Source organism: Lissotriton vulgaris, chromosome 1_1 (genome assembly GCF_964263255.1).
Source record: "Lissotriton vulgaris chromosome 1_1, aLisVul1.2, whole genome shotgun sequence".
NCBI classification, from domain to species: Eukaryota; Metazoa; Chordata; class Amphibia; order Caudata; family Salamandridae; genus Lissotriton; species Lissotriton vulgaris.
The window spans coordinates 641,539,999-641,612,087 of NC_141685.1; positions in this window are offsets into that span (position 1 = coordinate 641,539,999).

Here is a 72,089-nt window from a genome sequence, read left to right on the forward strand (position 1 = left end):
GAACGCTTTCCATTTAAAAAGGTAAACATAACATCAAAGACACTAAAATGCCTTCTAAATATGACCCCAAACAACCTATGAAGCTCTAACAGTACATATCAAGAAATGTAATTGTTTATCGCAAATGCGATTAAAAACGGCCGCAATGCATGAATATCGCTGAAAAGTCAACAATATTCATGCATTATCCAGCAAATGCTCTTAGCCATGTTATCCACCTCCCATTGGATAACATGGCTAAGAACTGCTCGCAAATGCGAAAAAAAACGGCCGCAATGCATGAATATCGCTAAAAAGTCAGCGATATTCATGCATTTTCCAGCAAATGCTCTTAGCCATGTTATCCACTTCCCATTAAATAACATGGCTAAGAACTGCTCAGGGCCCCATGAGGAACGCTTTCCATTTAAAAAGGTAAACATAACATCAAAGACACTAAAATGGCTTCTAAATATGACCCCAAACAACCTATGAAGCTCTAACAGTACATATCCAGAAATTTAATTGATTTCAAAATTCGTTTTTAAACACAGCATATAAATCAATTGTATACCTTCATTCATGAAGAAATGACTAAAAATGTCCTTGAGACACATGAAAGTGTTTTCTGGAATGCCCTAGCACCATTTTTGGGACACTATTAACATGGCTAGGTAACTCCCATAATCAAAATCTAAATTTGCAAAGCACAAGAGGGAGCGTATTTACAAGACACTTGCCCCATGAGGAACACTTTCCATTTTAAAAGGAAAACATAACATCAAAGACACTCAAATGCCTTATAAATATGGCCCAAAACAACCTATGAAGCTCTAACAGTACATATCAAGAAATGTAATTGATTTGAAAATTCGTTTTTAAACACAGCATATAAATCAATTGTATACCTGCATTCAAGAGGAAAGGACTGAAAATGTCCTAGAGACACAGAAAAGCGTTTTCTTCAATGCCCTACCACCATTGTTTGGACATTATTAACATGGCTATGTAACTCCCATAATCAAAATCTAAATTTGCAAAGCACAAGTGGGAGCGTATTTACAAGACACTTGCCCCATGAGGAACACTTTCCATTTTAAAAGGAAAACATAACATCAAAGACACTCAAATGCCTTATAAATATGGCCCAAAACAACCTATGAAGCTCTAGCAGTACATATCCAGAAATGTAATTGATTTCTAAAATCGTTTTTAAAAACAACATATCTGTTTCAGCTTACATAACAGACCATGGAATGGGCTCCATGTACCACAATAACTTGTGTTACTGCATGCCAGAATGCTACACCGAATATGCAATTACAATTTCTCAAAGAAACTAATTCTATTAGTATATCACTAGAGACAAAACCACATTTTAAAAACACAGCTTTCTTCATCATTTTCTCCTTAAATCATACTATTCTCTATCTAAATTAAATAAATCTTTTCTCACCTTAGCAAATATTTTTTGAGTTTTGAAAACAGTCTCAGAAATACACCAAATTGTCTTCAGCAGAAGAAAAAGGATGCACTCCAAAGGCTGCAGCTATTGAAAGCACAGAAATACAGATATTCATTTCACATATCTCTCATATTAGCCAATCATAACTCTTCCCTCACTTTTTTCAAATCAAAACCCTTCCCCCCTCTGCCCTCTCTGCCTTTTTTCCATAGCAACCACCTCCTGGAAGACCTCTCATGTTTGCAAATTCACACAACAATGTTTCAATTGAACTCTGAACTCTCAGTGCACCTGCGTATCCAGTGCAATCTTTCATTAAATGTTTCTTCCTTGACCATTCAAATTACATGTTTCAAAGAACACATCCATGCACCCTACCTTTCTGTTTTCAGAAATGGAAATGCACCAATCACTGCTAATGATTCATTAGCATTGCAAATCCACATTTTTTTTTCTTTAGAAACTCCTACTGTTTCAACTGCCCTTTCATTACCATACTTCATCTGACTGCAGAACAACCTTCTCCCACCATGTTTAAGGTCTGGATTGTTGGACATAGTTACATCCACTGGGCTCAAAGGTATGCTGAGAACAGAAATTTACCTAACCTCAATTTACAAGATGTGGAAATTAAGTGGTTGGGCCAAAGAGGATTAAAATGTCACCAATTGATACCATTGGTGAAAACCTTTATGCATTTGCCAAAACCTGACCTGTTAATAGTGCACTGTGGAGGTAATGATTTGGGCACTTTGACAGGGGTAGGTCTGGAAATGCTTTTAAAGGACACCTTTGAGCAATTAATGGCACTTTTTCCTCAAACTGCCTTGGTATATTCCAATATATGCCAAAGACAGAAATGGAGGTGGTCCAACCAATTTTCTCCACAAATTGAGAAAGCGAGGAAGCATGTAAACAAATCTGTTTCAGCTTTCATGAGAGACCATGGAATGGGCTCTCTGTACAACAATAACTTGCGTTACTACATGCAAGATATCTACAGAGGAGATGGAGTTCACTTCTCAGATGAGGGCAACAGAATTTTCATTCTGAATTTAAGACTGTGCATTGGTACCTACTTATAAGTACCTAAATGTACCATAAACCCAAAAGCTCTTCTCAGAGCTACCCTTCATCTGATCACACACTTTTATTATTTTTTTTCTAACTTTTTTTCTGTAATTTTCAACAAACTACGCTCAAAGAGCGCTATCCGGTACGCGAACTGGAAGCTAACCGCGCAAAATTTCAAAAAAAAAGTTTTTTCTTCGCACATATAGTCCTCCTCAGCCACCCTCAGAAGACGTAGGGGGGCAAAATACTTGTACCATGCCCCCTTCTACCCATTCAGAACATTATTTACCCTCCATTTTATACCTTGATTCGACCGAAACACAAAATGGTGGACTCCCGTTACGCTCCTAGTTCGCGGACCGGACCGCTTCCCGGGAAGCGGTCCAAAAAAAAGGTGGGAAAGTAATTTACAGAAAAACGACTAGAGACACTCTCACCAAATATAAATTAGCTCATACTACATAACAATCCCTTTCATTCTCACAAATTTGATTGAAATTTCATTTAGCCATTTAGCCTGTAGACCTCTCCAAGTACCGTGAGGTAAATTACTTCACAAAACACATCTGAACTGTTGGAATTGACAACCAATGAAAATGTTACTTTCATTTTCTACTTTTATTACCTGACATTTGATTGGTTATATACCTGTATATATATAAAGGAAGAGAAGGAAACACAGCCATTTTGACTACTACTTCTTGTTGTACCTCACATTTCAATAGCTTCAAAAAACTTCAACTTCTTTGTGAAGGTAAGTTATAATTTTTAAAAATGAAATATATTGTGCACTATAACTTAATATAGTAGACTTTTTCTGCTAGATATACACTATCCCTCTGTAGTAGTAATGTATTTAGATAGACTTCTCTGTTATAGTTATGAATGGAGTTAGGCTTGTCTTGGTTAAATCACATACACTTTTTTATAGTCCTATTTCCACTCTGATACTATACACTGCCAAAAGATAAATTCACTGATAAAAACTGCCTATCTAAAATTAATCCCAACAGTGCCCTATCTCTACTAATATATATTTTTTTAATCCAAATTTCAGGCAAAATGGAAGGCGAGCAGCAAGTTTCTTTTGAGATGGACCTGCAAGAGAGCAGCCAGGAATTGATTGAACAAATTGACATGGAATTTATGGATGAAAGCTTGGATAATGAACTGCTGCAATGTGTCCAAGCAGTAGATGCCCTCCTTGCAAATGAGGACATTTTACAACCTCACAGATTGCAAACAATATTTCAAGAAAATAATGACATTTCAGACACTGAAATGTTAGAAAGTTTAATAAATTATGAAAAACAATCAAAATAAAAAAAAACTTTAAAAAAAGAAAACAAAAAAAAACAACAAAAACAACAAACAATTAACATACAGTATTTGAAAAGTGTATCATTCTATTATCCTTATAGTACGCTGCCTAGAACGCTTTCCGGTTCGCGTACTAGGCGCTAACCACGCAAAAAAAAAAAAAAAAATTTTTTTTTACCCTCCTGGGCCCTTTTAAAACCTCCACATAAAACCTAGGGGGTCAATGAGGATCTACTATGCCCCCTTATGGTAATTTCCCCCTTTGTTTTGGCCTCCTCTTATCTCTCGATCCTACCGAGAGACAAGATGGCGGCTGCACCGGACTGTTTAGAATGTTGACAGACACCGAAGAGCCAATCAGCTTTCCGTGCGCAAAGTTCCGTAACGCGAAAAGTACGCGAACCGGATCGCTGCCCGGAGCGCTGTTACAGATATATATCTTGATTTAAACGTTAATTTCTCAAAATCCACTGAAGCACATATATTGAGACCTAGCAAAGGCACATCGGGCTAACAGTCCCTACAATTTTGCCAAGTTTCGTGGAAATCCATTCAGCCGTTTGGGCTAAAAGTGAGTCCAACCGCCCTATGGAAATTAACATGGGAAAAACGTGTTTTGGGACCCCCCTTTTTTCTCGGCCCCCCCTTGACGACCCCCCCCCCCAAATTTTCAGGGGCTGCTCAGAAACAAAATGTGCCATTTTCCTGAAAATTTCAGCCAATTCCGTCCACAAACACCAAAGTTATTAGACATAGAATTTTCAGAAATCCCATAGGGAAAAAATCCTAACTATATATACCTACTGGCGACCGCCAGTAGGTAATATATATATATATATATATATATATATATATATATATATATATATATATATATATATATATATATATATATGAAATCCAACGATCACCTCAGTGGGGTATCCCAGTGGGGGTGGCGCGCTGCCGGTGAGGTATCCGGTAAACAATATAAATCCAAAACGGCGTTCCAAGCGCGCACTCAGGTACTGCAAGAATCCACACCAGTCAGCAGGTCTATCAAGTAAGTAGGGTTTATTCACGCCATAAGCCCTACGTGACGCGTTTCGCACCCCATGAGTGCTTGTTCACACAATCCTGCTCGGAAAGTTTGCTGTATTTACCGTGTGAATACAATAAACATTGACATAGGACTCACATATCTGAGCACCGTTAAACGGGCGCCATCTTATAGTGGGTCTAACTATTATACATACATGGTACAGTTCTATACGATTCGGCGATCATAATATCACATTATCGTACCTGATGGCATAACTCCCCGTCAACAATTACTGAACATTAACCACATGTTTCGTGAGGTAGATCATTGACACAGAAAATTGTCATAGTGCTAAGACCTGATTATGTACATTTTCATGTTTGTGAAATAAGTTATAAATAATAACTCTAAACGTGAACACTCCCGCAACAATGTTGAAACATCTACATGACATCGAGTGCGGTCGTCCAATCAAGTGCTAGAGCTCATAGCACTTGATCGGCATCGAGGACGCCTAGTGGTTCCTATGGAGACGTTGTAAACAGTGCCAGTTCATAGTATTGCAAAATATAACTGGGCATGTACAAGTTGAAATAAATCCCCCCTGAATAGTGGGTAAATTCATAACGTCAAATTCCACATAATATATATATATTTATATTTATATATAGTGCACTTTAAAAATGCTCATGCCAGCTGGGGGCGGATTTCAGATCTGGTTCTCTGCCCAGAGTGATGCTGACAGGGACTCAAATCTGAAAATTTCACCCGCCCCAGGGAGCAGCATTTTTAGTTGCTCCCTGCGGGTGGGAGAAATAAAAGTCTCTTTGGATGCAGGAAGCAGGTTTGCGGAGGCTCGGGGATCCCCCTGGCCCCATTAAGGATATGGCAGGTGCCCAGGAGGATGTGGTTCAGCATGGTGGAAGGTAACTATAACTTATACCCTCACCATGCACTGGACTGCTAATTACCCCCTTATCACATCACTCATAACATCTTCTATGACATCCTTGATAATATCACTGCAACATTTGTTGTAAAATTATTGATGAGAAAACTGTGCATGGAGAGGGCGGGAGTTATAGTTATCTTAGGGAACGAGTTATAGTTACTTAAGACTTAAGCTAACTCTAACCGTAACTATTTAATTTATATGGTTTTGTGCATGTAAAATCAAAACCTAACTATATTGTCCCTGTAACCTTTGGGGTTTTTTTGTTGACACCTAAGGATCTTTTAATTCGATTTTCTAACCATAACGTCCCTGCAAACTTTGTTTTTTTCAGTGAGTTTTTACAGTTTATCATGCTGTTTCCTAACTACAACATGCCTGTAACAAGAGAAGTTCACACACAGAGCTTCACCTTTAGATGCATTTTATTCTGCTTTTTTTTACATAATTTATGCACCACTCTATGCCTGAAAGGTCAGCATTTGATCTGGTCCCGAGGGATAAGCTGTGGAGTGTACTGCTCGATCTGGGTCTACCAATTTATTGGATGTGTTAATTAGGCTCCATATTGATACCTATGCACAAGTTAGGTGAGGGAAGCACAGAGAACTGTCAGCTTGCTGCCCGGTGAAAAGGGGGGTGCGTCAGGGGTGTGTTCGGGCCCCTACCATATTCTGTCTATATATAAATGGGCTTATAGACCACCTACTTGGAGTTAAGGATACTGATGCCCCGAGGTTAGTCTCAGGTAGGGTGCCTGGGTTGATGTTTGCGGAAGACACTCTGTTGTTGTCCAAAACATCAACGGGCATCCATCGAACCCTAGACGGCTTTGCTGATTGTTTTGCATCAAGAGGGCTAGAGATAAATTTAGCTAAGACTAAATTTATGATTTTTAATCCTCCCAGGCAGACTCGCCCAAACCCACTCTTGGATGGAACTCCATTGGAGCGAGTAAAGACCTTTGAGTACCTAGGCATTACTCTCACAGAACATCTTGACTGGGATACCCAGCTAGCAAAGGCCGCTCTTAGGCTAACTCAAGTGGCGGGGGGATTTTGAAAGTGCACAGAGTATCTAATTTAAGCCAGCTGCCCCTGTTATAGAAATTTACAAATTACAGGCTAGAGCGACCTCTATTTACGAGGCGGAACTCTGGGGACATCAAAGGTCATCCAACCTAATGAAGGTAGAGCATACGTTCATGAGGAACTTACTGGGTCTTCCAATGAGTACACCTCTAGTGCTCCTCCGTATGGACCTGGGCTACTCCCTATTTAGGAGGAAGTAGCATTACGGCCACTGACGTATTGGAGAAGATTATGGTCAGTGCCTAAATTAGCCTCCTATAAAAATGAATTTCGGGAGGTCTGGGCTGTACTGGGAACAAAGAAAATCCCGTGGCTAACACACATTAAGGTAATTAGCACCAGGATTGGCCTACCCAAGCTTTGGGATACACCCGATGTAACTTGCCCAGTGCTATCCAGGGCAGATTTGGTTTGTCACGTCAGGCAATATAATCTGTTGTCTCTTTATGCGAGCCCCACAGTGGGAAGATTAACAACTGAGTTTCTTCAAGTAAAAGTAGATTTTAAAAAGGAGGATTTTTTAGACTTGACTTATCCTCCAGTGGCAAGGATCTTTACATGCAATTTAGGATCGGCAGTCTTCCGCTCAGGTCATTTACTAGTAAATGGGACAGTATTGAGAATACCGAGCGCCCAGCATGTAAATATAACCTTGAAGATGAAATTCATGTCCTTTTTTTTTGCCCGCCTTATCAGGCCACACGGAAATACTGGTTGATACCAATTTGCAGAAACGTAGGTTTCAGACTGTGTGCTCAAGCCTTTAGAGTCACCCAGGCCCTCGTCACCAGCCGACTGGACTACGGCAACGCCCTCTACGCCGGTACCACCGCCAAGCTCCAGAAGAGACTCCAGCGGATCCAGAACGCCTCAGCCAGACTCATCCTCGACATCCCACGAACCAGCCACATCTCCGGACATCTGAGAGACCTTCACTGGCTCCCCGTCAACAAAAGAATCACCTTCCGCCTCCTCACCCACGCACACAAAGCCCTACACGACCAAGGCCCGAGCTACCTCAACAGCCGAGTCAACTTCTACGCTCCCAAACGCCACCTCCGATCAGCCAACCACGCCCTCGCCGCCGTCCCCCGCATCCGAAGAGCGACTACAGGAGGAAGGTCCTTCTCCTACCTGGCCGCCAAGACCTGGAACTCCCTCCCGACCGACCTGCGCCTGACCCAAGACCACCTCTCCTTCAGGAAGAAGCTGAAGACCTGGCTGTTCGAGCAGTAGCGGCACCCCCCCACCCCCAGCGCCTTGAGACCCTACGGGTATGTAGCGCGCTCTATAAATGTCATTGATTGATTGATTGATTTAGAGTCCTAAAGTATGATACCCACCCCCCATCATCTTTGCTGTTTCGCGCTTTTTAAATGGTATGTGGCATAGACGTAGGAAATTTCTTTAATGATTTAACTGATAACAGGATACTGTATAAACTGTAATGATTTGATAACTATTCAATGTTTAATTTGTTTTTACGATGTGATGGATTACGTCATAGTTTTAACTATGTGAATAATGTGTACTTTGATGACTTGGACCGATTTTGTATTGTACATATGTTATTTAAACTTTTTATCGCGCGCCATGTATGTATTTTATCTGCACTTTTATGGTCCGCTGTGACCAAAATAAAGTTATCGAAGAAGTATTGTTTTGTCTTATACTGGGCGCTCCCTTGTGTCTGGACAAAGCTAAACCTCTCTGAAGAGCTATAATGATAGCGAAAAATGTGTCAGGGATTGCTTTTATTCATTTCAGGTTTACTTGGATGGTATTTTACCAATCAATACTGTAATACTGTGCCTGGATAGTAAAGGCTTTTGTCATTTTACAACTTGGCATGGATAGCACTGTGCCAATCCTATGCATACAGAATTTGCTGTAAAAATGGCAAAAGTCTTTGTCCCTTTCTATCTCGGTGTCTATGGCACTGTGCTAATTCTATGCTTAAAAACTTTGATAGAAAAGCAGACATTTGAGGCGAGCAAATGTAGAGTGTTGCTGGTGTTGTAGGGTGCTCTATACAGGAACTGCTCTCCACCTAAACTTCGGAACTACCCAGGCCGTGCATTGGCTACATAAAGACAACCCGTGAAGATTAAAAGAAAGAAAATTTGCTTTTTATGATACAACAAGAAAGACACACTGTTTTGGGACTTTCTTCTCAACTTTGAAGAGTATTAGTGCAACTACCCTCAGCTCTTGAAGGACACCGTTTGTGGACCCCACATTAAGTGACTATGTGGCATTTTAGCAAGAACCTCGTTAAAATATTGCCGTTTTAGCTGGGGTGAGGTGTGCATCAACAAAGTACTTTTTTCCCTTTTATAATTATAAGATCACTTTAACCTTTGTTTTTTCAGTGAATCTTCTGAGGTTTTTATAATGTAAGAAATAATCTGATTACCATACCTAACTATAACATCATTTTAATCTTTGTTTTTTAGTCAAAATATGTATGTATGGACATTTTCTATGGGAGGGTGTTGCAGTACTTGTGAGTGGCCACCTGTGGTGCTTTACTTACTCCAAGACTCCTGTTTGACACATTTATGGTTGTAGTAACTTTAGAAGTGCAGTTTGGGCACAGCAATGATCCTATTATTTTTGCATGTGTGTTTGTTTTAGGTTGTCAGTCCTGACAGTCCACCTTAAATTCCCCCCTCCTATTTAATAGAAACTATTCCCCATTTTCTAGCCACTCCCCATTGCTCCACTCCAATTGCTACTGATATGTGTATCTAAGTGTGCGGAGTCTGCCACTGTGGAGGACACTTCCACATAGAGAAAATAGGGAAGGGGAAGATTTACTCCAGAATATTTGTGAATAGCAGGTTCTAGTATGTGGGGAGCACTACTGTTGTACTACTTTACCTTCTATAAAATAGAACTTGTGAATAGTTCACTAAATATTCAAGTTGATAATGCTAACTGACTGGTAAGAGGGAAAGGGTTTTGCAGAAATGTGGCAATCATTGCCACCACCAAACTCAATATAGTTTCGAGCATCAGCTCATGAAAGATGAAATTTGCAAAAATTAAACTTATACCAAAAGGCGACAGCTATTTAAATTAGCGTGGTGCTGTTTTGAGAGAGCTAGAATAGCGACTACTCGCCATCACCAAGTGTTAATGCTCCTTGCATTACCAGCGTGAAACCAATGGATTCTTGCTGGGAGAATTATTTATTTTTACTGCGCCAAGCCTAAAATACCCTTTAAAGTACTTGAAGTCCTTGGCTGGCGCTGCAAAAATTCTCAGTGGGATTCAAATAAATAAATTAATAAATAAAGGAAAGAAATACGTTTCCTCCTGAGTGTCACCACTTTTTCACATTTTGCGAATCCTTCCCCGAGCATTTGGCACAGTTCTTAAGGCGGACATATTTTTATGACACTTTTTCAGGCCCGAGGTTGGAGCGCTAGAACAAAATGGCTTTTTTGTTAATGGTGGCCACAGAATTCCCTCCTGGATAGCTCGAGTGTTACTGCTCCCCTAGCAAATAGACTAGCTGCACGCAGGAATAAACATAGCATGAATAAAACATGATGCTATTGTTGGAATATGTTTTTTTTTTTTCCAATAGACCACTCCCGTAAATGTAATCTTTCATACTGATAATACATAATTATAGCACTTTTCCCCTCTGTGATACATATTTGTTCTCAGCTGTACCATTACTGCGAAGATACTGTTCCAGCAGTGTGCAGTTGTGTTCAGAATCAGGCTGGAAGTAATGAGTTACAATAAATGACACCTCACGAGTTTTCATAGTTGTCATTTGAATTATTTTCATAGTTGTCATTTGAATTATTACATTTGTCACTTTTCATTTGTGCATCAGCTTTGGTGTTTCCACATAGATAGAATCTATTCTTTATGCTGCTAATAACATTTTTTTTTAAAGTTCAGTCCTTTCACTTCTGAAAAGAGTCTGTCTGCTTTGCAATGCAAACCATTAAAAGAGAACTCGCATGCTGTGCTCAGGAGTGTTTGGAATGAACTATCCAAATGCCTAAGAGATGCACATATATCAGACCTCTATTGTAGCATCGTAGGATGCTTCATAAAACACAACCTCCGTTTCCAGGCGCTGTAAATAAGTATAAACTTTATCCAATTTAATGACAGTCATTTTCCAAACTTAGGAGGATGGAAGCATGAGCTGATCTTGTGGGGTTTCTGAAATCGTGACCCCTGACCACCACATTTAGGAGTGGGGAGTGTGCTGCTCGAAGGACCGTTCTTACTGCTCAGAGGCCACTAATACTGGACTGCTGTTACTCTGCAATCAGCATCACGCAGGCTACATGAAGGTTTAGTAATTTTGAAACTTCAGTAAATATAGATTTAGAAGCTAGGACTTTAAAAGACCGAAGTCTACCTGAAATGCAAATTAGTAATGAGAAGAATAAATAAGGCAATCGAAATTTAAGCCTAAATCCTGCCCCCCAAAAAACGTGAGGGAATATATTGTATCAATGATAATGAAGACGTTAGGGTTAGAACAACATCTACAATCTATTTAAATAGGCCAAACAGAACTAAAGGCCCTCTTGTGCCCACAGAGAGCACATGAGAGCTCTCTAGTCAAATAAACAGAACGTATTATTTGTTTAAACGATGCCTTAACCCCCAATACTATAGCACTTGCTACCTCAAAATATGTCTGTCAAAACAAAACCAATTAGAAATAACAGTGGAACCTTCTCGCTGCCAGCACCTAACCTATTATCACTCCAACAGTATTATCCCTTCGGTACTTGCAAGGGGCTGTATGCACCCCGAATGGATCACTGAAATAATATCGAGGGACAAAATATCGACTTGCCAAAATATCGTGGACAAAATATCGACAGTCAAAATATCGAGTTTGTATCTACAAACAGGTAAGTACAAAAATATTGAGTACAAAATATCGTTAACAATAATATAGATGTAAAAAATATCGACTTTATTAAAAACAGTGTTAAATTAAATTAATATTACATTTTATTTACTAAAATATACTTAAAACTACTTAAATTAAATTATAATAATTAAATAATAAATGAAAATAATAAAAATAATTTTTTACAATCTTATTTGTTGACCCTGAACCCTAAAAATACCCCTTTACCCAAAAACCCCAAACTGACCCTGAACCCTAAAAATACCCCTTTACCCAAAAACCCAAAACTGACCCTGAACCCTAAAAATACCCCTTTACCCAAAAACTGAAAACTGACCCTGAACCCTAAAAATGCCCCTTTACCCAAAAACTGAAAACTGACCCTGAACCCTAAAAATACCCCTTTACCCATGAACTGAAAACTGACCCTGAACCCTAAAAATACCCCTTTACCCATGAACTGAAAACTGACCCTGAACCCTAAAAATACCCCTTTACCCATGAACTGAAAACTGACCCTGAACCCTAAAAATACCCCTTTACCCATGAACTGAAAACTGACCCTGAACCCTAAAAATACCCCTTTACCCTAAAACTGAAAACTGACCCTGAACCCTAAAAATGCCCCTTTACCCAAAAACTGAAAACTGACCCTGAACCCTAAAAATGCTCCTTTACCCAAAATTTATCAATATTATTTAATTACCAATTAATTATTAATTAAAAATATTAACAAACATATATTAATTAATTAATTATTATTAAATTACTTCCCACCCTATTCCCCTATAAACCCACAACCCGCTACAGAATTACATTACGCAATTATTATAAAAACAAAATTAATTTAATAAAATATTTTATAACATTAATACACACTATTCACACATATTATTACATAAAAATACACTATAAAATATTATATATTATTAAAAAATCGATATTTTTGCTATCTATATTTTATACAGTCGATATTACTTCACTTACCTGAAAAACGATATTTTTGTAGTCGATATTATGTCCAGTCGATATTTTGTCCAGTCTATATTTAAAACTCGATATTATGTCCAGTCGATATTTTGGAGTCGATATTTTGTCTCTATACCACCCCGAATAGCACCCACCGTCACATTGCTTGTTCCCTCAGGAACCCAACAGTTTGAACAAGAAGCACAGGTGCACCACACAACAAAATTGAATCGGTAAGAACAAGTATAATGTCCATATTCAATAGAAAGAGAAAAAGATTCCTCCGTTTTTTCTCTTTATTCCATTTTCATTTTGCGTAGAAAAAATAGAGTCCAATCCAAACACACAGTACAGCCGACGCGTTTCGTCCTAGTATAGGACTTCTTCAAGGCACTGGATAATGGTGGAGTCAAAAGTCTCCATGGGCTGAAGAGGACATAGAAAAAATTCTGTTCTTAAGCTGTTTCCCGTCCGGCAAAACATTATATCAAGTCTTTTAAAAGTCGTCTGTATAAGAGCCACGACTGGTCAATAATTACAAAGCACGACCCTCAAATCTGGAGTCCAACAATTGCCACAGTGTATTTTCAATGGGGTTCAGCTTTAAAACCTATATGGAATGGTCTTCAATGTATAACAAGGAGTTCTAGGGATAAGCTGAATAACACCAAATAATGAGAAAGAGAGAAATAGACTTGTAAGGTGGAAAACGCCGCTGGACCTGAATCTCTAACAGCTCCCGTGGAGTGCCGCGCGAAAGCGAGGGTGTGCCTTCGTCACGACACTCTCTCACTCACAACTGGGCTGCATTATATGCAGTGTCCCTGTGGTGCTACGGGCCTGCGAGCCCGTATCCTGGGCCTCAGTTGCTGAAGTATTACAGATGGGGCCACAGGCGCTTGGGCAGTTTCTACTCTAATACAGGTAGAGCCACCACACATACAGCAAAAGCTCTACTTTATGGGGACATTCTCTCAATTGCATGGGCATTTGGCCCCACGCAAATGGTGAAAACATTTTGCCTCCACCTCCATGACGTATTTTGTATACAGGTGCAAAGGGAAAGAGGACAATGCGCCACAAAAAGGTGGCACAGGATTAGTGCACCACTGAGTACAGCCCTCTAGAGATGATCAATGGGGTCCCATGAACCACCAAGACATCCATCTGCAGGTGTGTGCGTACCTTTCAAGTTCAGGCAGGTGACATCTGCCCAGTGAAAGATGGATCGGCTGCTTGAAGCAGCTGCTCCATTTTTTCACTAATGCACTGTCCCCAGGCCAGCCATGAGTTTGCAGTTGCCATAGGGATAGCACAATGGGACCAATGCACAAAGGTAATCTTAGACCTGAAGTCTAAGTTTAGACTTGAAGTCTAATGGTCCAATTCACAAAAGTGAACTTATACTTGAAGTCTAAGGGCCTAATTTATATTTCGTCAAATGGGATATCCGTCACCGTTGTGATGGAGTAAACCGTCCCCTGAAATCTAAATCAGGTCCTAAGTTTAGACCTGAAGTCTAAGGGCCCAATTCACAAAGGCCAACTTACACTTCAGGTCTAAGTTTACCTTTATGAATTGGGTCCTTTAACTTCAGGCCTAAACTTAGGCTTCTGGTCTAAACTTAGACCTCAGGTCTAAGTTGACCTCCACTTATGGAATCAAAAATTTGCATTCTCCTAGACAAGTGGAATTTGTTCCCTCATATCTGAAAATGTAATATTCACAACCTATGCACTTAACCAAAATCGGTAAAGTATTCTTCTTAAGTGAGCTTTTGAAAGTTTAAGGATCTAAGGGACTGATGAAGTATTTTAGAGTCACTTGGCAAAATTGGACCGTTTGCAACTGAAAAATTGTTTTTTTGTTTTTGTTTTAACCAAACCCAAATTACGCTGTGACCCTGTGTCCTACCAGGGGCTGGATCCTCCTCCTCTCCTATTCCCTACCTGTTATCCTCAAATCCTTGAGTCCAAACTCTTTCTTCTTCTGTGTGTGCCTTGCTTGCCCTTCCCTGTTCTGGATCCCAACTAGATGCTTCATATCTTTGATATTCCTCTCTTCAAATTCATTACTTCATTCTGTGACAAGCAGACACTGGGGTAACAGTCCAAGTGCTCCTAAACAGTGCAGATGCTGTTACTGCTGCTGACCGTCTGACTGCTCCAGTGCTTAATTTGTGCTGGTGGTTTACAGTGCTGAGCACCGGCAATTATTTCACAGGGCCGAGACTACAAATGTCTTCACCTGCGGTTGGAATTCCTGATAACGGTTAAAAATAAATATAACTAGGTGGGTGACTGCCGGACTGCTGGCGGGGTAGGATTACTGTTTAATCTTGTGTGATTGGAAGATCAGGGAAGTCCTCTGCTAGGGTGACTTAGTGGTAAAGGAGTCAATCTGATATTAATGACTGGTCTGGCCAGAAAGAAAGAACATGTTGCTCAAAATGAAGACCTGTGATATGCAGACCTGACGGAGTGCAACACAACTGTCTCTGCCTTTTACTGGAGAAATGAATGATGAGCGAGAGTGTACAGGACAAGCAGCTTATAGAACGGTTGTAAGCCGTGCCGATGCTCGATGTCAGGGATGTAAACTGCACCCCTCAGCCCACAGAAACTGTGATGGTCGGGGGCAGTGGGTGGCGAGCCTTGTATTCCTGAGGGGGCCCTTCGGGATGTGTGTGTAGTTGCTGCAAGGCTGTCTGACACTGTCCCGTTAACTGACAGTGCTGTGTGCAGTAGACTCGTGCCAAGGATAGTATTTCATGGGCAATGGGAGACGCCTCCGACGTGAGGGTGGGCACTAGCACTTATATTTCCTCATCACACTTTGACCAAAAACAAAAGAGAGAAAAACACAAAAAAGAAAAAGGAGGACGAAAAGAAATAATGAAATACAGTAACAAAGGGATAAAGCAGAGATGACAAAGAATGTGCAGGAGTAAGCTAGGGACAGGGGGTGTCTGGTGGTGGGTTAAAGATGCACGAAGAGCGCTCAAGCCTACCCAGCCTTGATTTTCGGCACCACGAGTTCAAGTTCAAGTTCAGGAATTTGTATAGCACACTACTCACCCATAGGGTCTCAAGGCGCTTGTGTGAGGGGGTGTATTATTTATCGAATAGCCAGGTTTTAAGTTCCTTTCTGAAGGAAATGTGGTTCTGTGTGAGGTGGAGGTGAGTGGGGAGAGAGTTCCAGGTCTTGGCCGCCAGGTAGGAGAAGGATCTTCCTCCCATGGTGGATCTGTGGATGCGCGGAACTGCGGCAAGCGCTTGGTTGGAGGATCTTAGTTGGCGAGTGGGTGTGTAGAAGGACAGTCGTGTGTTGAGGCTTTCGGGTCCTAGTTTGTAGAGGGCCTTGTGAGCGTGGGTGAGGAGGCGGAACGTTATTTTCTTGTTGACAGGAAGCCAGTGGAAGTCTTTCAGGTGGCCGGTAATGTGAGCTTGGCGAGGGATGTCTAATATGAGTCTGGCAGATGCGTTTTGGATGCGTTGGAGTTTTTTCTGTAATTTGGTTGTGGTTCCGGCGTAGAGGGTGTTTCCATAGTCCAGTCGGCTTGTGACCAGTGCATGGGTGACTGTCTTTCTTGTTTCGGTGGGGATCCAATAGAAGATTTTTTTGAGCATGCGGAGTACGTTGAAGCAAGAGGATGAGGCGGCGTTAACTTGTCTGGTCATCGAGAGGGAGGAGTCTAGGATGAAACCCAGGTTGCGTGCGTGGTCTGTAGGCATGGGTGCTGTGCCCAGGGCTGATGGCTACCATGAGTCGTCTCAGGCAGAGGGTGAGGATCCTAGGATGAGAACTTTCGTTTTGTCTGAGTTAAGTTTTAGGCGGCTGTTTTTCATCCATTCGGCTACTTCTTTCATGCCTTCATGAAGATTGGTTTTGGCGGTGTTAGGGTCTTTAGTGAGGGAAAGGATCAGCTGGGTGTCGTCAGCGTAGGAGATGATGTTGAGGTTGTGTTGTCTCGCGATGGATGCAAGGGGACTCATGTAAACGTTGAAGAGGGTGGGACTGAGTGATGATCCTTGTGGGACTCCGCAGATGACTTCGGTGGCCTCTGATTTGAATGGGGGGAGTCAGACTCTCTGGGTTCTCCCGGCGAGGAACGAGATGATCCAGTCCAAGGCTTTTCCTTGTATTCCGAAATTGTTGAGGCGTTGTATGAGGGTGCTATGACAGACTGTGTCGAAGGCGGCGGAGAGGTCGAGTAGGATGAGGGCAACTCTTTCTCCATTGTCCAGAAGCGTTCGGATGTCATCTGTTGCTGCAATGAGGGCGGTTTCGGTGCTGTGTTTGGCTCTAAAGCCGGACTGTGAGGGGTCGAGGGAGTTGTTGGATTCAAGGAAGGCGGCGAGCTGGCTATTAACGGCTTTCTCAATGACTTTGGCAGGGAATGGGAGGAGGGAAATGGGGGGTTAGTTCTTAAGTTCAGAGGGGTCAGCTGTGGGTTTCTTCACTGAGGGCACTGAGTTCGGCGTGTTTCCAGCTTTCTGGAAAGGTTGCGGAGTTGAAGGAGCAGTTGATGACATCACGGAGATGGGGTGCAATGGTAAAGTCTGCTTTGTTGAAGATGTGGTGGGGACAGGGGTCGGTTCGCGAACCTGAATGGATGGAGTTCATTAGGCGGATGGTGTCTTCAGTGGTGATTGGGTTCCAGGCGCTAAGGTTGTTAGAGAGCGGTTCGGGTTTGGGAGTGGTTGGGGTGGGCTGTTCTTTCAGAATGTTCACAAAGCTGTTATGTATGTCGGCGATTTTGTTGTAGAAGAAAGAGGATAATGAGTCGCAGAGGTCTTGGGAGGGAGTAATGTCGTTTGAGGCTGCGTTGGGGTTGGTACATTCTTTGATGATGTTGAATAGTTCCTTGCTGTTGTGGGCGTTGTTGTCGATTCGATCCTTGAATGCTGATTTCTTGGTGGATCGGATCAATTGGTGGTGTTTGCGGGTGGCTGCCTTGAAGGTGGTCCGGTTGTCAGTGGTTGGGTTTTTTCTCCATGTTTTTTCGAGAGTGCGGTATAGTTTCTTGGAATTCTTAAGGTCATCGTTGAACCAGGGGGCTTTTTTGCTACCTTGTTTGAACTGGTGGTTTTTTAGGGGGGCTAATTCGTCAGCGCTGCGAGTGATCCATTGTTTGAGTTTGGTGGCAGCTTCGTTTGGGTCTGATGAGAGGGCTGGAGGGTTTTGGTTGAGCGATGTGAGGAGTTGGTCGGTGGTGATTTTGTTCCAGTTTCTTCGAGGAGCAGGTTGTGGGGGTTGTGAGTCATGGTAGTTTTGTAGCTGAAGTGGACACAGCTGTTGTCCGTCCAATGGAGAGCTGTGGTATGATTGAAGGAAATGTGTTTGCTGGAGGTGAATATAGGGTCGAGCGTGTGTCCGGCTAAGTGGGTGGGGGTGTCAACAAGTTGTTTGAGTCCGAGATTGGCTAGGTTGTCCAGAAGGGTGGTGGTGTTACAGTCGTTTTTCTTTTCTAGGTGGAAGTTGAAGTCTCCCAGTAGAATGTAGCTCTCGGAGGGGAGGGCATGTGGGCTGATGAAGTCAGTGATGTCTTCGCTGAATTGTTTACGGGTTCCTGGTGGTCTGTAGATAAGGGTGCCTCTAAGTGTGGTCCTGGGGTCAGTGTGGATCTGGAAGTGGAGGTGTTCGGCGGTTTTAAGGTAGTCGTCGAAGCTGGTGGAGATTCTAATGGTGTTCTTATGGACGATGGCGATGCCGCCTCCTGTTTGGTTGGTACGGTCTTTTCGGATGATCTTGTAAGCGTCCGGGATGGCTATGGCGATGTCTGGTGCTGATGATGCGTTCATCCAGGTTTCTGTAAGGAAGGCGATGTCTGGTGACGCAGTATCGAGTAGGTCCCAGAGTTCTGTGGCATGTTTGTGGATCGAACAGGTGTTTAGCAGGATGCATTTCAGGTGGTTAGAGTCGGAGCTGTGTTTGGAGGTCGTGGATTTGGTGCGGGTATTGCTGCAGGCGAACTTGCAGGAGTGGCAGGCGAAGGGACCGTGGGTACGTCCTGGGGCAGCTTCGTAGCATTGTGGTGTGCGTCCGGGGTTAAGGGCTAGGAGGGTGGCGGCGTCAAACGTAATGCGAGAGGAGTGCGGTTTGCGGGGGACAGGGGCCCTGGCGCTGGGTGCGGTCCAGGCGCGGATGGGCATAGACGGGCTTACCTTTGGCGCACCTTCAGCGCGCATGGGGCGCGACTGCTGCGCGTGAACGCTGCGCGAAAATGCATCTGTCATATGCGGATAGTGGAAGGGGAGGGGCAAGGGAAGGTCAGCTGGGAGGCGGGGTGGAGATCAGGGGAAGGAGGCAGGACAACAACAAACAAAATGGCAGCAAGCAGGCAATATCAAAACAACACTGGGGCACAATGTAGGCGAGCGCGATGTGAATGGCAGCGGCGCAAATACAATTTACAATTACAAGCACAAATACAATTTCAGGCAGCACAGCACAAGAACTGCTGTCGCACAAGCGCACCTTGGCAGTCGAGCGTAATGATCTAAATGGCCTCGGCAGATTTAAACAGTAATGTGCAGCGGGCGGGGCAATCTAGCGCTACGAACTAGCTAGATGAATCTTTGACTATGCAGGCTAAGGCAGAGTGCGAGATAGGCTCTCAATAGGTAACGATACCGGTTGAGGGGGCTGGGAGCAGCGTGTGGAGCGGCCGCTTCTGCTGAGAGCAGGACGGTCACATTGCGATCACGGAGGAGCTGCGAGGTCAGTATCCGTGGGAGGGAGGGTCAGCTGGGAGGCGGGGTGGAGATCAGGGGAAGGAGGCAGGACAAAAACAAACAAAATGGCAGCAAGCACGCAATATCAAAACAACACTTGGGCACAATGTAGGCGAGCGCGATGTGAATGGCGGAGGCGCAAATGGCGGTGGCTTCTGGGGGAAACTTTGAGCCCCAGCACTTAATATTTTACAAATTAAGCACTGGACTGCTGGAGTATGAGTTTGATGCTGGTCAACGCACCTGACAGCCTAAGCGGAGTAGTCCCAAGACAGTCCGTTTCACCCATTGGCACAGTGACAGCGTTAATTGCTCCACAGACCTGTCACTGTGGTCCCACAGATTTCATGGTACATTGGGACTGGCAAGATGGCTCTCTGTGACGCTAACTACTGACGAGGTGAGCTGAAATTCACAAGATCAAACCATGGCAGGGCCGACTCAGCCTCCCAGGTTACTGTTTTTCTACTATTGTTTAAGATGTTTTTAGCTCCTGCGATGTTCCAGGAGAGCAGCTTTATTAGTGTTCCTTTGCTCTCTTCCGCTTCCCAGTGGGTTCAATTGTCACTAGTGCTCAATGTCTGTCTCCAGTGATTATTAGTCGGAGTATCAGCCCCCCTGGCACCTTGCAGTACTGAGTGAGTAATTCAGGTTTTGCAGTCATCTCTTTTCCTACATCTTCTTAGTAGCGGTGACGGATAACCCTTTTTTATTTCTTCTTTCAACGTGATTCCCCACTCTTCAAATTTGCGTGTTTCTGTGAGTAAGTTTTTTACTATTTCATTATTCCTCCAGGTGGCAAGCGTGCCTTCCTTGGCCACATTGTCCCCTAATGGGATGAATTCGATTGATAGTAAATCGGCAGATGTTAGGTGGCTTAAGCTTGGGATGGAGGATGTAAGGTGGAGAATGTTCCCTCGATTTAATAGATCTTGTGTGCCTTGAGGCTCGTAGTTAGGGATAAAAAGTATCTTTCCTGCTGTAGCTGTTTGCTTCTCCAATGGTCGGTTATTGCTAATCTGAGCTTTTCCCTCTGAAGAGGATTTTTTAGGCATGTGATCATCATGATCCTTTGCGGTGAGATGGATATATTGGGCTATTTGATTGTACCCATTGCTTTGGGTTTGCGTGAGTGGCATGTTTACTACGGCCTTTACTTCTCGGCCTGTTCGTTTTGGGCTGACCTGTTCTGAGTAGTGCCCACTTACTTTGGTGTCAGTTCCAAGGCATGGTCCTGTCCATTCTACCTTTGTGGGTTCTGCGATTTGTTGTGTGCCGTTGTTGCCTGTGAATATCGTAAGTTGTATTTGATTGTGCGTATTTCTGTCCGCCTTTGTTCTTACTTGTCTATTAGTTCTCTGATCGCTTTTCCCTAGTGTTGAATTGTCCCTTGGTATTGTGATGCTTTTCCCTACCGCTGAGTTATTACTCGGTACAGTGATGCGAATGAAGGGAGGTTTTTGATTTTTGTCCTCAGCTTTAACTACCACCCAATGGGGCCTTTGACTGTTTGGTTCGTTTTTATTGTGTTGATCGATCTCATTTATAGAATGCTTTTTATCTTCATTGGTGGTACGACCTTTTTGACGAGTGGTGGAGTCAGTTTTTTGTTGGTCAACTGGCCGACTATCTAGGATTTTATTTAGTTGTGTGTTGTTGCTGATCCCTTGATTCCGGCTCGGATCAGTGTCACTTGCGGCAGGTGTTGGGCTCGAAAGATCAGTGTGACTGGAGTTAAAAGAGGTTATCTCCTCTTTGTTCGTTGGTTTTTTAGTTGTCCTCGATTGAGTGAGGTCATTCGGGCTTTTGCTTAGTGGTATTTGTCCTTCTTCTTGATTTTTCCCGTTTTTTTGCTCTTTGCGTGTCCCGACTGATGAGTGATTAGTCCCCTCTTTGACGGTAAGTTCCTGTTTAGTTTTGATTTTTACCTGATTGAAGATAGGAAAAGTGACCAGCGTCTGGGTGTTTATAAGCGGGTGGTTTGACGTCTGATTTCAGTTTTTTCTTGCCCGCTTTTTTTGCCGCTTGGTTAGGCCTTTATGGTCGTTTTGGTTAATTTCCCCATCCTGGTTTGAGTCCTCTGTTTCCAGTGGTTTGCGGCCATTATTTTGTGTGATAAGGTGACTTTCACCTGTTGTTTTAGTTTCCTCTATTACACCATCAGGTGTCAGTGTCCGGTTGTTTGATTGGTTCTTTTCTGCTGATGTTTGCCGTGATGACTCATCCACATTAGATTTAATCGGACATACCTTATGTGGACTCTTGCAATTTTCAAAAGAAATAAGGTCGCATCTGATTGGTGTACAGTTATTCCACTGATTGGCGATCTTGCATTCTAGTAATATGTCTTTAAGTATTAGAGGCAGATCCTTTAATTTTTCCAAAATTGAATGGCAGGTGCATGACTGGGATGCTGCCCACGGTTGGATCTGATCCTTAATAATGTTGGAGATACTGGCCATGGTATCTAGCTTTTTGTTTATGTTGGATATGTGTTCCGCCAATGTGCTCATAAGGTGTATCTGGATGTCGAGTTTGTCTGACTGCATGTTGAGGGTTTTAATAGAGGTTTCCAATATGCACCCCAGTGCACTGTGTAATGTGATTATTGATTCCAAGTTTTCGTTTATCTCATGCCCTGTTTCGTGCCGGTGCAGGTCCCCTGTGTTGTAGTTGGAGGAATATCCCTGTGAGGCTTGTTTTTTAGACGTTGTGTCATTCTGCCGTACTTTGATCTTTTGCCGTGTTCCGGGACGCGGTTCTGGGCTTGTTGTTATTGCTACATCGGCAATAGCTGAGCCACTTGAAATTTCTATTATTGAGGGTTCCATTTGAGCACCTGCGTCGATCATGTTTGGAGAGTCTATTGGTGCATTAATGTCCTCCTCCTGATTCACTCCACTGGATATCTCAACTGTGTTGTTGCTTAGTGGCTGGGACCAATATGACATCATAGCACTGCAAGAAACGTGGACAACAGAGCCAATCGATGTACCGGGAAGAGTATGCTTCCATGAAAGCGCGACACGTCTCCAGTGCTACGGACGCGCAAGGGGGGGTCTTTCAATATATATATCCACAGCACTGAAGATCAGAGCCTCACAAATGGCCACATCAGCATCAGATATACAAATTATTAAACTGGAAAGCACATCAAAAAACAATGCCAGAACAATCATCTTGATCAATTTATACGCCCACCCGAAAAAATCAGCTAAAAAGGACCTCTTCGACCGTGTAGTCAATGTAGTAACCAACACCCGCCTTGAACATCCAAGTTGGGAGATTATTGTCACGGGCGATTTTAACATCAACCTTCTACATCCACCAGAAGATGAGGTCAACATCTCTGTAGCAAACGAACTGTGGGAAGTTGAACCCCAGGAGATTATACCTGTTAAGAAGATAGACAAAGTGGGTAGGCAACTGATGTGGGACTTTGAACGCCTTGGCCTACGGGTATTAAACGGAAGAACCTTTCATGACAAACCCCCTGCCGTTACCTATATAGGCCACAATGCAAGCTCCACCTTGGATTATACATTAGTTACACTACCCCTGCTAAGTCTAATTAAAAAATTCCAAATACTCTGCTCATTAGACAGCGATCACTCAATGCAACACATCGAGATGAAACTGAGTCCCTCCAGGCACATAAAGGCACCAACTATCCCAGGCATAACCTCAACAATCAACCTGAAGCGGTTAAGGTGGTCAAGTATCACCCTACCACAAATAGCGTCAGACGCTAAGAAACTGTTCAAACAAACAACTGCAGAAAAGGACTTATGTTCAGAAACCTGGTCTGACTTCCTGGAAAGGCTACCAAGGTCCAATAGCAACGCAAAAAAGAAGACCTATCGGAAGACTGATATAAAACTCACAAAAGCAGCACTGTCTATGAGGAAACAACTTCAGAAGCTCACAAGACGGGCACAAGGATTAAGGACAAACCCAAGTATCTGGCAAGAAGTCCGATCGACAAGGAGGCAATACAAGAAGCTGGTTTGGATGGAAAAAAGGAACAAAGCTAACGAATTCTGGGTCAAATTGCTGCGCAACATAAAAAAATCAGACTCCAGGGCGTTCTGGATACAAGTCAACTCCATTAACAGAGCAGCTCAACCTGTAAATATGACATGCATCACCGAAAGCGATTGGGCCAAACACATAGTTGATACATTCTCAATAAACCTAACGGCGAACCAGATCACAACATCAACAACTGAACCTGAAATGCCAAGAGCTATGAACCAGGAAAGAACGACTATTACCAGCACTAACGGCTCGATCATCGGCCAGGAAGACATGGATCAATCAATATGGACAGACGACGATTGCCGAATACTAAAAATAATCAAGAAAGGCAAACAAGAGAGTGCGCCGGGGCCGAATGGCATTCCGCGGGCAATCTACAAAGAGGACCCCAAGTTCTGGGCATGTAAATTCAACATTCTGTTTCGGTCAATTAGCAACTCAGGTCGGGTCCCGGAAAGCTGGAGGGGTGCCATTATCAACCCCATCTACAAAGGCGGAGACCGCAAAAATCCAACTAACTACCGCTTAATAGCCCTGATCGATGCGGAAGCCAAATACTACGCATCTCTGGTGCTAGCAGATCTAGCTCAATGGTCGGATATGCACAGCAAAATCCCGTTAAACCAGACAGGGTTTCGTCGAGGAACAGGCACCATGGCAAACGCAATGGCGTTATGCTTAATTGGTGAAAAAAGCCTACAAAACCACCAGGAACTTTATACCTGCTTCGTTGACTTCAAGGCGGCCTTCGACCGTGTCAACAGGAAATTACTATGGGCCAAATTGAAGCAGCAGGGCCTGCCAGACTCAATCCTAACGCCGATCATTGACCTGTATAGTAACACCTGGATGCAGGTAAAGATCGACAATGGACAGAGGCTAACCCGGAAGATCAATACCTTCGATGGCTTAAAGCAAGGTTGTGTACTGGCCCCTCACCTTTTCAATTTATTCATGGCGGACTTAACAGCAAGCCTTGATCAAATCAATGCTCACCCACCGCGGCTAGGTAATCTCTGTATAACACACCTATCCTATGCCGACGATGTGGTCCTACTAAGCCAGACAAGAATAGGCCTGCAACGTCTATTACAGGAATTGACCCGCTACACCAAACAGAATTTGCTAGCAATAAACAGTACAAAAACCAAGATTATGGTCATAACCCGACGCCATAAAGTGCAACCAACCTTCACTATAGACAATGTCAAACTGGAAGCGGTTGAAAGTTATAAGTATCTCGGGATACTACTGGACAAGCGTCTTAACTTTGCTACGCACCTAAACAGCATGGAAAAGAGGAGCATGGTCCTATTGCACGCTTTCAGTAGCTTGGCGTCCGAACTCAGAGGCCCCCTGGTCCCTCCCCTGCTAACAATAATGAAAGCCAAGCTACTTCCAACAATAGCTTATGGGAGCATATTACTTCATGGCACGAGTGCACAACTCTTGGACAAACTCCAAATGAAAATCTACAAGCGTGTATTTATGTTACCAACGAATGCATCACCCGCACAAGTCAGACTCGAATTCGGTTTGCAATCTCAAGTCCTGCTAAAAAAGTACGAGACCATAAAATTCTGGTACGATGTGTGGATGAATCAAGAAATTGCGCTGTACCGTGCCATGTGGGAAACAATCAGCAAAAGTCCAAACTCGTACTATGCCAACTACCTTAAATCATCACTTGAATCAACTTACCTGGCTGCACTTTGGGAATCCAAGCTTCCAGTGCTTTCCTTTAAACAGTTGACAAAAAAGGCTGCCAATAGGCATTCGTTGCTAAATGACAAAATAACTTTTAGTCATCGGTCCCATGCCTGGATGACAATTCAATCTTATAAAAAACTAGCACCAGCAACCTACCTAGACCTTGCTTTCTCGACATTCATCAAACGGAAATACCTCAATTTAAGACTGGGCAGCTTACCAACAAATGCTGAGTTACCAAAATGGAAGCCCCTAGAACGTGATGGATGCTGTTTATGTGGCGCAGGAAGACAAGACTTCATCCACCTGATCTGTATTTGCCCGGCCCTGAACCAGGAACGTCGGAGTTGGTTGAAGACCAAGTTTAAGGAATATGGAACACGCACCTGCCGGTCTGCGATCATGCTAATCCTGTGCTCAGTAGATCCGCAACTCATTTGCAGGGCAATCAAATTCATTGACAATTTCGAGAAAAAGCAAAAAAACTAGCGAAGTCTTGAGCCCTGAACACATTTACTTTATTAACCCGAAAGACGCTCTCATTTTTATAACATTTTTTACTCACTCAGCAGTGAAAATTTTCGTGTGTTTTAATGTTGCTGCATTCACATTTTGTAATGGTTTTTACTAACTATACAATAAATATTATTATTATTATTATTATTATTATGACTCAGCCTCCCATCCTCTAAATGTTGGTAAGCTCAGAACCATTAAACTATGCAACTGTATTACCTGGTAAATACAATAGGTACTGATACGAAGCACTAGCCAAAAAACAAATTAGCTTCTAAAAATATATTTCTCTAAAGCCAATCTTAATTCTTTTTTCTTTAATGTTTAGCCTCTCTGGAAACATTAAGAAAAACACTTTATTTTACTGTATTTTCATAATACTTTGATAGCGCACACTTGCTATTTTCGTAGGATTAATGCAAGCCAATTAAATCCATTATTGCTGAAATATTGTTTTGCATCCATGATGTCCCCGTCCGCGGAGGCTGCGTAGCACCAGGCCAAGGAGGCCTCTCTTGCGTTGATTTGACTATGTTGAAAGGTGAAGCAGGCAATGCATTGCTGCTGGTGGCATAAATGTTTTAAAAGCCTTCCCTGTGTAGTGCGGCAGCAGAAGCACAGTTGGTATTTCGCTCAATGGCCTCATTAGGGTTTCAAGGAGAAAGTCTTCTTGAATCTAGAGGCAGCGGCTATAGAGGAGCTGACAATAAAATTTATAGTGCAGAGTGACCATTAACTCCCACTCTCCCACACGTTTTCTCGTAGAGTCCTTGACAGGTAGACATAGGGCGATTGTGTAGTTTATTAACTATAGTAAAAGGTGAAATAATTATTCTGCATCCAGACATTTACAAAAGGAACTCATGGATGACCTGAACGTATAAGTCTGTAAACAATCACTGACATTTAATGAAATAAATATTATGGAAATGTATTCGCTATAAAGTTGGCGGTAGCTACATTACCGCCTTGACAATGACAGAGAAGGTTTTGCCCACTGCTGATGTGGCCCATGGGAAAGTTGAAACCTAAATGTTCTGCACCCTGTGCCTCTGAGAGGGCCCAATCAGCTGGAGTCCTTGATTGTAGATCATTTAGGCCATTTATACCAGAGCCATAGAACATCAAGGCAGTAATACTACACCTGCAGATACTCATTATGAGTCCTGTATTATCCACCAATCCGAGGCCTCTTTACTTGGAATGGTTCCCTTATTTGTGTTAAACAAAAAATAAGGGTTGAATTGCTTGAATTGATTCAGCCTTTAGCAGATATTCTGATCAGCATTCCAGTCCATAATTGTTTGTTGCTCTGCTTACATTTTAATCATGAATTCTTTGTAATAATGTGTAATGTAAATGAATTGTTTTTATTGTGGTACTTTTATGAATTTTATGAAATTCGAATAAAGGTCTTTTGAACTTGAACTTGTTTGTTGCTCTGTGTGAAACTATGAACAGGGACCAGCAGTATGAAATCAGATAGGTCCTGCTCCTATACTAATAGTCATAGAATGGTCATCTGTGGGAACGTGAGCAGATCAGGACATATTCCTACTTTACTGGGCCTCGTCCTTAAGGTGAAGCGTAAGTACTATGGTAGTGCCTGCATGGGAACCACATCTAGTCATGCAAATAAAACTTAGGGAACCTCACTTAGAAACTCTCCCAAAAAACTGATGGTTGGAATTGGTAAATTATTCTCAGCAACTACAAATATCAAATGTCCACATCACAGTCCATGATTCTTGCTGCAATGCTACACATCAGGTCCACCCTTACTGAAAGAAGATTTGGTCCTGATCAAAACTGAACAATTCCTTCCCAAACTGCTTGGCTACGGCCCCCTGAAAAGAAACCAAAGCAACCCCGGGTTGGAGTCAGCCTCACTTTTAGGTGTGTTTGTCACAGTTGCTCATCGAATGTGGCACAGCGTAATTTTAGCTCCACCCTCACACTTCACAGAAGCGTAATATATTATGTGCATTTATAATTCCATATGTTCAGTTTGCCCTAATGTCACTAATGAAAGTGGAGTAATCAACTGTACTTCTGTAATGCTTCGTTGTAGGCCTTTAGAGATTTATAAATGTGTGCGATTTAACGTTTACGTTAACGAGGAAAGTCTAGCTCTCATGTATAGTTACATGTATGAATTAGGTTGTGCAACATATATTGCATTACATATGTAACCACAACTTCTTACTTAAAGTTACCTTTATATAATTATATTGATTGTGTGGCTGCTTGTTCACATATATCTGAATGTTGGGTGCACATTTTGTTTTACTAAAGTTAGCCTGACCAAAGGCCTTACGCTTTTGGGCTTCATTCTTTAATCTTCAACATGAAAGTTTTCCTTGCTGTGCATGTCTCTCCTCTGCAGGTGCAGTAACAAGGCTTTGTTAGTTAGTGAAAGGCAAATTGTGTGTTGAAGAGATAGTGAGATACGGGATAAACCTTTGGCAAGAAGAGGATGTGTTAAAGCAGTAGAAGAAAGACTCCCATGGCTGAAAATAATGCTCAAGGTTGCCCTGATGCTCCAACTGGAAGCTGGGAGAAATGAAGGATGTAGCCAATTTCTAGTGTGAGCGAATTCTACTGGAGACAATTACATAGATTTTGTGTGTTAATTGGTGTTCACATTGTAGTTAGGCAAAAGATACCTTTTAGGCTCTGAGAGGTACATACCTCTTGATATATTTCCCATTTCGTGGCTTTATGCTATGCAGTGTTTTGATTTTGGAGGACCTTTACTGAAGTCTCCATTCTTCTGACACCTTCTCTTGCTTCCCTGATTTAATTAGGGTTTCCCTGATCCCCAGGTCAGGATAGCATTAATCAGATGACTTTAAAGATCCTCATGTATGAATAGGAGAATCGAAGCCTGAAATCCAATCATCCAATTCTCTTTCTCATCTTTTGTATTGTTGCTACTGAACTTCCCTTATACTTCTTATTATTGAGGTTAAAATTGTTTCGACAATTTGGATCTTAATTAGTGATTCTGTATTTCTACAATATGTTTCTGTGACTCATTTATATTAGTCTGGCTTTGAGTCAATAATCAACACTTTTAATCTTACTCTTTGTTTTGGATCCTCTTTGTGTAGTTGTAATGATTACACTGTGACTTGATTTGATGTCAGATCCCTTTTACCTCTCAGGCAACTGCAAAGGACCAATGACAGGATAGTAATTGTAAGAACAGCCAGTGCTCTGTCAGATGTCAAATCCGCAGTGTCAATGAACATCTAGTCAGTGTTGCAGTTGCAAGACCGACAGGATGTCGTAGTTGCATGACTGGCTAGGTTTCACAGATACAGACCTGATTTTACATTGCATTTGTAGCAGCTGGCAAATATTGTAAATGAAGGACCAAGATTGCTGTTACAGTTCCAATAGAGGATAGATGCCACAGTAACCTTAAATGAGGCAAAGAGCATGAGCTGTCTGCAACAGCACAGAGGCAAGGGCCAAAGGTTTCTGAGGGATGGTAAACATTTACAGATATGTATGCCTGGGGCCTTGGACCTGGATGGATGGTACTGTACAGGTACTCCATGAAAAGTTCTTTAATTTCGCAAGTTGAGACCTACTGGGACTTTTATGAAAATGTTTGAATGTGAAAAAGCCCCATACCAAAATGTAGTGGATATACAATTTGAGGAAAAAAAGGAGACGTTAAAATTGAAATTTAGTACACAATAATCAATCTGTCACCTTATTGTGGGCTAGATCTCTTTTTCTTATCTAGTTATAATTAAAATATATTATTCTATCTTTTTCATGGAAGCAACCCCCACCTCTTTTTGTCAACTACCCTTCTAGTTTGTTCTAGTAGCGCTGCTTCTCAACTCGAGTACCCTTCGTCATACATATTTTCTAGCAATTCCTTTGCATCACTATACCCTTTTGCTGTTTTTTCCATTCACTTTTCTTTCTGTCAACCCAGCTCTGCCCATAGTTTCCATTTTGGCCAATTCACTGACATGGGTTCCTTTCAACGAACTCATGTATGGATTGAAGTAGTCGCCTGATCGGGAGCAGCAACTCAGCTTGTGCTGTAGTCGATAAGTTACTTTAGACTGTTTGGAGCCAGAGTAGTTAAGGGGAAAGGAGGAACAAGAAAAACCTAGCCTAGCCAGACATAGTATGTCCATTTTGTTTATACTGATATTACGTAATGTGAGGGGGTCTCTATTCCCTTAGCTAATGCCAAAAGCTGTGGAGAGATACTAGGCATCATGATCACAATATTGTGTTCTTGCAGTAAACACACTTGGTATTCAAAGACCAATGCTGACTGCAGCAAAAACCACACCCCTCAGAATTCAGGGCCTCATCTCTTCTACAGTGGCAAGTGATGCAATACTGAGCAAACAACACATTAGAGGGTCTGGATCCAAAGTACAATAAGACCCAGTGTGGTCTCATCTCAAAGTTCAGTTTACTATAGCTCATTCTCCCATAGCTGAAAATTATCTAGGCACTAATTTAAATGAAAAGAAGTTTTCAAAATAATTTGATAGACCGTTAGTATACAACACTTGGGGAAGTAATCTTAGGAGCAGATTTTAATCTGGAGTGGGACACCCAACTGGACAGGAATTCATCAGGAGGCGGTACAGAAAAATTATTATCAAAGATGCTATGCAAGATGTGTGAAGAGCAGGAACTGAACCACACCAGGGATACACAACAATCAGAAATGAAAGACCTCATTTTACTCATATGCACACTGAACATGTTCTCATATAACTACTTATTCATGGCAAGTGTGTTGATGTGCTCACTTTCTAATTCTGACATTGCCAGTATATACATTTCTGAACAGATTCACGTGGAGATTGAATGGGAGTCACACTGGAAGGGAGGGGACTGAATGAGGTGGAAGATAAATGGAGAAATATTCGCAGGAAAGAAACAGCATAGAAAATGGTACAGTTTTGTAGGAATTATACAGATTTGGATATCTTCGCACAATTAACTGAGATGCCTTCAAAGCCATGATAAGGGGGTAGCCATAACAATGTCGACTGGAACAGGGAGAGAAGAAAAAAGTAATAGAAAAAGTTAAGTAGGCTCCAAAAACAAAGGCTGGATAATATCAGTGTATGGCACCCCTAAACAAGAGTTAGAAATAAATAGCCCTACGATAAATGAGTTTGGGACAAGAGACAGGGATGTCCCCCTTGCCTTCTTTGTTTGTTCTACTATTTGTTTCATTTCATACTTTATTCCATTTCCCAATAAAATCATAGAAGTGCAGTGAATTGCATTATCAAATCTTAGTACACAAACATATAATAAAAACAATGTCTTAAAAAAACAAATGCTATTCAAGATCAATTTCTAATTTTCTGTCTAGCATAAAATACAGCCTACAAGAAACGTTACATACTACGGCATATCTCCATAGTAGACTAATATTGTAAGTAAAGATAAGCAGGGTGGCATTGTGTGAAGTTGAGGGGTCTTAACATGGGAAGAATGTAACTTTTCTCAGAAAAGAACTACATGCCTAATGCTCTGTGCCGTCAGAGTGTCAACGGAGCAATTTATCAGTATTGCAGACTAATCATTCATTTCGGGGTAAGCTAATTAAATGATGATAAATTTCCATTCTCAGGCGGGTGAGGGTAAATCTATACCTAGAGTTTAATACATATTTAGGCTAAGGCTGCATTTTATACGTAGTTAAAATGGCTTGAGTTCTTTAATACACTAAGTTTTAAAATTGCAGTAAACAAATTTCTCAAGGTGCGCCATATATTTATTTTTCTGATCTTTTCTATTGATGGCATACAGGGATTAGGGCTTTTCATAGTAGTGTGATGCCCCAAATCACATAAAAAACATTGGATACACGTCAAACAGGGTATACATAAAGATCAACTTGCCTTAAGGCAATCCCTGATAATGGCATGAGTTAAGCCAGTATAGTCCGATGTCCAGAATTTGTGCCATAATAAGATGGGCTGTAGCATTATTAAGTCTGTAAGAAATGGCATACCCAGTTCTGTTTGACAAACGTACGCAGAGAAACTCTTTGGAATGACAAGAAGATACATTAGGAACTCATTTTCCACCATCTACAATGATCTACAGTTAGCATGTCCCCACACTCCCACCCCATATAAGGCCACACTCACACATTTGGCTTTATAGATCTTATCATTTAATCAGGGGGGGTTTCCCAATCGCCTGGCAAAATGTTGTAGAGCCATAGTTGCTTCTTTAAACTGAAACTTTCTGGTTTGAAATGATGTGGGTCCATGAGCCTTCTTTGTCGAATAATATGCCTAAGTATAAGAAAGTAGTAGTAAAACCAATATTTGTGCCCTTGATTTTTATATCTTGTTTGTGCTAGTGATAGAACTGTTGGCAAATAAAATATGCAAACATGTAAAAGTTAAGGGAATCCACTTTGGGCTGACCACCATTAAATCAGATTTTTTGCTGGTGACGTTCTGCTCATATTGATGAACTGCAAAATCTTGATGCTTGAAACTTTGGAAGTAGTAGAAGAATTTAAAATGTCATGGGCTTTTAGCCAATAAATAGAATTCAGGGGTATTGAACATATTGATGACTAAACTTCAATAGATAGATGGCAGCCTCTCTGCCCTTTTACTTGGGCCAAAAAGTCAATTGGATACTTGGGCACCCTCTCAACTGACAGATTAGAGGTGTGGTACAGAATGAAATGAACAAAACTCTAAAAGCAGATACAACAAGATCTGTGGAAATGGCGTTTATTTTATATATATTACGACTACACTGAATAAATGCAAGAAAAAAGATATCCTTCTCAGACTTCTACACCTCTTCTAGTTAGGTGCTGCCCCACTTCTTGAAGCAGAGCTTAAGTCTATGTAGTGTGAAAAGGAGACCTCTATATGAACAGGCAAAGGAGCACAGGTTAACAAAAAGTTTCCAATTTTCCAAAGAGATATGGTGGGGGTTGGATTGCCCTGATGTTTTGAAGTAGGAACTGCACATTTTAGGGTTGTGATAAAGTGAATGACAAGGAGTTAGGAATGAAATGGCTCTTGATGGATAATACAGTAGTGGGTCAACATCTGTGGTATCTAGCCTGATCAGTCACCCCAAAATGCTTACCTAGCAACCCTGGATGAGACAGTCATGTGGGAGTAGGATGAGGCAAACACACCCTCTCCAAACACACCAGAACATTTCAATGCTCATTTTCTCTAGCCATTTCTGGAAACTACTTTAGACACTGGAGACAAGTGGATTGAAAAGCCCTTTCAAATATGTTTAAGCAAGAGATGTTGAGACATACAAGTATGATGGACTTTAGCATGTAAAAATCCTAAAACCTGTAATACCTGCAGTTTAGATACCGGGCATTACACCAACTGAACAATGCAGTAGCCAAGGACTAGTTTTAGCAGAATGTTTCCGCTGCAAATTGGGGTACCAAACTATATGGGCCAAGTGACTGAGTCTCAGATTTACTAGAATTTTGCATTGGGTTGCATCACTTTTATGGAGCAGCCCTTGCACAATATCATTGTTGGCATTTACTAAGCCACACAAAGGGGTCCATTAGGATGTTGGGCGGTGGCACCACCGCGGTGCTGGCGGGGCTGAAAAACGCCTTTTCCACCCGCGAGCTGCGGGAAACACTCCTCCATATTAGTATAGCAAAACATAGGTAAAATCCCGTCAGCCGCGGAGCGACGCGCACCGCCATCAAAGTGCACCCGCCACTGCGGCGGTGGGAGCCAATGGAGACTCACCGCGTGCGGAATGATTGACGTCTGCCCGCTCCACAAATTAGGATAGCCCAAACAGGCAGACGCACCGCAGCGGAGACATCGCCCAACCAGACACGGCGGAAACTCGACAGCGGAGCACGAGAGCAGTTACCCGGTCCACACCACCTGGTCACAACCGCCATGGACCCAGCTCTACATGTGTATCCGGTGCTGTACCTGCTACAGCACTATCATCTAATTGGCCGCCACGGACGACGCCGCAGGTACGCAACTACACAAATACAACACACAACCCATGGGCTGACACAGGGTACAATTCCACAAAAGACACCCTGCTGGGGGCAACAACACATCCACAAGGGCACCCTCACATGACCCACCTGCCACCATGTCACCCCAATGCATCCTGGACACACATCGACCGTGAACTTGCAGCAACGTCCCGGTCCCTGTCAAGTCACCGCAGCAGTCAACACATGCCCACAATGCAGAAGGCAGGGCCAGTCCAAGGCATGGGCAGGGCACAAATACCACAGGAACACACCTCCCCCAACCACACATCAACACACCCCATCAAGTCACAGGCCAGATGCCCATCCTGTGCACCACCATGCACACCAACAAGCACAGCAACAAGCAAGCACAATCCACACCCTGCACCACACAACCAGGGAGACAGCCACTGCAGGAGTGGCTGACAAGGAACACACAACACACAACACCAGTGCCACACACACTGAAGGCTGCAAATACTTGCCAGTACATACACACAGAAACAAACACACACCATGGGTGTAGCCACAAACATAACACACGCACAGGGATGCCTGATCAGATGCCTGCCCAAAAGCAACACACAAACACTACAGAAACACACACAAAACCCTATCAGAAACTGACACACCCTGTCAGCCAATCTATGGAAAGGCAATGGGAGCACAGACACAACAGGAGTGCACAACCCCATCACTCAAGAACAAAACACACACAACATACCACAAATCACACAAGAAGTGCACCATCTCAGAACTACACTGCCACATCAAACCAACCACAGATGCACATGACATCAAAAATGAACAAACACTACAGGACATCAGGGGATGCACATCAGGCAATGCCAAGGCCACATACACAAAGCACTGTATGCACAACAAGCAGTGTGTGCACACCAACCAGAATAGTCACACACAGACATGACTGACACAACATCAGCACACACAACACAAATCAGCACAGCACAAACACAACAGCACACCCAGGAGGTGAAGCAATTTCACAGCCAACACACATACATCCAACACAACAGATGCACCACTCTGGGACACAAGAGCAGAACCATCTTGACCAGAGCACTGGGCAGCACACACAGCTGAAGTGCACATGAGCAATCCTCACTGATTAATAGCACAAGAACACCACACATAAACCATTGGGGCAATGTCCAGAGTTGAACATTTGCCCTGGCCCAAGAACTGCACCACAAAGCACAGTGTCACAAATGAAATGATGGGGAGGCAAACACACATGTAAACCAAGGGGACAGCTGACATCAAAGTTAACTGACTTGCATGTCAGTTGTAGACATGGAAAGGGTGTACCATACACAAATAGAGGTAGTGCAGACCCACAATGGGCAGGCATAAGTGGTACACATAGGGGATGAAATCACACCACACACACCATGACATACAGGAGGATAAATATTGAAAGAGATGGTGTGCACATCGTGTTAATCATAATGTACTCATTTTAATATTTAAGCAAACTATACAGATTGGGCAGTGCTTTGCCCTAAATACACCATATGAAATACAATGCTGTGGGGAGCGCGAAAGTCACACTCCACTCCCAGACGCACTGCGTTAATGGATATCAAATCCAACCAATGTTTTTCCCTTTAACCGTATTCACAAATTGTCCAATTTAATCCACATTATTTTCTACATTTTCTTCTTGTTGTTTCACTTTATCCACATATATGACGTAATGTGTAAGGAATGCTTCCCATATTCGCGTATGCCCATCCAGACTTCTTCGCAAATACGATCCAAGTACACAAAGATAATTCAAAGCAGCATGTCTTTATTAAAACCCCAATGCATTTCGGGCTAATTTCCAGCCCTTCGTCAGGGGTGTCTGCAAGTTAACAATTACAGCATTACTAAGATGTTCCATACAGGAGGATAAAGGCACCATGTGCCTGCAATGCATGAGAAACACAACCACAATGGCAGTGTGGAGCAGCAGGGCTACACAGTCTACATAAACACACTCATGAACAAACAAACACAACACTGATGTGCAAGTCACACACTTTGCACACACATATGTGACTAAGACTACAAGGAGGAGTCAGACAGAACAGCAAGGACACACCAACACACTGCACAGTGCACAACAGACAACTAACACATGTGCATACCACCAAATCCACAGGGCAGAACAATCCAAACAACACTCACACAATTCCTGAGTGACACATGTGTGTCTTTCACTATCCAGGGGCACACACACATCCACACCCCCTATAAAAAGTCACACCATTCACACTGCACACCTCTTGACTACCCAAGAGCATACATCTCATGTAGGCCATGGGACCAGGACTGAGGGCCAACACAAGATGACCAAAAACATACATAGCTGGGCACACATAAAGGAATAACACAGAGACCTCATGACATTGGCCAGCCTGCATGCAAACATGTGCACAGCACCACACCCTGTGCTGGCAGTGTCCCCCAACCTGAAATCTGAACAATGTAGCCAACAATAGCAAACTACTAAAAAGAGAACTGCATGACAGGTAAAATAGCCATCACAGATAACACCAGTATCAGTGTCTGAATGTACTGAAGACCCTGTCACCCCTGTTTAAAAATGTGATGCGGCCAATGAGCTTGACAATGTTCAAGTGACACATAGAGCATGGGGCACAGAAAACCAAATGCACACACCAAAATAACTTTAATCAGCAAGGACACTGAAAAAACAGACAAAAAGAGTAACTGTCTTTATTCACATATTGCATAGATATGACAGTCGAACAATAGTAGACAAGAGCAAGGCACAAAATGCTGATCATATGCAAGATAAACTGCACAGGCAAACTCCAAACAGGAAGGCCAGTGTCCATGGCACAGGAGAGACTCCACCCCAGCAGAGCAACAGGGCCAGTGTCCATGGCACAGGGGAGACTCAAACACAGCAGAGCAACAGGGCCAGTGTCCATGGCACAGGTGGGAGTACAACACAGCAGGGCAACAGGGCCAGTGTCCATGGCACAGGGGAGACATCTCCAACACCGCAGAGCAACAGGGCCAGTGTCCATGGCACAGATGAGAGTACAACACAGCAGAGCATCATGGCCAGGGTCCATGGCAGGTGGCACAGCAAGTGCATGAGAGGCTGCACAGGGGAGACTCCAACACAGCAGAGCAACAGGGTCAGTGTCCATGGCACAGGTGAGAGTGCAACACAGCAGACAGGGCCAGTGTCCATGGCACAGGGGAGAAGTCTCCAACACAGCAGAGCAACAGGGCCAGTGTCCATCACACAGGTGAGAGTACAACACAGCAGAGCAACAGGGCCAGTGTCCATGGCAGGTGGCACAGCAAGTACATGAGAGGCTGCACAGGGGAGACTCCTACACAGCAGAGCAACAGGGCCAGTGTCCATGGCACAGGTGAGAGTACAACACAGCAGAGCAACAGGGCCAGTGTCTATGGCACAGGTGAGAGTACAACACAACATATTTTTTGGAAGGTTCCCTGATGATTTACACAGGGAGGGGAGCAAACACTACAGAAAATGAAACCCTGTGGTTTGTATTTGCAAAAAAGTCAAAGTGCTGACTGTGGGAAGACGTGTGGGGGAAATATGCCTAAGGAGAATCCCTAGTATTAATCAAGTTATGGTGGCAAAGAAATATTGAACACTTATCGCACTGTATATCAAAACATTATTCAATAAACAAATCCAACAAAGATATAAAAACAATTTGCACAATTTATTGTGGTACCTCCCTTTAGGGTTACACTCTAAAATTTAAAAAACATTGCTAAAAAGGTTATCTTCATGGTAAAAAAACATAGACAATGATAAAAAACAGTCAAAAGAAAGACTCTGCCATGTTTCAGTAACAGTTTGCAAAGGTATTGACAGTTGTCGTTTGTTTTCACTTTCAGCTGACCAGTGATATGGGAATCAGCTATGGTTCAAGACCCCAAATGCACCCCCATATGGACAGCAAGATACTGAATATTGTTGAGGGAACCTGCAGACTGCTCAAGCCCAAGTTCCCCTGTCCGGTCATTTTCGGGTACTGATTGCTCTATTACCCTCAATTGTGTGCAAAATGATGCTGGTGTATGCCATGCTGCACAATATTTGTGTATGGACTAACGTCCCCTGGGGCAGGGGCAAACAACAGCAGGACCCAATGGAGGAGGAGGATGCGAGTGGTGGAGACACCCAAAACACTGCTGCTGGCAATCGCAGGCGCACATACATTGTGCTATAATTCGTTACTTGATTCACATGTTCGGAAATGGAACATCAACCAATATGTCATAAAACTTCAATACAACAATAAATGTTTGAAAGCATTACTTGTCTTTGTGTTTATGTTACAGTCCCTGGAAACATCTACTTACACACATCTCATCAACTAGAAGTTGCCCTCTGAACATTACAATTAGGTCAGAAGCTAGGCATCAACTTCAAAGCATCAGAAACCATGCAGTGCGCATTTTCATGTCTTGTGTGTTGCTTGTGCCTTGCCCATTTCCATAGGAATGCATCAGTAAAACCCCACACTTAAGTAGGAAAGGTGAGAATTCAGTAGAGAAGCTGACACTTTTCTAGGAAATGTGACTTTATAGTAGTACACATGATGCTTTTGTAGGAAAAGTGACACTTTACCACTAAATGTGACTCTTAATTAGGAAAGGTGAGACTCCAGTAGGAAAGCTGACACATGTTGCTTAATATAGGTCCAAGTCCAAATTTGAGCAGGACACAGGTGTGGTTGAAGTGTAACATATATCCCAGACCAAGCTTCTAATAGTCAACAGGACTTTGATGTTGACGTGTGCACAATGGACATTTTACCAATATATGTGCCCTCATACTGTGTGTTCACATCATAACAGGGACATGCCTTCAGATTACTGTTCTCTACACTACCAACATTGGCACATTCTAAATGATTGAAGTATTGTCGGACGTTCATGCCACTCAAACAGCATATTGTTTTGTGTTCCCATGTAGCCAATGTTGGGACTCCAGTGGACTTGGGTGACCATGTGAGCAGGATCCCCATACCAAAACATTATTCCATCATAGCATAGATGCTGCATATTTATTTGAGAGGTGGCATAGTTGACATGTAGTATTCAAGATAGCATAACTAGTGGTCAAGTCACATATCCCCATTTGTTGCAGTGAGTGCATACGTTGATTGTCCATTCCAATGACTTACTTGGGTTCTCACCTTAGCCCACATTGATCATGATATGTGCAAACTGTCAACCCGCATCATGAGTCACAACCCTCAGAGTACTGCATATCGGTGACATGTGAGATGGGGTGCCAGGGAAGAGATAGTTGAAATGGCATGGTGGTACTAAGGAAGATGTGATTAACCTCAAAGTGGTAACATGTAATGACACACCTGGGCACTGTGAATTACATGTGCAGTAGGCACATCAGTTTTAAAGAACCAACATAATGGCATTGATTTGTCAAAGACAGATCTTGAAACATTGTGTATTTACTTCATTTATTTTTTTATTTTTCTTGCATAAATATAACACAATTCTGCCCTGATACTTTCTTTATGAATATACATATTTATCTCAATTTAATAAACAGTTGTCAAAATTCATTAACAATTGTCATATTTCATGCCATTGTTACAATATAAACATTTCTACAATTTCAATAATCTCTTATCTCCACATATTCAATATTTTAAAACCAAAAATCAAGTTTCAATGTGAACATGAAATCTGAGGGATGAAATTCTATCTGCCTGTCTGCTGCACATTGCTAACCATGGTAATTTATGGAACTGCTTTGTGTGGCAGGTCCACACAGGCTGTAATGAATCCTATATCAGTGCAGACTGAATCGGTGTGAGTGGATGTGGGCCATGTTACCAGTCTGCTCATGGCAATGCTACTACATGCCTGACTCATGCCCTGAATATCCAATGGTCTGTAATAGGCACATTTCCATCTCTTTGTAGTGTTTTGTGAAACAAAAAATCAATCTGTACAGTACCACAGGCATGTATGAAATGTGTGTCAAACACAGGCCATCCCATATTCCACCAAATGCTGTCATTGCACATACCTTATCCCCGAGGATTTTTCTCCATTAAACAATTTCTGGCCAAATTCCTGAGAGATGCAGGTCAAAACACAGAAAAATCAGCGTTCTACAGCAGGCATGTACACACTCATCACATGGAGTAAGTATGAGTTGATGTGCTACTAGGTAACAATTTGTATGGGAAGGTTGGGACAGACTACTGGGTATGTCAAGGAGCACATGCCCCTTTCTGATTTTCATTAGGTGCTCTATGCAATAGTATCCCAGGTATGTTCATGTGTCATTCTTGAAAAAATATCCAGCTGGTCTGTTGATGGGAGGAAGCTATGCTCAGGTCAAGAGGATGATAGCTTTGCAGCAGTTACCCCTGACGAAAGGCCCCTGGAGGCCCGAAATGCATTGGGTTTTTAATAAACTGCTTATGATGAAACACGCCTTCAGTACGTATTTTTGAATGAAGAGGCTCGGATGGCCCATCAAGGATATGAGAAACTTAAGCAAATTGGCATTTCCTTGCCCGTGGATGAATTATGACTACTGTTGGTAGAAGAATTGAATTAATGGTATATAAAGGATTTAAATGGAAGATAAAAAGTAAAAAGGTTGCATTAGCACTAGCGACAGTGCCATGGTTTGGGGCACCGACACAGTGCCCCTTCACAGTGACTTAATGTTTTCACGTGCCTAGGAGCTGGGTACGTCACCATTGAGCACGCTTCATGAAATATGGATACAGAGGATGAACTTGACGAAAGTATGGAGTGCAGCCCACCCCCAAATGTAGTTTTGATGGGAGGAAGCTAGCCACACTCAGTCTATGTCTCAACTACCTAGCGCTGCGTCAACCATGCTGATATTTGTGTGGCCTTGTGTATGTGCCATTTCAATGAAGCATTTCTGACACACAATACATGTAAAAGCTATTCATCACTCATTTCACATAGCTGTTTGCCCATAGCTTTTGCCCTCATGCATGTTGCATGACTTTCCCAAGAACGTACCTTGATAACCACATGTACCATTCCATGTGTACACAACATCATAGATCCAAATCTGTCTTCATATGCACATGGGTACATGGTAATGAGGCCAGCCAGTACCATTTCCTGCACCAACAAGGCTAAAACCTGAGTTATTTAACATAGTTATCTTAGGGGAAGTACATACTTCTCATGATGGTTTGTCATGATACATTACGTAGATGTGATTGTTGTAGGTAGGCCGTACCACTTGTGCGGCTAATAGTTGACAATTGTGACAAATACGTTTGATCAGATTTATATGCCCTTTCGCTCCAACAGCCAACATGACCCCAGAGCAGGAAAGGACTTATTGGATCCGCCTGGAGAGATACAGGTACATAGGCCAAGTTGCTAAGGCCTTGGGGCACACGGGGCACAATTTTGATCGAGCAAGGGCAGCAGGGACCTGGAAGTTGTCACCTCAGGAACAGGAAGCTACCGACAGGTCAAGCAGCAGGCATCAAGTAGAGGATTATCATTGTGGGATTCCAGGACCAGTATAGGGAACACTCCACAGCCCCACCAGCAGTGGCACCACGCCGGTTGCCTCTATCTAATGCAGCTAACAGAAATAGAGAGACAGTTTCTGAAGGGTCAGCAAGAGAATAATTGGAAGTTTGTAGGACTTCAATTGCAGGTGGCAACCTTCATGCAAATGGTCAAGATTTTGAGGCAGACTGTGGACCGCATTGAATTTAAAGTGTAAGCCTTCCCTCTAACTTTCATATCTTCCCCAGTACGTCTTAATTGTTATTATAGTATAGACTTTTAGCATAGGTTACAATAGATGTTAGTGTCGAGGTAAGTTAGGCTAATTTTAGTGTTTTTTTGATGATGCTAGTATTTATCTGTTTTTAGTTGGGGATATGGTTGGGTAGGTTGTTAAGTGGGTTGGGGGTTGATGTTTAGTATTGAGGTAGTTTGTGTTTAGTTGAGGTTTATGTTATAGCCATGTATGAAAATATGTTATAAGGGGGAGTGATGTTTAACCTTTCAGTTGTGGTATATGTGTAGAGTAGAATACGTTAAGGTTAGGTAGGTTAGGTTAGTTTTAGGTTAGTATTGTATGGATAAGTTAGAATAGGACAGTTTAGGCATAGTGTAGATAGGTAAAATTAGTGTAAGTTGTAGGTTTTAGATGTTAAGATTAGTAGTGTGTTAAATAAATCCTGTTTGCACTTTCATTACTGCTTACTTATTTCATGCTTGCCAGTTGAGACATGTTTAGGTTGAGTTAAGCACATGCTGTAGGAGTACCTGCCAGTGTTTGCATATGTGTGTTACTAGGTGGAGCACCTAAGGGGTCAATCATTTCAAGTTAGCACTAAACTCACTTAAGGGATCATTAAACGTGATTGGTCACTCTAGGTGGTACTCTTGCTGTGAATGGACACACAGCCGAAAACAGATATTAGCCTAACGTAGCTCTGTGTGTGTGCGTGATGCTACATGTTTTGTATGGATGATAGTGTCAGGCTAGTATGCCTGGTAGTATCACCCACCTTGGCAGAATCAACATTCCGTCTTACCATTGACTGATTGACAATTGTTGCACTTCATGCATGTAACCTGGGGTAACGGCTTGCTAGTTTAGTTGCAGATCGGGGTCATATAAATAATTTAGCATGCATTGTGCATATCTACCCCTGAAACACAGCATCCTTCCAATGTTAGGCAGTAACTTAAGAGTCAGCACATCCACCATGGCCTACTTACTCCAATCATGACTAGAAATACAACATGCTGATTCCAGAAAGTAGTTTTATTCACATGTGAACCAAGGAGCAAGTGGCATTCCTTGGGACAACAACCCCAACATAGGTTGTGAGTCATTGAATGTCCAGTCAGATTCCATGGGGGATATATGTCATGGGAAATGTTGAAGAGAGGAGTTTTCAAGTAAGGAAGAGAATCACATGCCACTAGGAAAGAAAGTGCACGTAGACAGTCCTAATATGGATGAGATCACCAAGTGGGCAAGCAAATGGAGGACAGTACCTGTTAAGGGGTACATTGGCATGGCCATTAAAACAGGTCATTGGAGAAACTGCCCATGTGACACGGAGATATGCTACTGGGATGCTTTTCTGTGCAAAGAGCTGCAGTCCACACCTTATTTATTCATTTTTATTTATTTATTTATTTATTTTATTTTGAAAGTTTTATATAGCGCGAACAAGATCTTTGCAGATATCAGAGCGCTTTACAAAGTAGGGAATACCACCACGGGAGTGAAACTCAGGTCATTAGGGAGTAAAGTAAAACAGGTACATCAATAATGCAAGTATTACAGATAGATTTGTGCATAGATAGCCAGGTAAGTCAATAATACAGGTAAAACACATAGTCGTAGGGAACGTGCAGAATATACAGGTTGGTGCAGAGTCTTTACGGATAACGTTAATAGGTCAAGTGTATTTGGCCATGAGAATAGCTTTTACTTCTTTCTTAAAAAGTGCGATGGAGGAGATGAGTCTGGTTTCGGGAGGGAGTGAGTTCCAGATCCTGGGTGCCATTCCTGAGAAAGAGCGTTTGCAGCTTACAAAAGAACAAAGTATATGAGGTAGCAGACAGTGCATAATAGGGATAAAAGTGAGATGGGTGCAGCTTACAAATTATACAGTATGCAAATAAGAATGTACTACTATAGATATACTGGAGTAAAATATTAAGGATATACCGAAGCCAATATAGGTGCAAACATAAGGCTACAGTAGACACATATGACTCTAGTGAGCAACCGGTGAAATATGAGGTCACGCTCTGTGCACTACCGGTGGGGAAGACGTGAAAATGGGTGCGGGTTACACAAAATGTATAAAATACCATGAGAAATATAATACTGCAATAAAAGGCAGACACTTAATCACGCGAAGAATTACATACCATGAGAATATAATACTGCAATAAAAGGCAGACACTTAATCACACGAAGATTTAGATACAGAGCTATGTACAGTCTGTGGTGGGTGGGATTGGTATAACAAGGCCAGTTCTTAGGTTATGTTCAGATGGCCGCCCGAGAAGCACATACAGAAACAAGCGTCCTTTGTAGAAGTCCTTTGTCTGTTGTTGAAGACTTTAAGAGAGTTAAGTTTCCCTTTCTACTCTAGGGCAGGTCGGGTTAGTCCATCATCTGTGTTAGTTGGTGGGGAGGATAAGGTACAGCTCCAGTGTTGCAAGGAGGAGAGAAGTGCGTCTTATCTCTATTTTGGTGACCCCTGAGCTCATTGGTATGTAGCCTCATGGTCGTCTGGTGGGCAGTGGAGGCGATTTATGGCTCTTCTTTATGGCCCCCGCCATTTTAGTTAGTGGAGAGTGCAGGGATTGCTTTGTCCACAGAAACAATTCTGCATGCCCGTACCACTGTGGTAGTACATTCAGAGCAATCACAGAGGTTATTTGCTTGCATAACGCTTCAGGGGCCTCATGAACATCTGCTCACCATGCTGCAATTGTGTTAATCAGGACGGGCGATTCACCAACTCGCCTGTGCAGACGCGGCATTTGGGAACTTATACTTGTATGTCGATTATGGGGGGGGGGCACCTTCTTCCTCTAATGTGTGTGGTGTCTTTCGTTAGGGTGTTGTAAAATGTCCCGGAGCTGATGGAGGCACACACACATCAGGGGCTGAAGATGTCGATTCCCTGTTCCCAGCATCATTTCCCTGCACCAAGTAAGGCAGGAAAGTACTGGGAAGGACCTGCTGGTTTGCCAGCACAGCAGAAACATTGCAGTGGTAGCTGCCCATTGTAGTTCTGCTTCTGCTCCATGGACTCCATGATGTTGTATACTCCACCAGCTGGTTGGCAACCGTGCTGGTGCCACTTTGACAGGGTATTTGCTCATGTCTCTGCCTCATGACAGTACTGATGTCAGTCAGGTACTGTTCCAAGCCATGGAGAGGAGGGTAGATGCCTCTTATAGCCTTCTAGTGGTCCTTACTGGGACTGAGGCACTTATGGACTCCCTCTAGTGTGCCTGACATGGCCTCCATCCCTACTCACACCTCATCTACCTACTATTTCATGATGTTGGAATTCTATTTGATGGTCCTTGGAGTCCCGGGCTTGGGTGGGATGGCAGGTGGTGTTTCGTGGGTGAGAGGCAGATCATCTGGAGACCCGCAATGCTATCTGTCATTCCCATGAGCAGAGATGGTGTTTGAATGGAGTTCAGGATTTTCTGGAGAGTATCTTGGCTGAGGGTTAGCAAGCTGTCATCCTTAGCAAGATCCACTTCCAGGCCATGCAGCTGGTCATGAGCTCTGGACCTCAGGAATTGAAAAGATTTGTTATTTTTTTTTTGCATTTCTTTATTTTCATTTTTGATATATACAAATACAACATCCACAGGATATAAATAACAGAGTGTGTGTCATGTTTTACATTATACAGGCTTAACAGTTTTCATACATTACTGTTACTAGGCAGTTTTTCAATGCTTGAGATACTGAGGTCTGATACACAGTGAGATTGTAAATAATGAAAATGGAGAGGCATTCCACAGAGTCGGCATTGTATGGATGAATGTTTTGTGCAGGAAGGGAGACTTTTCTGCACACAAACAATAAATGGAGGCGATTTCTTCTTTCTCTGTGCTGCGAAATGCAGCACACACAGAAAGTGAAAAACATTTGGAGAAATTTTGTGATTTCTCCTGGTTGCATCGCCCCTAAATCTCACCTGGGATGGTGATGGTGCATTCCCATGTTTTCAATTTGTTGTAAATCTGGGAATGTGTCAAATGCCATTTGTGTTATGTGGAAACACCCTCTGTAACACCCATGGCACGCCTACCCATGGTAGTGTGAGGCAACTCTGCGACTTGCACTGCATTGCCTCACTCCATATGTACAAGGCCAGGAAAAGCCATTCAGGGTGGCTTAACACGACCTTGTAGATATGGGTAAGCCCTGTGTGCAGCCAAAATGTCATTAAAAAAGAAGCTCCGGTGGTGCACTGGGCTTGTGAATATGCCCAATGTATTTGGATGTATTAACACCACTATTGTGCACATTGCACCTTAACACAGGGAACCTGCATTCCTTGTCACCAGTACTCAGCCCTTTGCTCCTGTGAGAGAGATGTGGCTTGGGATTAATTAGTTAGGAACCTGCAGTCTGCCTTTCACAAAGTACACCACAACACTTTGACTTGTTGTGCTGGCTTGCATGGACATTGTGCATTCATGTTCCCATGGTATCTCTATTTCACATATATCCTGCACACCTCTACACAGATTTCAACCTTGATACACTGCAGAAATATGTGAATACATGTTCTTTTTATTATTTTCTGAGTGGTGTATACTCATATGAGTTTATTACACACAAGTTGACTCCATATTAGTGGACAGTGTTCACAGGTTAGCTACGCTGAGGGGATGGGCCCAGTTAAACTATTGCTAGCACTGACACTCACCCCATTTCATCATTGCAAGAGTAGCTCATCTTCAGAGTGACTCATGTTGTACATTATACTACAAGGGCTGGTATACAGAGATGACCATGGACTGGTGCTGCACTTCACACATGGAAGGAAGAAACTTTACAGAGCTGGATTGAGCTGTGCAACGTCTAACCTGTCAGATTGACTTACATTTTTGGGATGCCTAATTGTACGTGGCCCATATACCTGCTCTAGGCCTCGAACAGGGTGCAGTGGATTACTGGTACATAGCTATCTGCTCTGCACATCACCTTTTTGCCCACATTGCCTCTTGTTGCAACATACCCTGTAGGTCTTGTTGTTCCTCATGGGCTGCACAGTCTTGTCCTGGAACTCTTGACACCAACTCCTCTGGAATGACAGCTTCCATAAACTCCTCCAAGGCATCCAGCTCAACCTGTTGCCCCAGACTTCCTCCTCCAGTCTGTATGGCTGCCTTCAGGTTGTTGGCCAGTTTCTCCTTCGTCCTGCACTTTATGCCACACCAGCTTATTTTCAAGTTGGTGACTGCCCTCTTTGCTTGTCCCACACTGTTGGCCCTGTCCAATATGGACTGCCAAATGGCCTCTTTCTTTCCTAATGGCAATTTTGAGGTCATAAATAGCTGATGGTGGTCTGTCACCTCGGGGATCAGGATCTCATTCTCCTCTTCACTGAATTTGCACTTCCTCTCCCTCTTTCCCTGGCTGTTGCTGAGTTGGTTGAGGTTGTTGTCCTGGCTGCTGCTCTCTTCTCCCCGCTCCATGGCACCCTTCTGTGAAGTGTGCCAATATTTTTTTTTTATTGAATAATTTTTTATTCTTTGTTTCACTTTACACGCACTAAAAGTGACACTAAGGTGGTTTGGGTCGCGTTACATGACGCAAATCTGCCTTACAACTCTTTTCCAGCCAATTTATCAGTTTTTGCTGCACCATTACACCCATGCCAGTGTGATTTATTTTTCACGTGGCCCAAAGCTTATGCCATGGTGCACCATACTATAAATATGGCGCATCCATGGCATTTAGAAATGACGGGTGACTTGTAAGTAATTTTGACTCATCTCTGACGCAGCACAGCGATGCGTCACTTTTTTAAAATGAGGCCCGAAGTTTTCAATTTAGCCTAGGTGTTATCTTTCTGCAAGCTTGACTTAGGGCCTGATTTAGATCTTGGCAGACAGACACTCCGTCACAAAGGTGACAGATATCCTGTCTGCCTAAATATAAATTCCATTATATTCTATGGGATTTATATTACGGCAGACAGGATATCTGTCACCGTTGTGACGGATATCTAAATCATTTCCTTTATTTTGAGGCATCTGAACCTAAGCCATGACATTGAATAATGTCTTCTAAGGCAAGGATAACTACCACAAGTCTAGAGTGTTACTGATCCAGAGTATGTATGACATGTGCACAACCCTCAACAATCTAACACACGCCTCTGTGACAAATGCATTCCTAGTTACTTTGACTAGTCTGCTGCTCCACAGTTCCAAGCTGGGGCACTCGTTGGCCCTCATGAAACAGATCTAACTCTACCTCCATCGCTTGCTAACCTTTCCCATCAAACATGCAAGTTTCGACAATCACACTCAGACAAGGCAATCACAGTAGGATGACAAACCAGTGAGAGCTGTTTGCAAGAAGAGGTGCACAGTCAAAATATCGAGTCAATGATGTTGACATTCAGTAATATCGATACTGAAATATTGCAGGTAAGAAATATCGATTTATTTAATATCGATGTATGAAATATCGTTTTTTGATTAGTGTATGTAATATCGATGCAGGTAATGTCGATATACAAAATATCGAAAAGTAAAAATATCGTTGTATTATGTTTTGTTAATTGTAATAATGTATTTTTTATGTAATTTTTTTAAAAGAAATATTTCAGTAATTTTAAATATCATTAATGTTTTAGGAGCGGGATGTTGGGTGTATAGGGGATAAGGGTGGGGAGTGTTTTAAAAATATATGTTATTTAAAAAAAATTATCCTGTTTTACACGGCACTTCCCTTGAAAGGGTTAAAACATTTGTTTATTTGGGTGTCACGTTAACTGAGAACTTTGGTTGGAATATGCAGATCGCTAAATCCACACTTAAGTTATCCCAGTTAGCGGGGGGCATAGGTAAAGTTTCCAGGGCATCTACTTTCAGGCCGGCATCTCCAGCCCTTGAGATATACTGCCGGCAGGCTAGACCGGCAGCGACCTATGGGGCTGAACTTTGGGGGCACAAGCAGATTATGAGTCTCAAAAGGGTGGAGCACTCTTTTGTTAGAAACTTAGTTGGGTTACCACCTAGCACGCCTTTGATCCCTCTCAGATTTGACCTTGGCATGTTGCCAATAGAGGAGGTCACTACTGCTAGACCTATAATGTACTGGAAGAGGTTATGGTCAGTCCCTGAATTGGATGCGTATAGAATGGAACTTTCTGAGATTTTGCCTCTTCTAAAGAACAAAAAGATCCCCTGGCTCCAGCATATTCGTGCTGTTAGTACCCGTTTAGGTTTTCCTGAACTGTGGGAAACTCCTGAGATCTTTTGCCCGGGGATATCCAAGAAAGAACTCCTCTCTCAGATACATACGTTAAATTATCAATTATTAATGAGCTCTGCATCATTGGGTAAGCTGACATCTGAATTCCTCCTATTCAAATAAGAATCTAAACTAGAGGAATTTATGGACTTAATCGAACCCCCAGCTGCCCGAAAGCTTTATTTACAGTTAAGACATGGCACCCTTCCAGTTAGGTCCTTTACATCCAAATGGTTAAACTCTAATAGTGAAGCTTGCCCAACTTGCAGCCACAAAACCGAGAACGTAATCCACGTACTGTTTTTTTTCCCCACTTATTCTGCAATCATAAAACGTTGGCTAATACCCATTTGTAAGAACTTGGGTCTTTTGCACTTTACACAGGCATGTAGGATAATGATATATGATACACATCCACCCATTGTGTTCGCAGTCTCCCGTTATTTGTTTAATATGTGGTGTAGGAGATATACCTTTTTAACCTGATTGTTGTATATACAATTCTGCCCAAATGCTTTGTCTTATGATAACTTCTAGTTTAATTCTCTTTTTAAGATTTTACGAATATTTATTGTTTTATCGTTTGTGCTGATGTATTATTATGTGCACTTTTTATGGTCTTTTGATCGAAATAAAAGTTATCAAGCAAAAAAATTATTTGAAATTGGAAATTAAAATGTAGAATTTAGAAATTATTTTTGAAATTTTAGGAGCGGGATGTTGGGTTTATAGGGGATAAGGGTGGGGAGTGTTTTAAAAATATATATTATTTAAAAGAAATTATTTGAAATAGGAAATTAAAATTTAGACTTTAGAAATTATTTTAAGAATTTTAGGAGCGGGATGTTGGGATTATAGGGGATAAGGGTGTGGAGTGTTTTAAAAATATATATTATTTTAAAAAAATTATTTGAAATAGGAAATTCAAATTTAGAATTTAGAAATTATTTTTAAAATTTTAGGAGTGGGATGTTGGGATTATAGGGGATAAGGGTGGGGAGTGTTTTACAAATATATATATATATATATTTTTTATTTGAAATAGGAAATACAAATTTTGAATTTAGAAATTCATTTTAAAATTTTAGGAGCGGTATGTTGGGTTTATAGGGGATAAGGGTGGTGAGTGTTTTAAAAATATATAATTAAAAAAAATAATTGAAATAGGAAATTAATATTTAGAATTTAGAAATTATTTTAAACACTTAGGAGTGGGATGTTGGGTTTATAGGGGTAAGGGTGGGGAGTGTTTTAAAAATATATAAATATTTAAAATAAAAATTATTAGAATTAGGAAATTAAAAATTAGACTAGAAAATATTTTTAAAATTTAGGAGCGTGATGTTGGGTTTATAGGGGATAAGGGTGGGGAGTGTATTAAAAATATATATTTGTTTTATAAAGTTAATTGAAATATGAATGTAAAATTTAGGAATTATCAATTATTTATAATTTTTAGGAGTGGGATGTTGGTTTATAGGGGATGAAGGTAGGGATTGTTTTAAAAATCGCAAGTTAGTTTTTAAGTGTAATTTAAAAGAAATATGAAATTCGAAAATATATTTATATAAATATTAGAATATTTTTATAGTGGGTTGTTGAGTTTATAGTGGGTAAGTGCTTGTTTTTTAAGAAAAAAGTTATGTAAATAATGTATTTTTTCATTGGAATAGCAAATTAGATTTTTATAATTTAAGAATGTATTATTATATTTTATATTTGAGTGTGAATATCAAGTTTATGTATATTGGAGTGGGTATAGTAAATTAATTAGGTTCAGTGTCCAGCACCTACCTCAATTAAATGTAGACTGGAGTGGGAATAGTAAATTAATTAGGTTTAAAATCCAGCACTTACCCCTATTAAATGTAGTTTGGAGTGGGAATAGTAAATTAATAAAGTTCAGTGTCCACTACCTACCTCAATTAAATGTAGATTGGAATGGGTATAGTAAATTAATTAGGTTTATAATCCAGCACTTACCCCTATTAAATGTAGATTGGAGTGGGAAAAATAAATTAATTAGGTTTATAGTCCAGGACTAACACCAATTAAATGTGACTGGAGTGGGAATAGTAAATTAATTAGGTTTAGTGTCCAGCACCTACCTCAATTAAATGCAGACTGGAGTGGGAACAGTAAATTAATTAGGTTTACAATCCAGCACTTACCCCTATTAAATGTAGATTGGAGTGGGAATAGTAAATGAATTAGGTTCAGTGTCCACCACCTACCTCAATTAAATGTAGACTGGAGTGGGAATAGTAATATTAATTAGGTTTACAATCCAACACTTACCCCTAATATGTGTAGATTGGAGTGGGAATAGTAAATTAATTAGGTTTACAATCCAGCACTTACCCCTATTAAATGTAGATTGGAGTGGAAATAGTAAATTAATTAGTTTCAGTGTCCACCACCTACCTCAATTAAATGTAAACTGGAGTGGGAATAGAACATTAATTAGATTTACAATCCAGCACTTACCCCTATTAAATGTAGATTGGAGTGGGAATAGTAAATTAATTAGGTTCAATGTCCAGCAGCTACCTCAATTAAATGTAGACTGGAGTGGGAATAGTAAATTAATAAGGTTTACAATCCAGCACTTACCCCTATTAAATGTAGATTGGAGTGGGAATAGTAAATTAATTAGGTTCAGTGTCCACCACCTACCTCAAATAAATGTGGATTGGAGTGGGAATAGTAAATTAATTAGGTTTACAATCCAGCACTTAGCCCTATTAAATAGATTGGAGTGGGAATAGTAAATTAATTAGGTTTATAATCCAGGACTAACACCAATTAAATGTAGACTGGAGTGGGACTAGTAAATTAATTAGGTTTAGTGTCCAGCACCTACCTTAATTAAATGTAGACTGGAGTGGGAATAGTAAATTAATTAGGTTTACAATCCAGCACTTACCCCTATTAAATGTAGATTGGAGTGGGAATAGTAAATTAATTAGGTTCAGTGTCCACCACCTACCTCAATTAAATGTAGACTGGAGAGGGAATAGTAAATTAATTAGGTTTACAATCCAGCACTTACCCCTGATATGTGTAGATTAGAGTGGGAATAGTAAATTAATTAGGTTTATAATCCAGCACTTACCCCTATTAAATGTAGATTGGAGTGGGAATAGTAAATTAATTAGGTTCAGTGTCCACCACCTACCTCAATTAAATGTAAACTGGAGTGTGAATAGTACATTAATTAGATTTACAATCCAGCACTTACCCCTATTAAATGTAGATTGGAGTGGGAATAATAAATTAATTAGGTTCAGTGTCCAGCAGCTACCTCAATTAAATGTAGACTGGAGTGGGAATAGTACATTAATTAGGTTTACAATCCAACACTTACCCCTATTAAATGTAGATTGGAGTGGGAATAGTAAATGATTAGGTTCAGTGTCCACCACCTACCTCAATAAAATGTAAACTGGATTGGGAATGGTAAATTAATTAGGTTTACAATCCAAAACTTACCCCTATTAAATGTAGATTGGAGTGGTAATAGTAAATTAATTAGTTTTACAATCCAGCACTTATACCAATTAAATGTAGACTGGAGTGGGGATAGTTAATTAATTAAGTTCAGTGTCCAGCATCTACCTCAATTAAATGTAGATTGGAGAGGGAATAGTAAAATAATTAGGTTTACAATCCAGCACTTACCCCTATTAAATGTAGATTGGAGTGGGTATATTACATTAATTAGGTTCAGTGTCCAGCACCTACCTCAATTAGAGTGGGAATAGTAAATTAATTAGGTTTACAATCCAGCACTTAGCCCTATTAATTGTAGATTGGAGTGAGAATAGTAAATTAATATGGTTTACAATCCAGCAGTTACCCCTATTAAATGTAGACTGGAGTGGGAATAGTAAATTAATTAGGTTTACAATCCAGCACTTACCCCTATAAAATGTAGATTGGAGTGGGAATAGTAAATTAATTAGGTTCAGTGTCCACCACCTACCTCAATTAAATGTAGACTGGAGTGGGAATAGTAAATTAATTAGGTTTACAATCCAGCACTTACCCCTATTAAATGTAGATTGGAATGGGAATAGTAATTTAATTTGGTTTATAATCCAGGACTAACACCAATTAAATGTAAACTGGAGTGGGAAAAGTAAATTAATTAGGTTTAGTGTCCAGCCCCTACCTCAATTAAATGTAGACTGGAGTGGGAATAGTAAATTAATTAGGTTTACAATCCAGCACTTACCCCTATTAAATGTAGATTGGAGTGGGAATAGTAAATTAATTAAGTTCAGTGTCCACCACCTACCTCAATTAAATGTAGACTGGAGTGGGAATAGTAAATTCATTAGGTTTACAATCCAGCACTTACCCCTAATATGTGTAGATTGAAGTGGGAAGAGTAAATTCATTAGGTGTATAATCCAGCACTTACCCCTATTAAATGTAGATTGGAGTGGGAATAGTAAATTAATTAGGTTCAGTGTTCCCCACCTACCTCAATTAAATGTAAACTGGAGTCTGAATAGTACATTAATTAGATTTACAATCCAGCACTTACCCCTATTAAATGTAGATTGGAGTGGGAATAGTAAATTAATTAAGTTCAGTGTCCAGCATCTACCTCAATTAAATGTAGATTGGAGTGGGAATAGTAAAATAATTAGGTTTACAATCCAGCACTTACCCCCTATTAAATGTAGATTGGAGTGGGTATAGTACATTAATTAGGTCCAGTGTCCAGCGCCTACCTCAATTAAAAGTAGATTGGAGTGGGAATAGTAAATGAATTAGGTTTACAATCCAGCACTTAGCCCTATTAAATGTAGATTGGAGTGAGAATAGTAAATAATAAGGTTTACAATCCAGCAGTTACCCCTATTAAATGTAGATTGGAGTGGGAATAGTACATTAATTAGGTTTACAATCCAGCACTTACTCCTGTTAAATATCGATTGGAGTGGGAATAGTAAACTAATTAGGTTTACAATCCAGCACTTACCCCTATTAAATTTAGATTGGAGTGGGAATAGTAAATTAATTAGGTGCAATGTTCACCACCTACCTCAATTAAATGTAGATTGGAGTGGGAATAGTAAATTAATTAGGTTTACAATCCAGCACTTACCTCTATTAAATGTATATTGGAGTGGGAATAGTAAATTAATTAGGTTTACAATCCAGCACTTACCCCTATTAAATGTAGATTGGAGTGGGAATAGTAAATTAATTAGGTTTACAATCCAGCACTTACCCCTATTAAATGTAGATTGGAGTCGGAATAGTAAATTAATTCGGTTTCCAATCCAGCACTAATCCCTATTAAATGTAGATTGCAGTGGGAATAGTAAATTAATTAGGTTCAGTGTCCACCACCTACCTCAATTAAATGTAGATTGGAGTGGGAATAGTAAATTAATTAGGTTCAGTGTCCAGCACCTACCTCAATTAAATGTAGACTGGAGTGGAAATAGTAAATAATTAGGTTTACAATCCAGCACTTACCCCTATTAAATGTAGATTGGAGTCGGAATAGTAAATTAATTTGGTTTACAATCCAGCACTTATACCAATTAAATGTAGACTGGAGTGGGGATAGTTAATTAATTAAGTTCAGTGTCCAGCATCTACCTCAATTAAATGTAGATTGGAGTGGGAATAGTAAAATAATTAGGTTTACAATCCAGCACTTACCCCCTATTAAATGTAGATTGGAGTGGGTATAGTACATTAATTAGGTTCAGTGTCCAGCACCTACCTCAAATAAATGCCGATTGGAGTGGGAATAGTAAATTAATTAGGTTTACAATCCAGCACTTACCCCTATTAAATGTAGATTGGAATGGGAATAGTAATTTAATGTGGTTTATAATCCAGGACTAACACCAATTAAATGTAAACTGGAGTGGGAAAAGTAAATTAATTAGGTTTAGTGTCCAGCCCCTACCTCAATTAAATGTAGACTGGAGTGGGAATAGTAAATTAATTAGGTTTACAATCCAGCACTTACCCCTATTAAATGTAGATTGGAATGGGAATAGTAATTTAATTAGGTTTATAATCCAGGACTAACACCAATTAAATGTAAACTGGAGTGGGAAAAGTAAATTAATTAGGTTTAGTGTCCAGCCCCTACCCCAATTAAATGTAGACTGGAGTGGGAATAGTAAATTAATTAGGTTTACAATCCAACACTTACCCCTAATTTGTGTAGATTGGAGTGGGAATAGTAAATTAATTAGGTTCCGTGTCAAGCAGCTACCTCAATTAAATGTAGACTGGAGTGGGAATAGTAAATTAATAAGGTTTACAATCCAGCACTTACCCCTATTAAATGTAGATTGGAGTGAGAATAGTAAATTAATTAGGTTCAGTGTCCACCACCTACCTCAAATAAATGTAGATTGGAGTGGGAATAGTAAATTAATTAGGTTTACAATCCAGCACTTACCCCTATTAAATGTAGATTGGAATGGGAATAGTAATTTAATTAGGTTTATAATCCAGGACTAACACCAATTAAATGTAAACTGGAGTGGGAAAAGTAAATTAATTAGGTTTAGTGTCCAGCCCCTACCTCAATTAAATGTAGACTGGAGTAGGAATAGTAAATTAATTAGGTTTACAATCCAGCACTTACCCCTATTAAATGTAGATTGGAGTGGGAATAGTAAATTAATTAGGTTCAGTGTCCACCACCTACCTCAATTAAATGTAGACTGGAGTGGGAATAGTAAATTCATTAGGTTTACAATCCAGCACTTACCCCTAATATGTGTAGATTGGAGTGGGAAGAGTAAATTAATTAGGTGTATAATCCAGCACTTACCCCTATTAAATGTAGATTGGAGTGGGAATAGTAAATTAATTAGGTTCAGTGTTCCCCATCTACCTCAATTAAATGTAAACTGGAGTCTGAATAGTACATTAATTAGATTTACAATCCAGCACTTACCCCTATTAAATGTAGATTGGAGTGGGAATAGTAACTTAATTAGGTTCAGTGTCCAGCAGCTATCTCAATTAAATGTAGACTGGAGTGGGAATAGTAAAATAATTAGGTTTACAATCCAGCACTTACCCCTATTAAATGTAGATTGGAGTGGGAATAGTAAATAATTAGGTTCAGTGTCCACCACCTACCTCAATAAAATGTAAACTGGATTGGGAATGGTAAATTAATTAGGTTTACAATCCAAAACTTACCCCTATTAAATGTAGATTGGAGTGGGAATAGTAAATTAATTAGGTTTACAATCCAGCACTTATACCAATTAAATGTAGACTGGAGTGGGGATAGTTAATTAATTAAGTTCAGTGTCCAGCATCTACCTCAATTAAATGTAGATTGGAGTGGGAATAGTAAAATAATTAGGTTTACAATCCAGCACTTACCCCCTATTAAATGTAGATTGGAGTGGGTATAGTACATTAATTAGGTTCAGTGTCCAGCACCTACCTCAATTAAAAGTAGATTGGAGTGGGAATAGTAAATGAATTAGGTTTGCAATCCAGCACTTAGCCCTATTAAATGTAGATTGGAGTGAGAATAGTAAATAATAAGGTTTACAATCCAGCAGTTACCCCTATTAAATGTAGATTGGAGTGGGAATAGTAAATTAATTAGGTTTACAATCCAGCACTTACTCCTGTTAAATATAGATTGGAGTGGGAATAGTAAACTAATTAGGTTTACAATCCAGCACTTACCCCTATTAAATTTAGATTGGAGTGGGAATAGTAAATTAATTAGGTGCAATGTTCACCACCTACCTCAATTAAATGTAGATTGGAGTGGGAATAGTAAATTAATTAGGTTTACAATCCAGCACTTACCCCTATTAAATGTATATTGGAGTGGGAATAGTAAATTAATTAGGTTTACAATCCAGCAATTACCCCTATTAAATGTAGATTGGAGTGGGAATAGTAAATTAATTAGGTTTACAATCCAGCACTTACCCCTATTAAATGTAGATTGGAGTCGGAATAGTAAATTAATTCGGTTTCCAATCCAGCACTAATCCCTATTAAATGTAGATTGCAGTGGGAATAGTAAATTAATTAGGTTCAGTGTCCACCACCTACCTCAATTAAATGTAGATTGGAGTGGGAATAGTAAATTAATTAGGTTCAGTGTCCAGCACCTACCTCAATTAAATGTAGACTGGAGTGGAAATCGTAAATAATTAGGTTTACTATCCAGCACTTACCCCTATTAAATGTAGATTGGAGTCGGAATAGTAAATTAATTCGGTTTCCAATCCAGCACTTATCCTTATTAAATGTAGATTGGAGTGGGAATAGTAAATTAATTAGGTTCAGTGTCCACCACCTACCTCAATTAAATGTAGATTGGAGTGGGAATAGTAAATTAATTAGGTTCAGTGTCCACCACCTACGTCAATTAAATGTAGATTGGAGTGGGAATAGTAAATTAATTAGGTTCAGTGTCCACCACCTACCTCAATTAAATGTAGACTGGAGTGGGAATAGTAAATTAATTAGGTTTACAATCCAGCATTTACCCCTATTAATTGTAGATTGGAGTGGGAATAGTAAATTAATTAATTTTCCAATCCATCACTTACCCCTATTAAATGTAGATTGGAGTGGGAATAGTAAATAAATTAGGTTCAGTGTCCAGCACCTACCTCAATTAAATGTAGATTGGAGTGGGAATAGTGAATTAATTAGGTTTACAATCCAGCACTTACCCCTATTAAATGTAGATTGGAGTGGGAATAGTAAATTAATTAGGTTTACAATCCAGCACTTACCCCAATTAAATGTAGACTGGAGTGGGAATAGTAAAATATTTAGGTTCAGTGTCCACCACCTATCCCAATTACATGTAGCCTGGAGTACATATATTTAAAAAAAAGTTTAAAAATACAAATTTTTGTACAATGCTAGTGTTAGTTATTTTTTGGTAATAAAATAAATGACACACTTTTTACAATTTTTTTCATTAGATTAATGAAAGAGTACATAAATTAAAGCAAACATTTATTATAAATAATAGTATGCATTTTAAACAAATATATAAGTATTTGTATTGTTTAATTTAAAACAAATTAATTTTCATTTGTAACTTTTTTAAGACAAGTACTTATAGGGAATATAGAAACAGTATAGTCAATGTAAATAAATTATACATTTGAATATATTTTGTACATATAGTTGGATGCATTTTCATTTTTCTATTACAACATTTGTATTACTATATATTTTTTAATACATTTTGCATAATGTTTTTCCCCACAAATTATGATATAGAAGTCAATATAAATGTAAAGTAAATGGATTAAATCATATATTGCCAATTTTATAGTATACAGTTTTTATATATTAATATTTCTGCATTTTTGTTATGAATTACATCTTCAAATTCTATAAATATAATTTCTTTTATTAATATTAATAATGTTCAAATGTTAGGTAAATTATAATTGTTTTTTAAAAAGTATATGGTATTTTTCATTTTTTTAACATACATGTTTTTTAATGATAACATTAAATATTATAATATGCTAATATTTAATTTTATAATTTTACAATATATGCAAATAATAAAACATTTTGTAATACATTATATACAATTTTAGAAAATTGGAACAATGTTTCTATAATTTTTCTAACTTTTTTTGGGGTGAAATAAATAGTTTAGTCATTTATTTAACTATTATTGCATTGATAATATTATTTGGGTGTTTTATTTTGTAATCGCTCTTTGTCTTTTTGGGTCATTTGGGAAGATTCGAGCTCGCGGTTAGAAGCTGCTTCGCGTTTGAGAAGGTAAGAGATATTTTCTTTATTTTTTAACTATTTTAAGTGTGTTTGGAAGGTAGCAGTTTCATATTTAGGGTGTGTGGAGTTATGTTTTTGAATTTGTGATGTTTGTAGTCATTTATTTAGGTGTTAAATTTTAGTGGCGTTTTTTGGATTTCCGGCGTACTTAGTATTATTGTGTTTGTATGTATTTAGTTAGTTCTTGTGTATATGATGCATGTTATGGTGTTTTAAAATGTGAAATTTTACGTTTTATGTGGGTGGGAGTATTTTAGGATTTTGGAGAAAGCGTTTTGGTTTTTGGAAGTTTTGCGTTTTTTTTTAAAAGGAAGTGTATTGTGGTGGTTTCAACTAATGTTTTTTTAACACTTCCTTTATTATTCCGGTTTCCTGGAGCGGTTTTTCTTCTTTTTTACATTTTCGGGATTTTTATGGATTGTGGAATATCGATTTTTTATGGATATTCGATGGATTTGGCACAGTTGTATTTTTCCATTTTGTTGGGGTTGATTTTTATTTTTGATGGGTTTATAACTATCTGGATTATTTTGGAGAAGTTGGATTGTTGATTTACATCTCTGGTAAAGGTAAGGTTTTTTAAATATATTTCATTGTGGGTTGGGAAAAAGTCTTATTTTCTATTGTTGGTGTTGTGTTATATAATTATTTTGTCTATATATTTAATACAAATTATATATATTTTAGACAAAATAATTATGTATTTTTTTTAATTAAAACAGTTTGTTTATACTTTAGAGATATTTTTGTTTGTTTTTAGTTTATTTAGTTTTACATATTAGATTAGGGTTTTGCCAATCATTCTTAAGTATTCTAGTCCTTTATTTGTTGGATAAAGTTAGACTTGTTGTTGTAAATATTGGTACATTTGAGCAGTTTGTCGTGATAGTTTGGGTTTTAATTGTAAGACAGATTGCTCCATTCTTAGTTATTGAAAGCTTTGTTCTTTTTGGATTGCTTTTAGGAGTTTGTGTAGGATAGGAGTAGTTCGGCCTGTTGAAGATAGGAAGGCATTATGCCAACCCTCAACTGTGTTGTTTGTTTTTATTTCTTGGTTTAGGGTTGATAGATATACATTCCACCAAGGTATTTGGAACTTGTGCTGTCGTCTATGGCCTGATCTGTGTAGTCTCCTCACCCAGGTGTCCTCGAAATGGTCTAAAAGGCACGTATGCTAGGGCTATTAGATGTTTTAGTAGGTATGCGAATGTCATGTTGGTTGCATATTCAACACATAGGGGGTCGTTAGGATGTCGGGCGGATTGCCTCCGCCAGGCTGGCGGTAGCCACTGCCGGCCTGGCGGAGGCAATCCACCCGACATCCATTGCCCAATTCCCCCCGCCATATTAGGATGGCGGGGGGCATGGGGGTGAAAAACACCGCCTGCCTGTTTTCTGCCCCGGGGCGGAAAATGTTTAACATGGTGGCGGTGTCTGTTAGACACCGCCAGCCATATTACAATGGGCATTGTACAATGGGCATGGTACCCCCCTGCATTTGCATAATGAAAGCGGCAGGCACTGCGTGGTGCCTGCCGCTTTCATTATGCAAAAGCTGCAATGCTGAATATACAGGATGTGCCCGCCAGTGTGGCGGGCACATCCAATTACCACCCCCGGGACCCCCGCCCTTAAGGCGGGCGGTCCCGTTTTCCGATAGGGTGGCGGGCGGGCTTTGCCATCCTAATGAGGCCCTTAGTGTTGATATTTGTAAATGTCTCCATAGACATTGATTGAAGTGCAAGTAACATCCCTGTATGGATGTGTGAGGGAATATTTTAAGGATGGTATTTATCATGGCTTGTTCAAAGTCAATTATTATTTTTAGGGGAAATAAGTCTGCTGTTCTTTTATTTTGGTCAAGATTTCTGTGTATATTGAAGTTTGTTTGTTTGGTAACAAACAATAGATAAATGGAATGCAGGTATTATGGTATTGCCCATATATTGTATATAATTGGCAGAATGGCTTGGGACAAATACTAAAAGTGCCATCCATCAGCCATGTTTGGCTTTGTTTTAATTTGTTTATATTGTTTGTTGTAGAAAACATAATAATTATGTTATCTTTATTGTTGTTATCATAAAAGATAAAAGGTTTGTCATTATGAGTTACGGTAAGGTCAGGGGAATTATTATTTCTTCAAAAGTTTTAGCTGTTGGTATTGTTGGTCTAGTAGATTTTTTTACTTCTAGTTATAGTTCTTTTTATAGAAGATATAGTTGGTAGTTGACCTCTAGCATCTCTAGGTACTTTAGGAAGCACTTCTTTAAGTATTACACTTGTTGGTAGTTCTGAAGTGCTACTTAATTCTTTAATATTTTCCACAGTAAATCTAACTTCTATTTCTGATAGATTAGGTGGATGGTTGTGTTCAGTTGTATTTATCACACTTGTTTCCCTAGTTGTTGCATGACCATAACATTTATTAGAGTAATACATTGTACATTTCCAATTTACTTTAAGGTCTTTTTCTTTCTCTTGAGTATAAATATACCCCATATAGCATAACAGAAATGTGCCTTTTTGAGATGTGATAAATTTTGCATCTTCAGTCATTGTGAATATGTTATTTCTAGAATAAATGTTGAAAAGATTATAAGCAAATGTTTTTATATTTTAGGTATTAGTAATAATATATGCATTTTTAATATATACTTACCACTTATATTTTTGTAGATTTTGAATGTAGTTTTGGTTTTCTTTGGTTGATGCTGTTTTGTATGTTAGTGATCTGTGGAAATAAAATTAATTACATGTTTGAATGTTTTTTTGGTGGTAGCATTTTGTAGGATTCTATGTTTTATGACTAGCATATTAATTTTATTTTATAAGCATTTAATAAAAGTATTCAAAAACATGTAAACGTTGTTTCATTAAGTTAACTTAGAAATGTTTAAACATTAACCATTATTAGTAGTACATGTGTTTTTTATTATATACTTACCAAGTGTTGTTTCTTTGCACTTCAATTTTGATGTTCTTGTAATATTTTTCCGCTGTATTTCTTCAGTTGGCTGTGGAAAGAAAGTAATCTGTATTTTATTTGTTGAATTGTGTTTTTAGAAACTGTTAGCATTTTTTAAAGACTGGATTTATCTTATTTGTGTTTAAAAAATGTGTTAACATTTTTAGAAAATATTAAAAGTTAGAATGGCATTTGTTTTGAAGTTGCAATATTTTAGCTGTTTACTTGTCTTTTATTTAGTGTTTAAGGCATTAGAATAGTATACTTACTTTTTAAGTTTCTTGTTTTTGTAGGTAGAAAATGTTCATCTGATTTCTGCAGTTGAGTTTGTTGTGGCTATATACAGAGATAGAAATATACATTTTTACTTATGTTTTAATGATGAAAGGCAGGTTACAAGTAAATTGTTAGTTTATTTATAAAGTTTTATTTACTTACTTTTTGATATTTGTAGTTGTCTCGTTTTCACATTAGTCCTTAAAATTGTAGCAGATGTGGTTGAGTTTCTCCTTGTTTCTTTCCTTGAAGGTGTGAGAGTTTTCAGTTTGGTTCTTTATATAGTGAGTATTTAATTAGTTGTTGATTTTTATTGGTTAGTTATATTTAAATGTGTTTCTATTGGTTAGTTTGAATTTTTTTAAGTTTGCTAATTATGTTAATTGTATGTGAATTTGTAACGTCGAATTTTGCTGTGTTTTTGTCATTTTGTGAAAGGTTTATTTAAGCTATGTTATTTTTGAAAAGGTATTATATTGTTTATAATTGTTTTATAAATTAAGTGTGTTTATTTAAAATGTTTTAGTTTATTTAGTATGGTTATTTATTTTTATTGTGAATGTTTTATTTTATTTGTGTTTCTTATGTTTATTTACATTTTTTATGAGTGTATATTTAATTATTTACAATTATAGTGTGTAAACAACATATTTATTTGTATTTTATAGCTGTCGATATTTATGTATTGTCGATAATATTGATGTCTATATTTTTGTTAACGATATTTTTGATATGTGAAATATTTATTTAAGACAGTCGATATAATTGATATCGAAATTTGTGCTTACGATTTTTTTGTGATCGATATTAGTGTTTAATGATATTGTTAACTCAATATTTATGTTGTTTGTTAGTTAAATATAGGAGGTCGATTTATTTGTCATCAATATTTAGGACTCGATTATTTTGTAGGTCATTTTTTTGGTTTCGGTATTTTGTCATAGATCCGCAAGAAGAATACCAAGCACCTTAGGGGCATATTCACAAGGAGCTATCGCCGAATTAACTGCACTTTAGCACATCCAAAGTCGTGATACGTTTATCACCCCATTCAGAAGCTGGGGCTAACAGCCCACAGCATCAGTTTACCCGCAATAACAGCCGCAAAAAATATCGCCACAGAGGACCCCCGCTACTATCGCTAATAAGATGCAGAGAAGGCGTTCCTGTGCCAAAAGCTGCGGCAACACGACACCTCACCATTCACAATGACCAGCCGGATCAGCGATAAGAACAAAAAACATGTGATGAGGCACGTTAGCAGCAAGAAATTAACACTTGCTCTGACCTGGTGTAAAATCAGACCACAGTCTGCACCACAAAAGGGAGCAAAGCCCAGAGCCACACCTGAAGACAAACAGATGCCATGGAGCAACTGAACATGCAGCACGGACTTACAAGAGGACCACAACACTCACCGACACCACAACCAGGACCACCCCTCCCTGGCATCCCCTGACCAAAGACATGCCACATCAGCTACACCTAAACATGTATGAAATAATCCGCCTGATGTCGCAACTGGTGACATGCATGTGTCATCACAGAAATGAGCATCACACATTCACTTTCTAAGCAATCAATGAAACTTTATTGAAATGAACACTGAAATGAAATGAAGACACATGGTGTCTCCCGTCGACACAATCCGTAGGTCACAGCCTGCAAGACAAAAAACATGATGAGAAGGTGTGTCCTGCGCACATCAAAGGACAGAGAAAGAGCAAAGGAGAGAGAGAGAAAAAGTGAGGGGGAGAGAGAGAGAGAGAAGATGAGAGGGGGAGAACGAGAGTGCCACCCCGGTGCACAGAGGCCACACTGGTCACCTGCTGCCACCGATGTGTCTCCAACCCCTTGCCGGTATGTATAGAAGAAAACTAGGTCACACATCAGAGTCAGAGCTGTCACCTGAAACAGAGTCCAGATACATGACTGGCACTAACTTTGTGATCCCGGAAATAAGGCCATGTGGCGGTAGGCCCGCACAGCCCACTGGCTCGGCCTACACTGCGGTCCAGCAAGGCGCACAAATCCTGAGCAGTCGGGACCGCCGGGATGGAGCATCATCGCAGGTTGGACACCCGCTCAGCAGCTTAAGGTGCCAATGACATAGTGCACCCAAAGTCACCGTCCCGTGGCGGGGTACCTGTGCCGGCTGCAATGCAGCATGGGCCACAAACCCTGTTCAACCCCAGTCAGCATCCCATGGCAGGGTGCCTGTGTCGGCCGCAATGCAGTGTGTGCCTCAAACCCTGTTCATCCCCAGTCAGCGTCCCGTGGCCGGGTGCCTGTACCAGCCGCAATGCAGCGTGTACCACAAACCCTGTTCAATCCCAGTCAGCGGCATGTGGTGGTGGTCCCATGCCAGCCTGAAGGTCTCGGGTCTGTCATCCAGTCACCACCCGAAGAGGGGTATGTGACGTCATCAGCCCCTTATATTTGCGGGGTCACATGGTATGTGACGCCTGTGCCGGATGGGTGTGGTGTGCATGCAAACCTGCCCTCAGGACTGGCTGTGACGACTAGACCAGTAACCTGCACACCACCAGCGAGTACCCCTGCGACGGGTAGCAATGAGGCCCCACTCAGAGCGTTAGCAGAGTTGTCTGTCCTGCCTTAGGCCAGAAAAGCTCATGGCTTGCAAAAATCGAGGGCATTGGGCGTGGTTCAGTTCATGTCCGGACAAGGAAGTGGCTGATGCATGTGTCCCTGTTGTGGTGTCCACGGGACTCATTACACAAATTGCTATGTAGCACCCTCTGACTGGCACCCCACAAGATGAGCATCATTGACGCAAGGAAAATCACTGTCCCTATTCATCCACACATACATACATGAATGATGATAGACATGACACAACAGTGCATCACTGGATGTTTATTGCACATCCAGTGCAGTTCTGCAGATGGAACGTTACAGGGCAATGCTGAGCACACTACCCAATATGGGCCCATGGAGGGCCTGCCAGAGTCCATCCGGGGATGACAAGTAATGCGGAAGAGGAAGGATACCGTCCGCAGACCGGTCGCTGTGCCATTGTTTATCAAACAGGATGTGGAAGTCCATGTCGTTGTCCAAGGTGAGTGCATCTGAGTGAATCGGGGGTCAGTGGAAGGTCATGAGGCCATATGCAGGACCAAGCAGAAACAGGCCAGGTGGTGGAAATGAATGCTACTGAGTCCTTCTGATCACAGGCACATCCACGTCCTCATCCCCGAATGAGTGCTCTGCCCCACCTGTGGTTGTTGCTGTACCGGCTGCGGTACTGTGTGCCATAGACTCATCAGGGCCGGAGGTGGATTGTCAGCCGCACTGAGTCCCATTAACACATCAGGTGCCAGAGTGGTTAGGCCTGCTACACTGGGAGGCAGAGACACACTGGGGGTGGAAATGTGGATGGTGTGGGGGCAGCAGCATTTATCATCGCCACGTCTTGTGGCAGCAATGCCATTATGAAGATCCTCAGTGCATGTTAGATCCCAGCTACATTCCGCTGATGTGCAGTGGCGGCTGCCATCCTTTCCGCCTCCATCTGCACCATGTCCTTCATGAGCCTCCGCCTGTGTGCCAGCTCAAAGCTGGTATCGCTGGAGCCATAGGTGTTCTTCTCCCCATGTCATTACTCCAGTGATATCGGTCAGGGCTCGTTGGAGACCATGGAGCGGGCTACTCACCCAAGGATGGCATCAAGTTTGGTTGCCATGATGCCAAAGCCCAACCTCACCTGCTCTCGGTCTCCCTCTGGCACTCCAGCACACGGAGTTGGAAGGCCATGTGTTGTTACTTGGGGTCTTGGGGGGGTGCCGGGCTGTGGGTGCCTCCTGCACGGTGCTTTGGGTAGTGGGTGGGGTCTCCTCGATATAGCTGGGCTGCCATGATCCTGGAGGTGAGTGGCAGATGAGATCAATGATGTCTTGGATTGTTTGGGTGTCAATGTTGGTGTTGTCCTCCTCGTCCTCAGTGATGAGTGGCTGGGACTGCTCTGCAGGAGGTGTTGACGGTGCCCCTGCGATTTGAAGGTGAGATGGTGTATTACAATGTGTCCCCATGTATGTAGTCGCATGGTACATGTTGACATTCAGACAGCATGGCATTGTACATTGTGACAGTATGTAGATCTGGGTGAGGACCCAGAGTCATTGTGCGTATGCACTGTGTACTGCCTGATTGTGCATGTGTGCCATTGTGCCCATCTCCACCCGTCCCCCCAGTACCTAGTTGTCACTTACCCTGTTGCAGTTGTGTTGTGTCCTGTCAAGCAGTGTCCAATCCCCTGACTCCGGCCACAGTCTCCACACTGATGACTATCAACACCAGCTCCTCCATGTCATCCAGCTCGAGCTGTGACACTGGGCCCCCACCTCCAGTCTGCGTAGCTGCCTTCTGGTTGGTGGAGAATTTCTCCTTGGTCTTCCGCTTGATGTCATTCCATCACCTCTTGACCTCGTCCATGGTCCTCTTGTACTCTCCAATGGTATTCACCTTGTCCACGATGTCCTGCCATATTCAATTTTTGGTGCCCAATGACACGTTGGAGGTGACAAACAGTTGTTGATGGTGTTCCATCACCTCCGTGACTATGATCCTGTTCGCCTGCGGACTGAACTTCATCTTCCTCTTCTTCTTGTCCTTGTCCTTCCCTGTCCCCGAGGTCCTGGGATGGTCATCCGGGGTGCTTGTGGGGTTGCGCTTGTCCACTTCGCCAGATCCAGCTGCCTCCATGGTGCTTGGGTGTTGGTCAGTTTGTGTTTATGGGTGTTTTTCTACCTTTATGCTGATTTTTCCCACCTGCCAAGTGTGTGGTGCAGACCTGGCACTGCTTATCGCTGATTTCCTCATCGTGCTTTGGCCCATTGCAGGTTTTTTGGTGTTGGGGTTTGTGTTTTTTGTCTCCATCGAGGTGGTTGGTTGTATCGCGGACATTGTCCATGGTTTCGGCAAACTATTGCATGCTACCGCCTTGTCGTGAATTTCACCTTGACACAGGGTTATTTTCCCACGATATGCTGCGATGTTGAAAGTTGCTTTACGCTACTCTTGCGGAAGTTATCACACGTTCTTATGAAAATTCCCCTTAGTATAACAATCTCTACGACCACTATGTTTCTTTCTTTATTCATTTTTTGCTTTTCACATTTTAAGTCAAATAGTAGAAATGTAAAAGTTATAGTTTAGCAGCTCCCTTTCTTCTGTTTTTCTATCAGTAAACATAGTTTCTTTCCTAAAGTAACATTACTAACATTTTACATAAAGTAAATAAACACATGTTTTTATTTTTGTAGTTAAGAGGAGCTTTTTTTAATGTGGTTACGCGGGGTTTTCTCTTTGTTCCAGTTTCCACTGACAGAACATTTTGCTAAGATCAAATGCATGTTTAGCTTTAGTTGTGTATCATACCATAAAAGAAAGCAAAGTCATGAAGGAATCTCTTTACTATAATTCGGTTTTTGAAGTGGTTTAGGGTTTGTGTAGAACATTTTTTTGGCCACATTTCCCCGTGGGTCTTTCTCTCCTTTGCTACAGTTTTTTTGGGTCGTTGCATAAATCATCATTTTAAATATATTCACAGTTTTTGACATTGAAATAAGTAGAAGCAACTCAGCATTAGATATGATCGAAGCATATGTAAATTTGACCTACACTTTGTTAGATTACAGGTTATTCATGTTTTTATTGTGTGATCAGGTCATCTGTGACGTCACTTTTTGTTTTACTGCTCCACCCGAATGAAATGTCCTGTAAAGTGTATTTTCTTCTGGATTCAGATGCACAAAATTAGTACTTGGACATGGAATATTGCATATTCACAAGAGTAAAACGTCCTGCTTCATCAAAATGATCGAAGAAAAATAAAAAATGTAATGCAACGAAAATCAAATGGTGTTTTCTCCACAGTTCAGTAGATGACATCAAACTCCTAAACAAGCTAATATATATAGTAAAACCAATTTGTAAATAGTCAGCTGAAATTTATACCCAGGCTGAACTCCATTAAGAGACAATCTGCAACATTGCGAAAAAATGCACATTTGCATTTAAGCACAAGTCCACTCATTTTGCTAAATGTTTAAGAGGTATGTAAATATTTCTTAATCGAAATACCAACCTTCTTTCGCACTGTGGGGATAATTTACTGAAGGCTGTGTGGGCACTTACTTGGCACTGCACAGTTTCGCACTGTGGCGTAATGTTTTCAGAATTGTAAGGTAATGGATTCAATGCATTGCATCTGAAGAACCAGGTCTTAAACCCAGCGGCGCCAGGGACACGCCCAAAGTCTTTGGATTCACCTGCCTTGGTATACAGAGACACGGAATACTTCTGGGTGGCATCAAAGACCAAATTTATTAGCTGCAGCTAGTAACAGTGATCCTAGAAGTACAGCATGACGAAAGTTCTCAGGAGACTGCTAAATTTTGTAAGGCAAGACATCTCTTTTTATACACAATATTCACATTACTAATGTACGCCCACTGCACAAAATTCTGACCAATAAGATACATTCTCAAACAAAGTATCACATGATAGAAAACTCAGTTTGCAATGTCCCAACCCAAAGTTAATTAATAGGAATGTCCCAAATTCAATCTCCACAAGCCGGACAAACCCATAATTGAGAGCACAATGCATGTAATAAAGGAGCATAGAAAAGGAAACAATGACAGATAACTAGCAAGATAAGGCATGTGTAGAGAAACTGAAAGTTAACGATGTCCTGAACATTGATTGGCAATCTCAGACAACGATCAACCAACGAAATTGGCTTGACAGGGTCAGTTTCAGGTGAAGGAGTCAGATCCTTACAGTTCACCTAAAGTCAAGAAGAACCTAGTTAATGTATACCAGCGTGAGAAGGCCAGGTCTCTTCATTCATTCGACCACATTCATCGGCCTATGTGATGGCAACACAAAATGGAACCCATATTCGAGACAAAGTCTCTGAATACGTAATGAACCCGCTAGTTAACGTGACGAATTCACTCCATATTAGCCGAACTTACTAAATACGGTTCGACATCACCAAAATCGTGACGGAACCATAACCTCATGGGACAAGATCGGATTCACAGAACCTCACATCGCTTTGCACCCCAGGCAAATCCTTAGTGAAAAAAAAACTGCGTTTGTTGTTTAATATATAAGTTTCTTGGTTTATCGACTGAAATAGAGTGTGGGACTTTTTTCGACGGAGTTCCATTTCAGTAAACCTACTAAACAGGATATGGAATATTTCAGAATTGTATTTCGTATCGTACTGATGTTCTAAACCAAATTCAGAAATCAAATAAAAAGGTTAGAAATCAATGTGCCAACTTTGCAACTTACAACGTTTTGCGTAATTCTTCAGCTGTTGTCATGCACTTTGCTAATATTGTGAGGTTGCATTAGACAGCACCCTAACCATTTCAGCTCATGCATCGAGCCTTACCAGTGACCCAACTCTTGGAAATAAAAGCTAATCATAAGCGAATGCCTTACAGGATTCTGCTGTAGGTAGGCATAGTTTGAACATGTCACTTTTACCATGTGTAAGAGCAAACCTGCAAATGCTGTGAGTAATGCCTTGTAACAACGCTTGACAGTTATTGGAATTTTCAAAAGTCACAGGAGCGTCCAAAAAACACTCGTCAAAATGCCTAGTGTTGAAACGTAATTTCTCATTGCAGAGAGTAGCCTTAGTCGGTTTCATTCACTCCTCTGTGGAGTCTCAGCCTGAACCTATCTCACCAGCATGCACGCTGTGCCTGCATGTACCACCCCAGTGCAAGTCTGCTAATCAATGTGTCCCCTACCGCTTCACATGAAGCTTTACCAAGACTCCATCACTCCCATAACAGTGCAGTGTAACCTTACACATCATACTGTAGTCGGCTGGCAGACCTGGGTCCTACCATTATAGCTATAAGGTGCACCTGGGCTCCTTACTTCAGTCAGCAGTCTACGCTAGCACCTAACTCTGCAGGCTGCTGCCAGGTCTTGTCCCTTCCACATCTTAGGTATATCTCTCCCCTACTGTGCCACCTCTCAGGCATACTCTCTTACTTCCTTCATTTCAACCTGCACTCAACAAATGCTGCTACCATGCTGGCAAACAAACATTCTTGAGTGCTTGTGTAGGCTTGAATGCAGAAATTACAGTATGCACTGTCTACTGCTGCCAATGGGCACTTTACAAAAATGACTCTATTAGACAGTCATATGATGATGTACGATGGTTCCCCTGGCGTGCACTGTGGGCGCAACAGGTACATGGAGCAAAGGCAATTCTATATGGCTGCAGACAATAAGAAAGCAATAGCAATTTGATATTAGTCTTGGGCATTTAAACAAAACACTGTGAAATTTAGAAACAACTGCCCAAACGGTCAAAGGCAGTCTAAACTAATGGACATTGGGGACCTTTTATTCACATCATACAAAGAAAATAGGTCTCTACAAATATTTAGTTGAAAGTCGCACTATCCATGGAAGAGTTCCCCAGTGTCCTACTTTCTTACACATATACCCCAGTCTGTTCTGGGCAATCAATCAATCAATCAATCAATCAATTAGGGACTGATAAAGCATGACTACTCATGAGGGTCTCAAGCCGCACGGCGGGAGGGGGGCTAGGTCTGTGGTTTAGTTGAAGAGCCAGGTCTTGTGTTCATTCCTGAATTGGTGATTGGCTGAGGTGCAGAGGCAGGACGTTCCAGGTCTTTGCAGCGAGGTAGCAGAAGGATTTCCTCCAGCTGTGGTCGTGCAGATCCGTGGGACGGTGGCCAGGGCCAGTTGGGCAATCAAAGTTTTTGAAGGCACACAGGATAAATTCCTGAAGCTCTGACATATTCACGAGGTGTATCTTTCCAGAAGACTCTAGTAAAAGAGTGAGGCATCTCATCCAGGATTCCTTAAAAGATCGAGGGACTCATTTACAACAATTTGACACAGGGCAGCATAGCATGTCAATTTGCTGTGCTGCCCTACGTCAAACAAAAAGGGCAGGAATGTGCTGTATCTGTCAAATACATCCCATTCCTGTCCTCGTACTCTGTGCTGGCGCTAACAGCAATGCAGGCACCCTTGCACCATGGTGCAAAGGAACCTGCGTTTAAATCAGGTTGTTTTTGTGCAGGAAGGGACACCTACCTTCACAAAAACAATCCCTTATGCCACCCCTGGGGAGGCACAGTGTTTTGACACATTCCCAGATATGCGCTATGTTGTAAATCTGGGAATGGGTCCAGGAATGGGTGTTGAGTGGAAACATCCACCTCAAGGCCCATGGCATGCTCCCTGAGGCTGTGTGAGGCACAGTAGTGACTGGCACTGTGTTGCCTTACACCATATTTACAAGGCCATGAAAAGCCACGCAGGGTGGCTTTCCATTTCCTCATAGATATGGCTCTGGACTGTGCGCCACCAGAACGTCAAGAACAGTGACATTCTGGTGGCTCACTGGGGCCGTATTTTTCAAGCCCCATGTGCCACTTTTTCATATATGAATGTGATGCACCGGCAGTGCAAGGGGCTTGTAAAAAAGCCCCTGGGTTTGTAAATAAGTCCCTGAGCGTCCATGTTAGAAAAGTCCTCTTCAGTTCCAGATAAAAGCTTTCCAAGTAATTGTACACCACTTGAAATATTCGACAGTCAAAAACGAGCACGGCAAACAACAAAGCTCATATCCCTCCAATAGGAAAACAGACGTTAGTACAATAGAGGAAATCTTCCCAGGTGACAATGGATCCCAACAGAACAGTGTCCATAAAATGGAGAAAGCTTAAAAATGTTAACTCCTAGGCTAAAGATCACAGGTCTCTTACGTCCATACGTCAGTACGCTTTGTTGTCTATTTCTCAAAAGACAGGTTTAGCCTGTCTGAAGAGATTTGAGACACTAACTCAGCGGGCACAAATATCTGTAATACGGTGAGTTATGGAGCTTATTTCATTCTGTTATGTGTCACATGGGATTGAATCTGGTGATATACTACTGACACCTGCTAATTTCAGGAACACAAAGGATGTCAGGCTTCATGCATGTTGCATGCATGCCCAATGATGTTTTATGTATGTGGTTATAGATGTCAGTAGCGTGTGCACTGAAAATCTCCCCACAACGACTAAAAAGACACTTAGAAATATGAAATAAACTCAGACGAGATTGAGCTACAAAATAGAAACCAGTCTCGACCAG